The 72,089-nt window shown below is 36.3% G+C and overlaps 1 long non-coding RNA gene across 1 annotated transcript; it reads right to left on the bottom strand.

Annotated features, from left to right (window-relative positions):
• Nucleotides 1-53,450: 53,450 nt before the first annotated feature.
• Nucleotides 53,451-59,311, bottom strand: LOC131201410 (uncharacterized). The gene is made up of 3 exons (XR_009155836.1): nt 59,252-59,311; nt 55,386-55,507; nt 53,451-53,812 (listed from the first exon to the last, which is right to left on the bottom strand). It is a non-coding gene; the product is annotated as an uncharacterized LOC131201410 (long non-coding RNA).
• Nucleotides 59,312-72,089: the final 12,778 nt, after the last annotated feature.

The following is a 72,089-nucleotide window of genomic DNA, read 5'->3' as shown; positions in this document are numbered from 1 at the left end:
TACAAGAAAATATTTCTTTGAAATAATAGCAGAATATTTATTTCTTATTTGTATTGCTGCTCTGTGACTATAATAAATAATAAAATCACTATTGCTTTATACCTCTTGAGTATTAGGTTCATGGGTTTTTTTTTTCCACAAAAAATGTGGTGACAATAATGTGTTTAGTTTACTGGGCATGTGGAAAAGCCTGCCATTGGTGGTAATATTTTGGATTCCTCCTGCCACGCCAGGAATTTTTTTAAAAAAATGGATAAAAGGAAGAGTTAGGAGTTGCTTTCTTGACAACTCCTTCTCAATTCAAGGAATTCTTGAACTCTAATCCTTCTAAGTTTTATGTTGGATTGTGCTTAGGAGATATGATTGAAAGGCCCATCTAGATGCAATCCACAAATTTCAAAATTTATAAGTTGTGTGCTACAGAAGAACTCATAAATGATTTTTAAAGAAAAAAATATTATTCAAAAGTTGTTTCCATATTTTATTTATTTTTATTTATTTATTTAATTAATTTTGTCATAATATACACAAGCATCACACAAAAAGATTATATAATATATAAACATATATATGAGGAGAAACAAGGAAGTATAAGCATATATATATATAGGAAAAGAAACAATAGGACAGGAACGGTAGGCACGTTTGTGCTCTTATGCACGCCCCTTAAAGTCCTCTTAGGAATGGGGTGAGGTCAACAGTAGATAGTTTTTGGTTAAAGCTTTTGGGGTTATGAGAAGAGACCACAGAGTCAGGTAATGCATTCCAAGCACAGATAACTCTGTTACAGAAGTCATATTTTCTGCAATCCAAATTGGAGCGGTTGACATTAAGTTTAAATCTATTGGTAGCTCTTGTATTATTGCAGTTGAAGCTGAAGTAGTCATTAACAGGAAGGACATTACAATAGATGATTCTATGACTTAAACCCAGGTCCTGTCGAAGCCGACAAAGTTCCAAGTTTTCTAAACCTAGGATTTCAAGTCTGGTGGGATAAGGTATTTTGTTGGTTACGGAGGAGTGAAGAACTCTTCTTGTAAAATATTTCTGGACACGTTCAGTTGTATTGATGTCAGAAATGTGGTATGGGTTCCAGACAGGTGAGCTGTAATCAAGAATTGGCCTAGCAAATGTTTTATATGCTCTGGTCAGTAGTGTGGTGTTTTTGGAAAAGAAGCTAAGTAAGATTAGATTAACAACTCTTAGAGCCTTTTTTGCTATGTAGTTGCAGTGGGTTTTGGCACTTAGAACATTAGATATGAAAACTCCAAGGTCTTTGACAGGGTGGGGGTCATCTGTCATCTTTAGACCTGATTGGTCTAAATCTTGGCAAATCCAAATCTCAACCAGCAAATGCTCAGTCTTACATATTGGAAAAAAGAACCCTAACAACAAGTACAAGCTTGATGGACATTACCTTACTGACGACACCCACCCTGTCAAAGACTTTGGAGTTTTCATATCAAATGACCTAAGTGCCAAAGCCCACTACAACTACAAAAAGGCTAGCAAAAAAGGCTCTAAGAGTTGTAAACCTAATTTTACGCAACTTCTTTTCCAAAAACTCTACACTACTAACCAGAGCATACAAAGCATTTGCCAGACCTATTCTTGAATACAGCTCATCCGTCTGGAACCCATACCACATCTCTGACATTAATACAATCAAACGCATCCAGAAATATTTTACTAGAAGAGTTCTTCGCTCCTCTGAAAACAACAAAATACCTTATGCCTCCAGACTTGAAATCCTGGGAAAACTTAGAACTCCGCCGACTCCGACATGACCTATGTTTAACACACAGAATCATCTATTGCAATATCCTTCCTGTAAAAGACTACTTCAGCTTCAATCGCAATAATACAAGAGCAAACAATAGATTCAAACATAATGTCAACTGCTTCAAACTTTATTGCAGAAAATATGACTTCTGTAACAGAGTTGTTAATGTTGGAACTCACTACCTGACTCTATAGTCTCTACTGAAAATCCCAAAAACTTCAACCAAAAACTGTCTACCCCATTCCTAAGAGGACTATAAGGGGCGTGCATAAGAGCACAAAAGTGCCTACCGTTCCTGTCCTATTGTTCCCTTTCATTATATCAAATTAACATAGTTGTTGCATACTTTTGCTTATATATATGTTTTTCTTTTATGATGTGTTGTTGTTTTATGTCAATGTTTATGTATACTATTGTGACAAAATGAAATTAAAAAAAAATGTCCATCAAGCATGTACTTAGTTTTGGGTTCTTTTTTCCAATATGTAAGACTGAGCATTTGCTGGTTGAGATTTGTAATTTGAAATTTGTAATTTTCCACATTGACATTCCCATTATGCATACAAAATATTACACTACTACATATAGCAACACATAGCAGACTCTGAAAGCTTCTGGAATTATTTTAAATATATGATCTAATAACCGCCTTTCTGGTGGAGAGGTTATTGAAGAAACTGTTGGTGACCTATACTATAAAGATACTTGTGAGTGAATCTTTGACTTCATTGAGGAAGTTAATCTGAATTACTGTAATGCCATTAGAATACAGGTATCCAGTGATGCATGAAAACTGAAATTTCAAGGGGATTTTAAAAAGGCTTAGTTATTTGGAACTGAAGTCTGCCCTAGTCACCAATGGGATAATAAAGCAACTCTGTTGGGAGTGGAAGGTTGTAGGCAGATACTGATAATAGAAAAGTAAAAGCGAAGAGTGGCTGACTAAATTCATGCTGAGAACCCATAAAATCCAGAAAGAATAAGAGTTGCAGACTTGTGACTTTGAGAGAAGAGATTAAGAAAAGCTGGTTATGTCTAGTCTTCAGAAAAGGGGACTATGATAACACTATTTTATTACTTGGAGGTGCATCATAGGACAAAGCCTGCATTTTCTCAGTCCAGGACAAAGAACAACAATCTTAAATAATAGGCAGAATCCAGTTAGATATTCGGGGGAAAAGGATATTTTCCACTTGAGGGCTTTCATTGGGATGTTGATATTCATGTCTTTCCATTCAAAGAGAGAATTCCATGAAATATCTTCAAGTACAGGATTGAGGAATGGAGACAATATATTATATAATCCATCAGGCTCGTACTAGGCCTTGCTAGATTACCACAGTACATTTTCACTGGTGCAAATGAGATGGAGAGTTTATTTGGCATAAATTAGAAAAGGAACAGCGACATTTTTTCTGGAGATTGGAAGCAACCCCAAACCAACACCACAAGGTCAATGTGTATTATACAACTGCATAAATAAATAAACGAATAGGTAAATCTCTCTCAGGCACACCCCAGAACGCCGTGTCAAATTTGTTCCATATTTATTTCTAAGGTGACTTCCAGCACTGTTATTTTACACAGATGCAGTTTGAGAAGAGCCTTGCAAGACCCCAGCTCCCTGTATCTAGCACTCCAACGTCTGAAAAGAACAGAAGGTGAGCTGTATCGTACTGTGGTGGGACTGCATCTCCCTACCAGGGAACAGTTTGTAGCAAACAGGCTGCGATATGAAAATGTATTTAATGCAATTAATAATTTAAGAAGTGAGAGCATGTGCTCTTGGAGAGTTAAATGCTTGTCAGAGTGATAGATGTACGCTTCAGCACCAATACATTTCCTATGAAGAGCAGAGGGATTTTGCAAACTTGTGTTGACCTTGGGTTGCAGGATATAGGAGGCAGCTTGCAACGGCAGGCCTGCTTAGGATAGGAGAGTGTGTCAGTTCTCAATTTACAGCCCTTTCCCCAATTAAAGGACTGTAAAAACATTAAAATTAATGCCGTCTTAACTCCAGAGCAGGCTCTACTTTCTTAATTAGTGCATAATTATTCAGTTTTTGATATCCTGGAAAATTATCACATGGAAATTATTTTAGGCACTGTAGCAATAGCAAAATTTGCTCTCCGTCCCCTCCCCCCTACTCTATTAACATGTGGAAGTAATTAACACTTTATTACAGGGAAAATACTATTACTGCTAATGTTTAATGACTTTTTGCCATTGCATCATAAGCAGGAAATTTAGAACACTGTAGAGCAATCGTCAGATGCTCATGCTAGAAATATATTGCAAAGATTATAGAACAGCACCGAACGATACATATGAACAGGGTTTAAGATGAAGGCCCCACATACAATCGGTTCTCAGGACATCTTTGCAGGAAATACAATTTGAGTGGAGTTCATTGCCTCTGCAAAGTATGTTTCACTATAATGTTGGTGAATCAGAGAATGAGCAGCAAAGATATGGATTCAATTCTGGTTCCAAACCAAAAATCCGTGGTATCATTTTCTCATGATCCTTCGTCGTGCAAAAATTACAAATCAAAACAAAAGCCCTCCTCCCCCTCCCAAAAAAAAATCCAAAGTGGTTTTAAATATACAATACGCCTAATATGAAACGGCAGTAAGTTTCATGTGGGTTATAGATTTCTACTTTTTTGTGACTCATAGCAAATATCTAAGAGTAGGCACCCTATAAATGTCCGAAAAAATTATGCACCAGCTTTAGGAGATTCACACCAACAGCAATTAAGATGCTGAGTCTACATAAGTGTCATAAAAGTCAGTTCTCAGGAAACAGCATTTCATGTAAACTAGTGTGACAGAGCCAAAGGTATTGAAGACAAAGGGGGAGTGTGTGTGTGAGAGAGAGAGAGAGGCAGGTTTCTTGCTCATGGAACTCCTCTGTTTGGTTGTGATGAAGCTGCAGCAGTTAAAACTAGAATATCATTGTTTACAAAATATGTCCCAACTATCAAAATGTAAATGGGGGGGTGGGGAGTACAGTTAAGGCCAAAGCTATTTGCTTTGAAATGTCTTTATGGAAATGTTTGTGGTAACAGCACAAAGCAATGAGCTCCAGAGCGCTGTGTTAAATAAATCTAGAAGGAAATAGAAAACAAGAATGACCCAAAACAACCTCTGTATATATCTGCATCGAGTTTCATTCTGCATATGATCTAATCAAGATATTGTCGGGGTCACTTGTAAAGATGATAAACACGAACGGGGTGTGCTAATATTTTAATGTCAATCTATATGGATTTGTTAAAACAGTTGGAGGCGGGAATCTCACCCCCTTCATTTATTTTCTATTATTATTTTCAAACTGAACGTATTCACATTGTACATTTATTTGTGAATTCACTTACATATATATGCAGGTAGAATTTGTCCCGGAACATTATATATACAATGCATTGCATCGTGGCAATTCATTTCTCATGCTATTGAAAACATTTCGTTGAATATGAGCCTATTATCCAACCTTACATTATCTTGCTACTGTTGCCAGAGGAGTTTATCAGAAGATCCGTATAAATATAATATGGTGTGATCAGGCTCATTTACCATATAGTTCTATTAATGAGAAAATAATCATTTTGTAGTTATAGATTAAATCAATAACCACCTAATTGAAGCAGAGAATAGAATAACAATATGTTTAATGCTGATTGTGCCATAGTTCTAGAGTCTCTTGTAATTATTTTCTTCTATAAAAATAATCTGGAAATTGCTCCTAAAATATATGTCACAACAGTCATCCATTTGTTTTAAAATATTATAAAAGTGAGATTATTTGGTAATCCAACCGCTGCAAATGGGACATCTTGATTTTTAAAAAGGGCCGCAGTGTGGCTCAGGCTGTAAGAAGCCTGTTATTAAACACAGCTGCCTGCAATTACTGCAGGTTCTAGTCCCACCAGGCCCAAGGTTGACTCAGCCTTCCATCCTTTATAAGGTAGGTAAAATGAGGACCCAGATTGTTGGGGGGGCAATAAGTTGACTTTGTATATAAATATACAAATAGAATGAGACTATTGCCTTACACAATGTAAGCCGCCCTGAGTCTTCGGAGAAGGGCGGGATATAAATGTAAAAAAAAAAACCAACAAAAAAAAACCAAAAAAAATCCTTATCTCTATCTCTCCTTTCCATTAAATAAAGATATTGTTCACAGTGTTCTGAATCAGTGTTTGGGCCACATAACAGACTGGAGAAAGACCATTTGTTTCAAATTATTTGTAAAGAAGATGGAAATATTATTTGTGGACTATTTGTCTGTTCAAGGTCTGAAGTTGGGAGGTATACGTCAGTGGTGGGATTCAAATTTTTTTACTACTGGTTCTGTGGGTGTGGCTTGGTGGGTGTGGCTTGGTGGGCATGGCAGGGGAAGGATACTGTAAAATCTCCATTCCCTCCCCACTCCAGGGAAAGGTTACTGCAAAATCCCCATTTCCTCCCAATCAGCTGGGACTTAGGAGGCAGAGAATAGATGGGGGTGGGGACAGTCAGAGGTGGTATTTACCGGTTCTCCGAACTACTCAAAATTTCCGCTACTGGTTCTCCAGAACTGGTCCGAACCTGCTGAAACCCATCTCTGGTGTACGCTAATCCCAAACAAGTTAGTTTATTTTATTCAAATTACATTCATCACTAGAAACATAGATCTTAGCGTATATAACTTTGCCAACTTAGTTTACTGTAGCAACTGTGATTCTATTTGACTTGCAGTGTTGGTTTGTTATTGGATAGTCTTCGGTTTGCATTATTATAATGCATTATATAACCCTTCATTTGAAAGCAATTTAGAGATTCCAGTAAATCAAAATCACAGAATTAACTTTATTTTCTTTGGCCAGTAAAATAACATTACACTAATAAAGTCTAATATTCATTGCCCTCATTGGGTCTTCAAGAACAGCTGAAAAGAAAGAAAGGGCTTCAGGCTTTCTTACATAAAGGTTCATTTCTCACATAATTAACTATCTAGAAGCTGAGATCATCGACTGAGGGCCCTCTTTCAATGGCCCTGCCAAACAAAATGAATGGGATAATTACAAACATCTGGAATAATATCACTTTTGCAATTTCTAAATATAATTCTTTTAAACCTACCCACCCCCTATGCTTGATGCAACCATAAATCCTGGTAAAGAGTCAGATTCCAAAGCTTTGGTATATAATTCAACATCATATTAACATCTTTAACATTTAAAGATTTTCCCATAAATCTACTTATATTAAAATACCATTCCAAAAAGATACCAGATGATCACATAACATATAGTATTATATGGGTCAATGAATCCACAAATGTTTTACACCTTCAAAAAAGAAAATTTGTTGTTCATGCATTCAGGTACTTTCTGTTGGGAGTCAAACAAACAATTCACATTTTAATGAATCAAATTTAATTTCAAATCTATTCATATAGTTTTAAATTTTTAAGGACATTAAGCCTTTGATGGGGCATTATTGAACATTCCAGTTATTTATTCCATGTTTTGAATATTTCAGAAAAGTCCACTTTTAAAATATTACTGAGCTTTCTATAGAAATGTGTTATAGGATTTACTCTTGTCATGGATTCCATCAGAACATCTCAGGAGTCTTTGAAGGGGCCAAAGTGTTTGACCATATTGATTGATCAAAACATGCTTAAATTGAAGATGCTGCTATTGTTGCAACTTGAGAAGACCAAATTCAAGTTAAAATAGAGCAAAATCTTTAAACAGTAATTACATCATAATTGCTGTTCAAACATTCCCTGGTAAAACATTTTTACCACTTCTTTACAGACTAGAATTTTTCCAAAAGGTCCATAAGCTTCATCATTGAAATCCAATCTATTCTTCAATATGGCCCAAAGATTCCCTTCACTTCTGAAAATAGGTTTTTTTTTTTAAAAAAATGTTGTTCCAAGTTTACCAAGGCAAATACATAATAGCTTTTGGACATAGCCCATAAAGTTCACCATATTTTCATTCCACTTACTGATGGCTGATAATATACAAGCCAAATGTTATTTTTTCAAATCAGACAGATTAAAACCATCTTCCTCAAATGGTAATTGCTATTTGCTAAATAAAACTTTAGTTGTACACTATCACAAATGGATTTCCTAATCAATCTAAAGGGAATATTTATTTGATATTAACATAGGAATACCACTATGGACCTCTATATATCAAGCGAGAGACAATATTCCTTTTTCCTTTTAACAACATTAATTTTTTACCCCACAAACATAGGGGAATTTTAACCCATCTGTTTACATTCAATTCAACCTTTTATAAAAGTTTCAACATATTTATTCTTAGATATCTAGCAATATTTTTCCAAAGGGTATGTAAATCCCAAATATTTAATATAATCAGTAGAAATCACAAAACCCAACTCTTTACATGACTGTGTGGATCTATTAGGACCTAACGGAAGTAAACATTACAGATAACTATATAACTTTAGAATTTGTGTCATCAATTCTTCTTACAGTATATACAGTATGTTTTATTTCACATAGGATGTTTGTAGTAGAAATAAGGATATTTTGCAAGGAGAGAAAGAGAGGGAGAGAGAAGGAGGGAGGGAGAGAGGGAATAGTGTTAGTCTAAATCACACTCGGTTAAAAAAATTCTCTTATTTACTGCATTTAATTTCATTTGCTTGGTATTTCTTATTTTATCTGTGGTTGTAATATAATATAACTTATCACAAAAAAGAATAATTAAATGTGTATGTATATAATGCTTATATTTGTATTAGTATAATTGTATCCTGCTATTAAATGTTGCAACATGCAATACTCTGGCTTTCTGATTTCAGCCAAGTAGCCTTTATATTCTCCTTCCATTAATGATTTTCCATTCTTCCTCTCTAACTTTCATGCAATCTTCTAAGCTTCTAAGATATTTAATCTCCTTTGAGATTATTTGGCATTTCTATTTATTTATTTTCCTCCTACACACAAACACACACGCCAGTTCTTTTCTAGTTCGGCAGAAGTCAGTTTCCCAAATCTGCTCATATCTCCTCTAACCTGAAGGGTAACATTGTTTTTGTCATATAAAGATAAAAATGCTGGTATTAGCATTGTATGAATTGCTGGGAAAATTTATCAGAAATTTTAATTGTAAATCTAATTTTTTTGCTTAAATCAGGGCAATCCATTTTATCACTGTTCCAATATCTCATGGGCTGCCACAAAGAAGAGGGAGTCGACCTACTCTCCAAGGCACCTGAAAGCAAAACAAGAAGCCATGGATGGAAACTAATCAAGGAGCGAAACAACCCGGAAATAAAGAGAAATTTCCTGACAATAAGAACAACTAATCAGTGGAACAACTTGCCTCCAGAAGTTGTGGATGCTCCAACACTGGAAATTTTTAAGAAGAGATTGTACAATCATTTATCTAAAATGGTATGGAGTTTCCTGCCTAAGTAGGGCTTTGAGCTAGAAGAGCTCCAAAGTCCCTTCCAACTATTCTGTTATCATATAAATCTATATACATAGATATCTCCAGAAATATTCAGCAACGAATATGAAATACAATATCTAAGGCAGGAGTAAAATCCACTTACCTTTGCTACCGGTTCGCAAATGGGAGCGTGCACAGAGCATCAAAAACAGTATGTAATGATGTCTGGGTGGGTGGGCTGCATTTCACCACTGATCTAAGACTATCCAGAGTGAAAGAGGAGTGATAGGAATCATAAGAAGAAGAAGCCTAGAGAGCGCCTGGAGGTACAGCCGCTCCGAATCTGACCGAATATATGACCACTAGCAAGGTCATATATTCAGACCTATCTAGTGGCGATCAGGGTGGCGAAACATAACTATTTCTCCGCACTCATCGCATCGGCAGATAATCGCCCAGCCGCCCTGTTTAGGGTGACCCGCTCCCTGCTTACGCAGGAGGCTCGGGAGGACCCCTTACAGGGACGAGCTGAGGATTTTGTACAGTATCTGTCTGATAAAATCGCTCAGATTCGGGATGGCTTGGACACTGATTGGATAGATCCGGGTGGGATGGCGGGGACGAGTCTTGAGAATGTTATCTGGGCTGAGTTCGATCCTGTGACTCCTGATGACATGGACAGGTTGTTGGGTAGGCTGAATCCCACCACATGTTTATTGGACCCGTGTCCCTCCTGGATGGTACTGGCCACACGGGAGGTCACACGAGGCTGGCTCCTGGGAGTTACCAACGCTTCTTTGTTGGAGGGTGTTTTCCCCTCCGCCTTGAAAGAGGTGGTGGTGAGGCCCCTTCTTAAGAAGCCCTCCCTGGACCTGGCTGTATTAGCGAACTATCGTCCAGTCTCCAACCTTCGCTTTCTGAGAGTGTGGTGGCATATCAGCTTCCTCAATACCTGGAGGAAACTGTCTATCTAGACCCGTTCCAGTCTGGTTTCAGACCCGGATACAGCACCGAGACGGCTTTGGTCGCGTTGGTGGATGACCTCTGGAGGGCACGGGACAGGGGTTGTTCCTCTGTCCTGGTGCTATTAGATCTCTCGGCGGCTTTTGATACCATCAACCATGGTATCCTGCTGCGGCGGTTGGGGGGATTGGGGGTGGGAGGCACCGTTTATCGGTGGTTCTCCTCCTATCTCTCTGACCGTTCGCAGACGGTGTTGGAAGGAGGGCAGAGATCGACCCCGAGGCGCCTCACTTGTGGGGTGAAGCCGCTGGGTGAGGTTATCCGTGGGTTCGGGGTGGATTATCATCTGTACGCTGATGATACACAGCTGTACATTTCCACCCCGAACCACCCCAACGAAGCCGTTGAGGTGATGGGCCGGTGTCTTGAGGCCGTGCGGGTCTGGATGGGGAGGAACAGGCTCCGACTCAACCCTTCCAAGACAGAGTGGCTGTGGGTTCCGGCGTCCCGGTACAGTCAGCTTACACCATCGCTGACTGTGGGGGGGGAAGTACTGACCCCCAGGGGAGGAGTGCGCAACTTAGGCGTTCTCCTGGACGATCGGCTGTCCTTAGAGGATCATTTGACAGCCGTCGCCAGGGGAGCATTTTATCAGGTTTACCTGATCCGCCAGTTGCGCCCCTTCCTTGACCGGGATGCCTTACGCACGGTCACTCATGCCCTCGTCACTTCCCGCCTGGACTATTGCAATGCTCTCTACATGGGGCTCCCCTTGAAGAGCACTGGGAGGCTCCAGTTAGTCCAGAATGCGGCCGCGTGGGTGATAGAGGGAGCACCACGTTGCTCCCATGTAACACCTATCCTGCGCGGCCTGCACTGGCTGCCGGTAGCCTTCCGGGTGCAATTCAAGGTTTTGGTCATCATCTTTAAAGCGCTCCATGGCTTAGGACCGGGGTACCTACGAGACCGCCTCCTGCCGCCGATAGCCTCCCAACGACCGGTGCGCTCCCACAGAGCGGGCCTCCTCCGGGTGCCGTCGACCAAGCAATGCAGGTTGGCGGCCCCCAGGGGGAGGGCCTTCTCTGTGGCAGCACCGGCCCTGTGGAACGAGCTTCCTCCAGGGTTACGGCAACTCCCAGACCTCCGGACCTTCAGACGTGAACTGAAGACTTTATTATTTCAACGAGCTGGACTAGCCTAAGAATAAAATATTTTAGTTAATTTTAATGGGTTTTAACCGGTTTTTACCGTTTTAGTTATTTGGCGATTGAAATATTTTGTTTTAATTGGGTTTTAAATTGCTTATTTATTATTGTTGTATTTTAATATGCCTGTGAACCGCCCTGAGTCCTACGGGAGATGGTGCGGTATATAAGTATAAAAATAAATAAATAAATAATAAAAATATGTGTAGAGATGGTCAATTCATTTTTTTTTATTTGCATTTATATCCCGCCCTTCTCCGAAGACTCAGGGCGGCTTACACTTTGTTAAGGCTTACAATCTGGGTCCTCATTTTACCTACCTTATAAAGGATGGAAAGCTTTAAACATTTTTAAATAGACAAAAATAAATGATTTGTGTGTGAGAGAGAAAAAGAAAGAGAGAGAGGGAGGGAGCTAGGGAACGAGATGCAAATATATAGATACATTTGCATAGGTACAACTTTATGATGAAAATATTGTGAATGGACATTCACTGACCTCAAAATACTGCAGATCTTTATTCAGAACATTTCTACTGAGTTAACAGATTAAATCCAGCTTCATTTTAAATATGTCTTGTTTGATTATTTTTATATATTTGCACTAAATAAATTAGTATTATAAATACTATGCTTTTTTTAATCTTGAAAATAGAAGTTGATTGAATAATAAAAAAATGGTGAACAATTACTAGCTAAAGACAAATTCTAAAAATGGGAGAAAAAAGAAAGAGAAATTAAAGAAATCTACCCTGTTGTACAGCTAAGGGGCTTTTATAAAGCAGCCAATTGTTATGATTCCTTTTAATTAAACACAAATGAATTAATTGATATAAAGTACTGCTAGGCAATTATTTTGCTGACATTTAGTCTCTTTTGAGACATATTTTGTTTACTGCATCTATCATTTCTAAGAATTTGCTACCCATTTCTGTGTTAGCTATTTTAACCATATATTTAAACAGTTAAAGTTTGTTCTATTTCAGAGTTTTATATTAATTTAGTATTTGTGTTAATGGGACACATATTAGACCCAATAGTATTTACATTTTTTAATCCATCTGCTGTCCCTAGGCCATCATTGTACATGAGATATTGCATCTTAATGAATTTTCCTGGTTAAAGATATTTAAATAAATGAATAACTAAATAAGTAATGAAATGCTGATTTTCATTTCAGTATACACAAGTTTACTGACAGCCTTTTGCATTCTGATTTTTCAGTAAGTTATTTTAGTCTACTGATACCATTAAGCAACAAGGAAAGAGCCATTATCAAGGTGATCGGCTATATAAATTGAATGAGTGAGTGAGTGAGTGAGTGAGTGAGTGAGTGAGTGAGTGACTGAAGAAATAAAGAAAATCAAAATAAAATTTAAAATTTCCAATAACTTTTGGAACAGTAAAACAACAGTAATACGTGCCAAGCTCAGAATGGAAAAACAAAAATACTATTTTTTTTCTCCATAATCCACTTTAATGAAAGTATTTCCTTTTCTTTCTATTTTTTTAAATTAAATCATGGTAAGTTAATAGGAGTATGAATTAAAAAGTAATCCAGTGTAAAGTTTTAGCATATAAAATAAATAACTCAGAGGAATTGTACATAATTTCCTTTTGGATGAATCAAATATTTTATCTTGATATGTTCTAAGATGAAGGGAATCCTTATCACTAATCCATATTTTAAAAGTGCTAATACTTACATACTCTTACATACTCTTAATGGTACATATATGCTTAGAAGTTGAAATGATAAATGGAGAAGAAAGTTAGTCATGTGATATATTTAGTGCACAATTAATGCAAACATCAAGTATTTCTTGAAGGAGCTATGATAACTTCTTGAAGGAGCTATGATAACTTCAACACTGAGAACAATCAAATGCCTTGTTTATAATGCACAAATAAGATTGAATCTACCTCTAAATCTACCTCTCATAAACTGGATAACTAATGAATGTACAACCGATCCAATCCATACTACACTATACAACACTGTTACAAACCTAGGTCTTGAACAACTTGTAACTAACAACACAAGACTCAACAACTGCCTTGATCTCATCTTCTGCAACAACTCCAACTCAATTGATGGACTACAAATTAAAGAACCTTTTTCCAACAGTGACCACTGCATGATTGATTTTCGTCTCAATATACGTCCATACTTAAATCGTAATAACAATAGTATTCCCAACTACAACTTCAAAAAAGCCAACTACAATCTTATAAACAACGATCTTTCATTTCTGGACTGGCAAAATCTGTTTGCAACCTGCCCAACCGCTGAAGACCACTATAGAGTTTTCCTACTTGAAATCAATAAAGTCATTAAAGTATATGTACCACAAATGACCACCATGACCAGGAAAAGCAAACTACCCATATCAATAAAAAAGCTTCAATCAAAAAAAAATCCCTCTGGAAAAGAAACAAAAAAGGCTGTGTAGCAAATTTCAAAAACCAAAAATATATGCAACCAAATAAAAACTGAATGCACAAATTATCACACCAAGCAAGAAGAGAACCTTTTGCGCACAAATTCCAATCGTGCCTTTTATAATTTTGTGAACAATAAACTTAAAGACTCAAGATCCATCCCACCACTAAAAGATTCTAACAACAAAGAATACAATGACGAAACAGTTAAAGCTAACCTCTTCAACAGTTTCTTTGGCTCAGTTTTTGTTAACAGCAATAACACATATCCGACATTCCATAAACGCACTAGCACTGAATATGATGACTTAACCCATATAGATTTCACAGAAGAAAACGTTGAAAAAGCTCTTCATAACTTGAAACCATCGCTATCTATTGGACCTGATGGACTATGTGCATACTTCTTAAAAAAACTTTCCACTAATATAGCAGAACCCCTAAGCATAATCTTTGACAAAGCTTTCACAACCAGTTCCCCTTCCCAAACTTTGGTCACTAGCCACAGTCATCCCTATCTTCAAAAAAGGAGACCCCAGCTTAGTTGAAAATTACAGACCGATCTCTCTGTGCTGCGTGTCAAGGTTCCAGAAAAACCTCTTCTGCATAAAAAAAACTCAGAAGCCATTGTCTTTCAGAGTTCTTTACTAGCATGAGGAAACTGGCACACGATGAGTGAAATTCCAAAACTGAACTTCCGGATTCTTTTCCCAGTTATACAAACCCCAAGAGTCCCACCCCCCTGACCCCTTTGCTGGTCACATGGTCCCACGTTCTCCCAGTTCATTCGAATATCTTCTCACCACTCTTCCTGCAGATGTGAACACCATCCGACCTTGACCGCTTGAAGAATGTTACCATACCCCTCAACCCCCCTTCTTCCCCTCAGGGGAAAAATGTGGCAGCGTCTGGAACCCTAAAGTCTAGTATGGTTTCCAGGCCTGACACTGCAAAGTCATGGAATCAATCATCAACCAATCCATTACCTCACACTTAGAAACTAACAACCTACTCTCCAATAAACAATTTGGTTTCCGGAAAAAATTATCATGCAACTTACAACTTCTTCACTGTAAAAACATATGGACTACAAATCTCAATCAAGGCAAAACAATAGATGCAATCTACATAGACTTCTGCAAAGACTCAGTAGTACACGATAAACTTCTCCTAAAACTAAAATTCTATGGCATTTCAGGACCCCTTCACAAATGGATATCTGCATTTCTGTCCAACAGACAACAAGTGGTCAAAATTGGCAATGCTCTATCAAATCCTGTTCCTGTCAAGAGTGGCGTTCCTCAAGGCAGCGTCCTTGGACCAACACTCTTAATACTATACATTAATGATCTTTGTGATCATATCGCAAGTGATTGTGTTCTCTTTGCTGACGATGTCAAACTATTTAACACCACAGACAATGCATCTATCATCCAAAAAGACCTTGATCATCTAACCACTTGGTCTAAAACTTGGCAACTCCAGATCTCAACCAGCAAATGCTCAGTCTTACATATTGGAAAAAAGAACCCAAACACTAAGTACATACTTGATGGACATTACCCTACAGATGACCCCCACCCCGTTAAAGACCTTGGAGTTTTCATGTCAAATGATCTAAGTGTCAAAGCCCACTGTAACTACATAGCAAAAAAGGCTCTAAGAGTTGTAAACCTAATCCTGCGTAGCTTCTTTTCCAAAAACACTACACTACTAACCAGAGCATATAAAACATTTGCTAGACCAATTCTAGAATACAGCTCGCTCTTTGGAACCCTCACCACATCTCTGACATCAATACAATTGCGAGTCCAGAAATATTTTACAAGAAGAGTTCTCCACTCCTCTGAAAACAACAAAATACCTTATCCTACCAGACTTGAAATCCTAGGCTTAGAAAACTTGGAACTCCGTCGCCTTTGACAAGACCTAAGTTTAACTCATAGAATCATCTATTGTAATGTCCTTCCTGTTAAGGACTACTTCAGCTTTAATTGCAACAATACAAGAGCAACCAACAGATTTAAACTTAATGTTAACCGCTTTAATCTAGATTGCAGAAAATATGACTTCTGTAACAGAATCATCAGTGCTTGGAATACTTTACCTGACTCTGTGGTCTCTTCCCATAATCCTAAAAGCTTCAACCAAAAACTTTCTACTATTGACCTCACCCCATTCCTAAGAGGACCATAAGGGGCGTGCATAAGCGCACAAACGTGCCTACTGTTCCTGTCCTATTGTTTTTTTTTCTTTTCTTTTCTTCTTCCTATATATATATATTGGTGCTTATACCTCCTAATATCTACTCATTTATATGTTTATATACTATATAATCCTTTTGATATGATGTTGTGACAAAAATAAATAAATAAAAATAAAATAAAATAAATGAATATTCTCTAACTTTTTTTTTGTTGTTGTTTACATTTATACCCCGCCCTTCTCCGAAGACTCAGGGCGGCTTACAATGTATAGGGCAATAGTCTCATTCTATTTGTATATATTTACAAAGTCAACTTATTGCCCCCCCAACAATCTGGGTCCTCATTTTACCTACCTTATAAAGGATGGAAGGCTGAGTCAACCTTGTGAGGGATAAAGGGTAACTTGTGAGAGATAAAGGGTGACACTAACTTGATGGTCCAGAATAAATTAACTGAATATATTTCTCTCTCCACTTTTTTTATTTTTCACATTTCTGAACTGTCCTGCTCCCTGGAGAGTGGAGCTCTGGATAATACACATTAAACATTAAAATATAAAAACAAAATATAAAAATTAAAAATTTAGAATTAAAAATTTAGAAGGCAGAAAAATAATTAGAAGTTATTAAAATTGGTTTAAAAAACAAGCAGTGATGTTTTTCAAAATGTATTGGTTTATGTTAAGAAAATGTTGGATAACCATTTCTCAGAAATGGTGTAGGGTTTCCTGCCTGGGCAGGGGGTTGGACTAGAAGACCTCCAAGGTCCCTTCCAACTCTGTTATTATTATTATTATTATTAGGTATTTTGGTTCATTGGCTCATGAATATTATTTTAAATGCTTTTTTTTCAAAAATAAAAACTTTTTGGAATGCTTTTTAAGTTGAAACATATATGGCATGTTTTACTTGCTAACCATTGTGAAGTCGAATGTAGTCCTCTGAAATCAGTAGTCTATTAAATGTCAATAGAAAAACACATCAGATATTGTTATTCAATATATAGGAAAGTAAAGTCAATCCTAGATATGCAGTTAAATATAGGAAATTTCAAGAATTTTGAAAGATTCAGGAGGCAATATTTGCCAACTTAGCATAAAGTATTATTTAATTTTCTCTAGGGGTATTTTTCAGTTCAATCTGTATTTGCTATATGACTGCTACAAGGAATATAAAATGCATAACTATCGCCATGTGATATTAATGATTACACATTTCCAAGAAGTATGTATTATTTAGAAGCATGGTATGATGTACACCAGGGGTGTAAAACTGGATTTCTTAGAGGGCCAGATCAGCATTGTAGTTCTCCTCTGCAGACTGGCTAGAGGGTGGGGGGAGATGGGAAGGATGCCTTCTACAGCACCCTGTTGGCCAAAACAGGATGCAGGGAACCACATGCCCCTTTTGGCTGGCAAAGTGCTGAGGAGGCAGTTCAGGCTGAAAATGGAGCGGGGGGGGGCTGTGTACACTCTGTTTTTGCCGCCAGAAGCACTGCTAACAAAGGTCAAATAGTCCTTTGCTATTTCCAGTCCAGCCTGCAGGCTGGATCCAACCCGGGGGCCTTGAGTTTCACACCCCTGATGTAGGCCTTCATTTTGATTTTATAGACAATCTTATTGAACTGAATATTCACTCACATAGCCTCAATTTTATTGTGTTGTATAATCATTTCCAACTCCCAATATTATAAATAGTTCACGTTGTTATTTGTTACATATTGTTATTCAAAAGATATATAGACTTTTCATATTTGATACCAATGTCGCAAAAGCTATAATCAGATATATTTGACATTACTTGGCTCACATAAGTAGATGTATCTTTTGACAATTGCACCATCATATGATTCTGGTTGACAAACAGAACTGGAATTTGGTGCAACTCAGCTCACTAGAATGTTCTTTGAGTCAACTAATATGACATTCATTTTTTTCTTTTTACAATCCTGTAATCCCTTAATTCAGGGTAGAATCAGGGCAAATGAAAGAAGCTGAGCATTTACTGGCCGGATGCCCTTCCTTGTGCCTAAGCAGAGTTCATAGCAGATATTTTCTCTTTGCACCCTGAGAGAGAAACATCTGCCACTGCCTAGGATTGAACACTCAATCTTCTGAATTAGAGATGAACATCTTCATCACTAGGCCACCATGCAGCTCTTGATGTTGTAGGAGGGGGGAAAAAAGCAGAAAGTTTAAATGATATAAACGTGTGTGTCAATCAAGTGTCATAAGCCTTAGTAGCTAAGAAAGCAAAAAACAAAAAACAAAACCTAAATAATTATTAGAAATTGGACAGATGAAAATAAAATCTATGTTGCTTCTATAGCTAATGATTTAGTTGTTTAAGATTTCTGGCTCTTTAATAAACAAAGGTCAAATAAGCTTAAACAGCTACATTCCTGTTCAAAAGCTTGAAGCCAGTTTAGCGAGTTACTACATTACTAATTTTAATGAAAATGTGGTAGAATAAAAGAAAGCTGTGATTGGGAAGGAGTAGATTTGAATGATGTGTGTCATAATTTCTGAGCGTTTGATCATCTGGGGTTTCAGCAGAGATACTCCATATCCTCCCTCCTGCTTCTTGCTAGCATTCCTGAGAATGACAAAGACCCATCAATCAATCAATAAATCACAATACACTTGTATCCTTTATCCAATGGATTTCAAGCTTTCACAATACAATAAAATGTATAACTCAAACAATTGCCACATTAAACAAATGACACCTGAACCTTCTTTTTCAAAAATGCAAAATGCTATATCATAGTGAAGTGTAGAAAAAGAATATAAAATCCAAATGTAACAATATACAAGTTGCAGGAACTCTGTTAAAAATTTCCAAATTTCTAATTTCTACTTTCACCATATAGATAGGGCAAAACAAGGTCATTTAGACCAAGTGTAAATATTAGTTGGAGATGTGCAAAGCATACATACTTTTAAATATGTAATTAATTATTATTAAGCAATAATTATTTATTTAGCAGTAACTTTAATTATTATTTTAATATATTCTTTTCTGCCATCTACATTTATAACATTTTAGGATAGCTTTCTAATGTAAAAACAAAAATAAAATAGCAAAAGGACAGCATGGAAAATTGGTATCTGTAGTGTTTCAATGTTTTTACAAACCTCTGCAGGCAAAGTGAACACAAAGTTTGTTTCTTGCTCATTAATTCAAGTATGTGTAATTTTTCATCATGTGGGTCAACAAAGAAATCCAGCTGGGAATGTTGAAATTGTCTGGAAGGGGAGAGCAAGGAGAGAGCCTGAAGGACAAAACATCTGGGTCTGGAAGACCAGTCTTTCTGCTTGTATGATTTTCCCTTGCTTGCAATTTTCTTCCTAAACAGCCTTCCTCAAGCTGGTTCCTTCCATATGTGTTGGGACTACAACACCCAAAATTCCCAATTAGCATGTTGACAAAGCTAATCTGGAACATCTGTAATTTTTTGGTGCCAGTTTTCAGGGCACCATGGGAGTTTAGAAGGCATGTGGAAGTACTTAGCAATCCTCCGTTGTGGTAGAAGTACCTACCATTCATCCAACTGGATTTTTGGATCCAAGCCAGGAATCACTCCAAGAGGAAGTGAGCAAGCATCCCTTTGATTTTCCAATATCCCCTTTGCTCTCCTATTATACATCACTTATACTTAGCAAATATCCTATCATAATCACAATTTTTGCCACCTCAAGGTAATTTTTCCAGACAGCCTTCTGTTTCAAGTCCTAACTGAGTAATATAACATCCACCTATGGGGAGAGCAGAGGCCTGATTTTTCCAATGTGATTGTAAATATCAATTTGACTGCAGATGTAAATGTAGGTGGCAATATTTTCATCAAAAAACCCACACCTTTTTCTAGCTCACACATTGTTCAGGAATTATGAGAAATGGAAACTTCCAGAGAAGAAATGGCAAACTGAAGCTGAGTGAGTGGACCAGCAATTTGGGATTCTACTCCAGAAACTACTCCAAAAGGGTTTAGGATCACCCACAAGTGTTCCAGACAGATCTTCCCCAGGAGGAGATTGTAACCTATGGTGGGTTTAGAGCTCTAGGAGATGAGGGAATGCCAACTACACTTAAACCATTATCTGTACCTTTATGGACAAGACAGTTTACATATTTCCTTTACTAATTATTTTTGAAAATTGGCTATTAATTGGTTTCTTGTTATTAGGAACCTTTGGAATAACAGATTTCATGGCACTAAGTGAGTGTCCCTCAGTCATTATCAAAACAAGTTTTAAATAGAAGTTTAAGGACTTAAAATAATCCTTAATAAATGGCAAAACGGGGTTTAGAATATTGATTTTAGGTTTACAAATGGACTAAAAGTCCAGATAGATTTTAAATAAGATTTTGGAATTAAAGAATCCTTCCCATGGGAAAATGCTGTTGTTTTCATTTTTATTTTCCAAAAAAATGGGATGGGATAAGATTTTGAACAGTACAAGGAACCAGAGGGAACTAAAAATTTCTATTAAAAGAGAATAAAGTTTACATTTGACTTACTAATACAGAATAAAGCAAAATACTATAACATTCGATGTATTGAAAATATTTGTGAACAATGGACACAGAAGTTAATTTTAAGTTTGTCTGCCATTATAAATTGACTTGTCTTTAAAAATGTTAGGAAGAGGAACAAAATTTACTGGACAAAACTGAGATTCATCTGAAAGCCGATTTAAAAATAGCAGGCATCAAGGGAAAAAAAGTTACAATGGATATACAAATGAAACTAACTTACTCCTTAATAATTAAAAGGGATATACAAATAACAAACCTAAAGAATGACTTGGATAAAGTTCCAATGTTAGATTTATAAGAGACTTGTTAAAGCTTCAAATAATTTTGAGAGAAGGAAAAATGAAAATGAAATCAACTGCTAGAACATTATTTAAAGGGATTAGAGATCAAGATTACTAAAAATAAAAAATGGATTTTAAAGTTGGTTTATTTGATCAATGTTAAAATAGACATATTATTATCTCTGGTAACCCTTAATGGACTTTTGCAATTGGGATTGAATTATGATGGTTTTAGGATTTGTTTATAGAAAAGAGAGAAATAGAAATAATTTGTTGTATTTTAATTTATAAAATTGTTTATATTTGTGATGATGGGGCAAATCATTTCTTTATACATTTCTTTATTATATTCTTCCTATTTTTATTCCTTTTTATTATTTCCTGTGCTTTCTATTTTCTTCTTTTTATCCTTTAATTTTTCTTAGTTGGTATTAGTTTTATCTTTTTATTTGTAATGTTTAATACAATTGTTATCAAAAAATGAAATTATGGGAAAGGTAGCCTGAAATATTTGGAGGAAACTGGATTGGGGAAAGCTGTTATTGGTACAGAACAAGTAGTGTGTGGTCTCCTAATGCACAGCTTTCAAATGCAATAACCAGGGTACTAGGGCATAAAATTGGAAATAGGCAATCCAAACATCAGAATTCCATTACAATTGCTGTTCCTGTCCTTTTCCTCTTTGAAAAACAATGCTCCAATATTACCAGAGGGATTTTCTGCCCAAAAGATTGCATTGTTATAACTACATTTCAGAATTAAAAAGAGTGCATAGTAGAAGCAAGACGATATTTGTGTGCCAGCAATGTTTTACTCCAGTGTCACAGGACAATAGAAAGAATGGCAGTTCAGGTACTATATTGTCTCTCTAATGCCCTAGTGTGAATATCAGGAATCCTAGCTGAGATTTTCTAGTGTCTTGGCTACTTTCTCCATAAAAGACTGGGGGCCACAGCTACTGATATTTCTACTGTGGGGTTATACAGTATTGTGCTATAACAGTAACAAATATCTCCCCCAAAATATAGATGGAAAAAAAATGAATGCAACAAAAATTCATGGGCCAATAGATAATTGGAGGAGAAAAAATACTGGTTGACTGATAGTAAGGTAGGTAAAGCATATCTACTTAATATATGCTACCTGTGATTCATATTATTTTCCCAGTTTTTATGCTGCAGGAACAGACCAGTTCCTTATTAAAGGAATATTTTATGTTCAATTCATCTCCAAATATGAAATAACAGAGTGTCCTGGAATACCAAGTTATATACACTGCAATGTTGCTTTGTTCTTCCAAATTCTCTCTGAAAGAGTATGGTACCATAACATTATGTCCTTGCTTTCTTAAGATCACCTATTAAGAATGGGATTGTCACTATCTACTTTTAGGATTCGTTTGAACTTCCTAGTCTAACCTACAACTTTGGCCATTCACTGGTAGATTCCCATCCCATAACTGGGCCTGATGCTGCCGAGCTTCTAAGCCCAGACAAATTCAGCTACGTGCAGCCACTACCTGACAAGAGTCTCACAGTTGCACCCTCCAGGTTCCATGCAAGACTTATGTGTGTAATAGTACCACAATCAGTTGTGGTTTCATTTTCAGATTTCAAATTTCCATTAGGTCTGGATGATTTTCTAAGTAGCCTTTTCTAAAACCTGGATATAAAATCCATCTACTTAGCAATGTTTCTCTTTCAGGTGCTCTTGTTTACTGCAGTGGCTTGTTTAAATAATGTGGATCTTCTCGGAAGTGTTTTGCAAAGGCTGTTTTTCCCCCCTCTGGATGCCTGTAAATGGGGGATGGAGAAGCCAAGCAGCTGTGAGCCAGAGTCCTTATTGTATCTCCCTGTAGACCCAGCACTGTGTTCCTCTTGGTTGGCTGCTCATGACTGAGTTGGCTACAGTTCTCCTGGAGTCCCAAGGGTAAGCTTCATGAGGAAATAAATCCTCCTTTTTTTTTTAACTGTTTCACTTTTGCCTCCATACCAGGTAAGTGACAGACTGCACATGCTGTGCATCCTCATGCACTTGTTAGGGCTCATTGAAAACCCACTCCTGCACAAAGGCGGTGAGAGGTGACCACCTCAGCAGACAGGCCAGCAGGCATTGTAAATATAAGTGGTAGTGACTCCAGTGAAGATCTCTGGGGTCGTTTAAGTATAAGTGAATGATCAAAAGGGGCAACTGTGCACTTTTGCACTGAAATATGCTGCAATGCATTACTAAGTTCAAACCAGCCCTGGTAAAATCTGTTTGCTTTTGCAGGGCTTATAAAATAGGAACCAGCTTCCGAGATCTGCGAGTGGGCACCACAGACCGCCCAGAGGCTACCATACGAGCATAAATTGTGCATTGTAAAGATTGCTTGGAGGTGGGAGATACTTCCAATGTAATCTACAGGATCCCCTGCTTGGATTGCTCCTTTGACTATGTAGGACAGAGAGGGAGGAAGCTAACCACCAGATTGCAACAACACAAGCAATCGGTCAGATGAGGAGGCCCGAATTCACACTGCAATGAACAAGGACATATATTAAATTTTGCTGCTACTAAGATTGTTGGATGAGCAGGCACAAAAACAGCCAGGGAAGTGATTGAAGCCTGGGAAACAGGCCCCTTGACAGTCAACAAGAGTGGTGATTTACCACCAACTTACCACCAATTTAGGAGGCAAGCACAAGCAAGCAACCACTTAACAACCAGCCGTCAACACCTCAATCAACAACTAAAAAGCCACATACAACAGGCACCATATAAATACCATACACAGAACAGGCCAAAGCACACATTCTGTTAGAGACAAGTTCCTTGAAAATGGGCTCCAGCATGAGTCCAAAATCTCAGAAGATAAAACCTCTGGTCCCGGTGACTACAACATTTTCCTGGGACGTGTATATTCACCTTTATTTGTAATAGGAGCTAAACTAGACCACAGGGCCCTGATGCAGTACACTTCACCTTGAAGCTGTGTCTAGTTCTATTATTGATATGATTATAACTGATCCATAAAGACATGGGTTAGAACATGGAAGTGACAGAGGTTTCAGATTATAGCCATGTAGTCAAGAGGTCACCCTTTAGTTTCCAATGATAAATTCCTTCGATAGAAATATGGGGCCTATGTTCCATCTCTGACTTTGATGTGTAAAGATTCACCTTGGAAATAAGAGAGTATCTCACAGACTGGAAGTAGGTCAGAGGAAAGCTATCAGGAAACACTAAAATAAAATTAGCTAAATGTTGCTGGTAAGGATAACAGTTACAGATGATTTTTAAAAGCTTGGAGTCATTAATTCCAGGAGAAATTGACATTTCATTAGATAGGCCAAAACAAGGGACAATCAGAGAGTGCAGAATGCGGATTTGAAGGAAGTATTGCCTTCTCCACTCAGTGGTAACAGAAAGGTATCCTCTGTAAAGGATAAAAATGAGGACTATTTCAAAATTGAAATTCAACTTAGTCCAACATTTTATTTTATTCAAAGTTTTCATCTTTCTAAATATACACTTCAGCTCAGCAGAAACGTCCATCTTTCCTAGACCTGCCATCTCTCTGACTTGGGTTTTACTGCTTCCAAAGCTCCACTCAGTGTAATTCCTTCTTTGCCTTGAGTGAAAATTTGTCCAACTCCAATTATTGAATCTCATCATTCCTAATTTCCCTTTTTTTCCTCTTCATTCCGTGCCTAAATCTTGTCAAAAGAAAAGATTTTCTTTCAAAATATATAACAATGTGTAAAACAAAAGTTGCCTAAAACAGCTTTTTTTTTTTTACATAAAATAATTAAGATTGCAAATCTGAAATACAGGTATTTTGACTTATTGAAATTTACAACCACATCATTTGACACAATAATTAAGTATCATAATAGCTTCCTTCATTCATAATGGTCTACAGATATTCAACCTTTCCTTCATCCGTAAAATAACACAAAGGAAAGAAAGCTGGATTTAACTAAATCTAAATCAGCTTCAATTTATGTTCTATAAGCAGCTAACACTACAGGAAAAAAGGCAGTTTATTGACTTTTCCATTTTTACCATAGATGCTTTTTGTTCAATGACATCATTTATTGGAAGTGTAATAGTACAAACAATGAGATTTCTACTGAGTACATTTTCAAAAAAAATCAAAACTCATCTCTTAGATATTTGCCAAAAAAAAACACACCTGCAAAGCAGATTTGAATCTTTAATCACCTGCTATGAAATATAACTAGGAAGAATGTTACTTCCTATTTCATTTCAAATATTTTCACATCAGTTTTTGAAAGTCCACTCATCAGAATTTGTAATAACATACTTATTGTATCTGATGTTAGGAATCCATCCTTTGTAATACTTCCTGACATAATTGTAGCTTTTGATACATTCAATCACAAGATCTTTCTAAATCATTTTGAAAAATATGAGGGTCTTTCAGCTTCTGTTATTCAACAGTTCAAATCTTATTATAACCATTGACAACAGTTTGTTAATATAATTTCTTTCCATTCCTCCTCTTATATTGTCATCTGGAGTCATCTGTTACAATGTCATTTGAATTCCATTGGGATTGGTTCTGAGTTCCATGCTCTTCTCCTTTATCTACCTGCTACTGTTAGAAGCTACAATATCTTATCTCTTGTGATATGAGTTTTCTTATCATACTTTAGCTGCCATGAGGCAGTTTAATTTTCTATTTCTGGTGCCCACATATAGGATCGATATTGTAATGCTTTATCATTGGCTGAGCAATGTAGGTTGAACTAAGCAATTTATGTATAGTGAAACTTTGCTATTACATCTTCTGCTTTTCTAAGCATCTTTACAACCTGATGCACCTGTTCCATAGTTTAAAAAATGGCTTAAGTTGTCCAAGATACTACTGATTTTTTGCACGCTTAAAAAAGTCACAAAACAAAGCTGCAATGTTCATTTTATTGATTTTCAATTTGCATTCCTGTCTTTTTTTCGGGAGCTTAAGTCAGCTTGACCAGTACAGGTTGTTTTCAACTTATGACCACAACTAAGCCCCAAATTTCTGTTGATAAGTGAGACATTTGTTAAGTGAATTTGGCCCCGTTTTACTACCTTTGTTACCACAGTTGTTAAGTGAATCACTACAGTTGATAAGTTAATAACCTAGTCTTTAATGCTCCCCCATTGATTTTGCTTGTAGGAAGGTCACAAAAGGTGATCACGTGACCTTGGAACACAACAACGGTCATAAATATGAACCAGTTGCCAACCATCTGAATTTTGATCACATGATCATGGGGATGCTGGAAAGGTCGTAACTGTGAAAAACTGTCATAAGTCACATTTTTCAATACCATTGTAACTTTGAACGGTAACTAAATGAACTGTTGTAAGTTGAGGACCACGTGTAAATCAAACTATTGGTCCACATAAATTAATATAATCAACATGGATTGGGAACAGCTTCTTGGGAATTCACCATAGGTTGAAATATTTTGCATGAAAAATGTGTATTTTATCACTCAGCTATAGGATCTTATAATAAATGCATTAATATTAATTACAATAAGTCGGTCTCATAAAAAACCATACATTTAAACAAAGATGGACAATTCATTCATGAAAGAAGTTACCATGTTGTCTAAGGTAAAAGGTTAAGTTGAGCTATGCTAGTCCATATCAAAGTCTATCTAACTCACGTCCTCACAGTGGCATCACATGACGTATCGCGACTTTCCCCCCTTCACTAAACCGGGTATGGGCGTGGCCAGCGCATGATGCATCTGGCCTGCAGGCCGTGAATTTGACAGCCCTGATCTAACATATTGCTTCCATTAGATGATAACCAGATACCTTTGAGAAGCCCCAAAGTGTCACAAAACAGGGCTGTGGGGTTTTTTTAAGTGTTGTTTTCTAGCAACTGATTTTTTAGGTTGTAGGGAATTAAAGTAACCCTGGTTTGACTGTTCCCATTAATTTACTGACATCTATATTTAGCAGAGGAAAGACTGTGAGAGAGAAAAGGAAGAAATATTTGGAGTTTCAGGCTACAATAGTAAATATGCATTTTTAAAACATTTTCTTTTCATGGAAAGGAAAAGAAAAAGGATTGAAGTACTGCAGCAGAAAGTAGCAGGTTAAAGTATAGAGCCTAAAGCAGAAACAGAGAGAGGAACAAAGAGGTAATTTTTATTATTTTTTTTGCTTTCTAACTCTATTTTCCACTCCCCTACTAATATTCGGTAGGAAAAACATGAGGAGAAAATACTTTTGGAGCTGTAGCTTGAGGAAGGCAGCATATGGTATTATTGGCTTGATGCTACTGATGGTCTTATATTCCACTCATTTGTCAAATATCATGTATAAATGTATAGCCAAGAGCATCTCTACAGCAGGCAAATGTCATAATTTAACTATATGATGTTAGAAGAAACATCATGAATAAATCCTACCACTCATGTTCATTTGGCATTGGATTTCTAGAAGTGTCCAGCAAGGGAAAGAAGAGAGATGCTTTTGAGCTTCTTTGTTCTCATAGAAACAAATATATGGAGCTCAGGGTTGAAATATAGAGTTCTTGGTGCTCTCTGATCTCACTCGTTTGCTTGAAGACTTTTCATTAACTAACTAGGTAACATCAGCACTGCATCGTATGTTGTTCTTTATCAACATTTTAGGAATCTGGTTTGAGTGTAAAACTCATTTCTGACTGTTTGTGTTTGTGAAAGTCTTGTTCCTCTCTATCGGTGGGCTTCTTTCCATCAATATGAAGGAAAATAAGGTAATTTGTTGCATTCACAGTGACAATTTCTATTTTGATGCTTGCAGGTTTTTTACATCTCAGATTTAGCATATTTCAAAATATCTTAAAGACCTCCTGCAGCTGCATGAAACTTGGGACCAGAAATACTATCTGTTTTAGATAGTATTTATTTATGCATGCATGCTACCACCTGACTGCAAAGTAACTTGAGTCAGTTCACAATAAGAATGAAATGCATTGAGGGAAATATCCAACAGGAATTAATAAAATAGCAATCTGTAAAACCCACCTCAAAACTTAGAACAACTAACTCAAAACAACTATAATAAGGAGGATCCATCACATACACCCCAGGGCATCTTGAAGGCTTCCTTGAATGTCATCAGGCTGAGAGGTCTCTGAATCTACAGTAGTCCTTCTGTTAGATGTTCTGATTTGTTTTATGTATATATGAAATAGAATAACGTGTTTAAGCATTGCACCTTTTCTCAGGCGCAAAAGACAAGGGCCACATGTGCAAGTCCAATTGAACTGATTTATTGCTAAAAGTCTATGCCCAGGAATCTTCTCAACTAATGGGCAGCACCTACTTAGATAAACATTGATGGCACTCAAAGGGGTTGGACTTAGTTCTCTTGTGACTATCTAGGAATTCTAGGCTTATCCCTCTTTTCATTCCAACTCCAGGTTCTGCCATTCTTTCTCCTACACCTTGTGCTAAATGCACAACATTTTAAAGAATACATTTACAGGAGGGACAGGTCTTACAGGCACATTCTAGGTCCCTCATATATGCACTAAACTTTTTGTCTCTGCTTAAATATTATTGTGGCTCTAAGATGTACATGATCACAATAAGGTATTCATAGCTAGCATCTACAACAAAGCATTTCAGTGTGAAGTAATCCTAGAGTCCAAGTTCTAGAGTCCAAGACCATGTGTATATCTCTTCTCGTTCTGGTTTCTGTTCACAATGGTTAATCATTATGATTAATGGTTATAAGCAATGAGTATAGTTATTCAATAAGTCGCTTCTAGATGAGCTAGGTGGCACACAAATTTAATAAATAAAATAAAAATAAATATATGTGGTAACTATTTTGGAATATTCTCACTATCACTGAATCACTGAATAATAACTGAAACTTTGCAAATTATCCTGCTGCTATAATAAGAATCCACAGTCAAAAAAGCAAAAGGGTGGATATTTCCAATTATTCCATTTAAGATCTATTATATGTAATAAATTATATTCTTTACCGAAACTAGAATTATGACTAAAGAATGAGGAGAAAAGACAGATAAAACAAAGGGATTCATTTGGAATGTAGTCTCATGTTATCTTGTATATATGTCTTATGGGAAAGAGAGCTGGCTAACATGAAGCAAGAAAACTTTGGCCTTTTTCAAGTCTTTGTACACAGATGAGATCAACAGATGATGCAACATGAGGTAAACTAAACAGGTATTAAGAGTCATCTTTTATCTCAAAAAGGATCCAGAGACTACTTTTGTTACATCATGCAAATTAGCCTTGCTGAATTTGGTGACTGTTAAATGACTTGAGGTGAATTTTAAATCCATCTATTTCCTATCAGATAGGAATCTGACTATGTTGGCTGATAATTCTGGAAAGGGTAATCTAATTTATTAGAGACATTATATATTGGAGGATTTGTTGTTGTTCAGTTGCTAAGTCATGTCTGACTCTTCACAACCCTATGGACCATAGCAACTCAGCCCTCTGCCCCCAGTCCTCCACTGTCTCCCTGACCTTGCCAAAATTTATGCCCACTGTGGCAATGACACTATCTAACCATGCCATCTTCTTCCCTCTCCTTCTGCCTTCTCTTTTTCCCAACATCAGGGTCTTTCCCAATGAGTCCTCTCTTCTCATTTGGTGGCCGAATTATTTGAGCTATATTGGAGGATACTACAGTGCAGTAAAAATCTGATACTGCAGAGCTGTATTTCAGTGTTAGATTTTCTTTTGTCTACTGAAATCAAAATTAGTTTACTGTTCTGGATGGTTCACTGTATTCATTAATTTAAGGTGGGTCACCAGCCTCTCTTTTCAGTGCATGTTAGGATAGTCTGCTAAGATTCTCCTAAGAAACTTCCATAATGCCTCAGGCCAGTCTTTCCCAACATGACAGCTTCTAGATATATTGGATTATGATACCCACCACGGTTGTGCTAACTAGAGATACTAAGTTCAGGAAAGGTGCCCTGGGGCTATGAAAAGCCAGTCAAGTGCAATTTATATTTATGTGTGTGTGTGTGCATATACATATATATATATTCCCCATCTAGGTAAAGTATCTTATTAGCCACCTACAGTAAATGCTGAGTACTTAGTGAGTAGATGGCTATAGAAATTGAATAAAGTAATAAATAAATGTTTGAATATTCTCAAACAACTTTTCTGTGGAAGAGATTGATAGCTCTCAGCCCAGCCTGTTAGCTGAATCCTGTAAAAGAAATGACACATAGATCTATTACAAAATGAAGCCATAGCTCCCATTTAAAACAAAACATGGTATATAGATGGTGAAATTCAGTGTGTCAGAAATTAGTTTCCCAAACCGGGAAGGTAAATAGGCAGCCACCATTTAGAACTATTGTAGGGACATACAGTGACTTTCTATGACATACGAAGGTGGCAGATTTGATTCCAAGTGGATGAAAAGAGGGCATCGACACTCACTGACAGTGGCTCTCAAATCTTTGAAATGGTTTCGGCTGTGAAGTTATAATAAAGTTTCAGTTCTGGACATGATGTTGAGTTTTTCGGAAGTTCAAACCTGCAATGAGAAGGCTGACACACTGACAGGTATCATTTCAGCAGGCTTGAACTAAAGCAAGAAACCCTCAGGCCTAGTTCGTGATTTTAGGAAGTCCTTAATATAAGTGGCTTCTGAAGAATCTTCTGTATCAGTAAAGTTTTGATTATGGGATCTTCCAGCAACCGCGGAGACAGTTCAAATTAAGAGTACGATGGAAAATGTAGTTGGCTGCTTATCCTTAGAAAATACCTAATAACACCACAATTTTCATTCTAAGTTAGGTAAAAGTTTTACAGACTCTCTAGTCAAAATATCTTTGCTGTACAATCTTCACTTATATCCTAGTTTTAAGAAAATGGCATTTTTTAACACGGTTAGTTTTCTATGATTTGGCTGTACTACCTCCCAATTTTTTCAGGACTGAAATAGCAACTTTTATGCCAAGTTACTTAATTATTGCAAGTAAAGAAATAGCACAAAAAAAAGCTTCAATTTTTTTCCTCTAAAATATGGCATGTGGACTATGTAGTAGCATTCTTTGAAGCATTACCTCTATGACATTTGCTTTCTTTTTTCTGTCTGAGATGCTTCATGGCTCATGGGCTTTGACAAGTCCTTGAAAGTAATCTTTCTTAGAAGAAACTCTTGATATAGTTGCTCACATCTATTGATCTATTGGACTGCAGGAAATGTATGCCTAATATTCATAATTAATTAATTTCACTTTTTTACAAAGGGCAATGAACAAGTTTAAAGAATGTTAGCCCAAATTTGGAACTGTGCCAGATATTTTAAGCCTCGCACATCTCATTGAAACAGGTAATGAATCAAGCAGAGAAATAATAGTTACAAAAATCATAGGTCACTGTCTTTTCCAAACTGAATTCTCCAGATCCACAGCAGAAATGACCCTAATGGGCTTTACTAGTTTGTTCAATAAGGGCCTACTCAAATTCCATCTGTGAACATTTGGTCAATCGTTTTATGGAAAAAAGGATATTTCTCCAAGTTCATATTAATTTTTATGCACATCTGTCTGCTAACCTAATCTCTGCCCACATGTCAATTCAATTAAAACTAAAAGAACATATCAAAACTTGGATTTTTTCTCTCCCCACTGCCACCGCCCCCCAGGTGTTGTGTAAGGGTATATGTGCTTTAATTCTCATATTGAAGAGAAAGTATAAAGAGATTTTTCACTACAAAAATAGATTTGGGTTATTATTTATTTCAAGTGGAAAATACTCTGCCTGATTAATGAGCGCAATTGTCAGTTCCTTATTGTATACAAAATGATCATCTTTGCTTTTATAAATAGTTTTGCAAGAATAAACATTCAGGACAATTATAGAAAAATGATGAAACATAAGAGGAGACAATTATACTTAACGTATTTCATGTAGAAGAGGAAAGAGTTATACTGTGCTTAACTTATTTCATGTATGCTGGAAGATCAACAAGTAATAGACCATTTTTAATGATTTCTCATGTAATCCCAGACTAAATGCAATCAGCTTCTTTATTTTAAATAATTACGGTGGTTTTCAAACAGCAGCATGGCCCAAATTTACATTTTAATCACAGCCTATTAATAAGAAAGGGAAATAAGACGATGATGACAATTGCAAATGTCAACCGGTTTAATCATCCTTAACATTAAAAGACTGCTATAACTTTAAGAATCCAGCTTAGCTGACTTTGAAGCTTAAGTTTTTATTTTTCTGCTTTATTGCATGCTTCAAAACTACTTGGACAAATACAAAACAAGAATTACTGTGCACCGTAAGTTATTTTAATATCTTGTAGCGGTGTGTATATCCAGTGTAATCCCAAGGCTATTATTAAGGTTCCATGTTTGTGTGAAAATGTCAAGATGTTTCGAGTGACTACACACTCTAAATTATCTATAACTGTTACTTTATGGCTAATAGGTACTAAAATTACTTTAAAACAGAAATGTAAAGTTATATTTTTATCCTTTTTGACACACAATAAAGCTTGTTTATGAGATAAATTTTCTCAAGTATTAGTATAATGTTTACAAAAGTACTTGATAGTCAACTGTGAAATGGCACTATCAAGACAGCTGTTTGGATGATAATGATTGAAAAGTATTAAAATAGTTGTTATGTAAAAGAAGTCAATTTAAAAAAAAAGTCTTGCTCTCCAATTACTTTTTAAGAATTTGGAGTTTTATTATACATCCTGTTCTTAGATCTTTTAATTTAGAAGTGACATGAATTTAGAGTTAGTTAAATTAAATTTATATTAGATTAACATTGAAAAGATATTGTTTTACATAAGAACAAATGCCTAACTTAGTATATCAAAATATGATGTTAATACTGTTGTTATACATTCCATGTTTCCTAGGAAAGACAGTTTAGGAAATGAAGATAGTATAGATGCAAAAAGAACATTTCATTATTTCCTGTGAAGCCATTTATCAAAGGCTAAAATGAGAAATACTTAACATGCAGATGCAGAATGTTTTACTATGCCAGGTACAGAGTAAATTGCATTGACACAGAGCATGTTGACAAAGACAGCAATCTAATTGTCTGAAAATTGAAAAGAATATAATCAATTTTACCAATATATAAGAAAGTGACTTAGTGTGTGCCCTTACAAAACAGTATTTATGTGTCACAATGAAATTCCTCTTACAATAGCATTAGTGAGAATTGTATTCCTGTTAACAGTTTGGAAGGAAAGCGTGAAAGACTTTTGATTTTAATACATAATATGCATATCCTATAACCTCCCTCCCTCCCTTCCTTCCAGGTTAGCTGAAATAATCCCTTCCTTCCTTCCATCCTTCCCCCTTCCTTCCTTCCTTCTCCATATATATTGAATATATTTCTCTTAATTTTGTTACTTTTAAATGCTAAATTCAGTTCTTAGGTATGTTCATGGTATTTTATTTATGGGTTTGATTTATATACCATATTTTCAAGTTTCCCTTATATTATATCTTTTCTTCAGTGAACTCAGAATTCTGCACAAGGGGACTATTCCCCATTTTATTCATAAAGTCCCTGAGAAGCAAATTAAGATTTCTCTGTCTCTACTTTGTACATCATTCATACAGAATTTGGGGTTAAGAAACAGATCAATTCATCTATCCAAACTGAGATCTTACTGTATGCAATTCTTTGGTTATCTTTTTTATAATACTCAGATAGAATAACCCTTCACAAAATTTGTAATTTTTGGTAGCAAGCAAATACAATTCTACTTTTTCTCTACTTGACTCCATAGATAAACATTCAATTTTGTTGTAGATTTTTGGCTTGGTTTGATTTTGGTTATGGTTATAATTGTAAATATAATTCTAAATGGTAAATATAATTCTAAATGAAATTTAAAAAATCTGCATTAAAAAAAATAAAGGAACAATAAAAGCAATCTGACAGATCTATCCATTTTTCTCAAATGCAGATCTATTTCTTGACCTGGATAGTAGAATAAGAAGCAATTTCTGAGTAAAGAATCATGCCTGAGTCCCAGAATACATGGATAAGAATTTCTATTCTTTTCTATTTTTATAAAAGTTACCCAAATTCACAAACACATCATCTTGGAAAAAAAATGAAGTAGGAAAAAGTGAAACTGACAGATTCATTGATCCAGGCAATGGTGAGCTCGACAAAGCTTAAGTCTGAATTCCTGTCTATTTAACCATGTTTGTGGTATTGAATTAGAGTTGTCACATCTTTTTTGTCAAAGGCTGCTCATCTTTAATAGTGACGTGTCGGGCAAGTGCAACATGATCCCCTCTGTACTGGGAATAGCTGCATCTAATGAATTTGGTTGGAACAGATGGTTGAGGATTTTGTTCATTTAACTTCTTTCATACAAATTTAACAAATTTGCAAACTTCTGCATAAACAGAGAGCATAGAGCTTGAAATTTGAAATGTTAGAATTTGGGGGGCTGGGGGAAGCCAAACAAACAGAGTAATCCAGACCTACAGTATGTTTGACTAGCAGACAATTAGGAGGCATACTGGAGTCACATAGAAGGGATCAGAAGTTTCTGGTGAAATAAAAATTGGTGGGCATAACTGTGTTAATTTTTTTCCAGACCAGTTCGAAGGGATGTCTATGGAAATTCTCAGTCAATCCAGATCATGGTTGTCCCAAAGTTGCTTTTTCAAGAGGCAACTGACTTTTGGGTTTTTCTTTGAAGACGTTTCGCTTCTTATCTAAGAAGCTCCCTCAGCTCTGACTGATGGTGGAGAATGAAAGGATTTATACTCCTTGCAGACAGCTGGCATTTGCATTCTTTTATAGAGTTGTTGAGGCCACCTAGAGATTTATCTTTATCCTCAGGGTCACCTGAGTGCAAATAGGTATGGAGCAGGGGTGAAATGCTCCCGGATCGGACCGGCTCACGCAATCTGGTAGCAATGGCGGATGCTGGTTCCTTGCCCCGCCCCCCTGCCTCTGCTGAGCCCCACCATCAGCAGAGGGGTTTTTTTTTACTTTTAAAAGAAGGTTTTGCTTCAGCATGCCTTTAAAAGTTTAAAAAAGGCCTTTGAGGATCCCGCCCCTCAGCTGAGATCGGCAGAGCCTTTAAACTTAAAAAAAAAATTAAAGGCTACTCTGGGGATCTCACCTGAGTTCTTCATCAGCAGAACCTTAAAAAACATGTTTTCTTTAGAAAACATGTAGAAAAACTCCTTTTAAAAGAGTCTAAGACACTTACCTGATTACTGATTGACCTCATGGCTTTTCTCGCAGCCAGAAAGCCACAGTTTTGCTTTCAGCACCAGACAGAACTAATCTAAACTTAGCTAATCTATTTCATCACTGAGTGATTAATGCTGTCTGGCTTTCCTGGCTGAGGAACTCTGGGAATTGAAGTCCACAATAAATAAAATAAAATAAAATAAAATAATAAAATAAAATATTTGTGCAGCTTTCTGAGATTTGGTATGTTTCTGTAATGTTTCACTCTAACTACACAAACACACAAAATCTCAGAAAGCTGTATGTAGTATTGTGTGTGTGTGTCAGTTGTGTTGTGTGTGTGTAAAGTGTGAAAGTTGGGTTTTGAGCTTTTTGTGGCTATGTGAAGTGTGAAGTGCAGCTGCTTTTACATTGTGTGTGAGTCAGTTGTGTTGTGTTGTGTGTGTGTAAAGTGTGAAAGTTGGTTTTTGAGCTTTTTGTGGCTGTGTGAAGTGTGAAGTGCAGCTGCTTTTACATTGTGTGTAAGTCAGTTGTGTTGTGTTGTGTTGTGTTGTGTGTGTAAAGTGTGAAAGTTGGTTTTTGGTACCTCTTATTGTTTTTTTATACTTTGTTTATTATTTTTATTATTTATTGTTATTGGCCACGCCCGCCCAGCCAGCCATCTGACCACCAAGCCATGGCCACCAATTAAGCCACGCCCACAGAACCGGTAGGGAAAATTTTTAGATTTCACCCCTGCCTTATGCCACCAGACTTGAAATCTTGGGTTTAGAAAACTTAGAACTCCGCCGCCTTTGACAGGACCTATGTTTAACTCATAGAATCATCTATTGCAATGTCCTTCCTGTTGAAGATTACTTCAGCTTCAATCACAACAATACAAGAGCAAACAATAGATTTAAACTTAATGTTAACCGCTTCAATCTTGATTGCATAAAATATGACTTCAGTAACAGAATTACTACCTGTTACAGAGTTACTACCTGTTACAGAGTCACACTACCTGACTCTGTGGTCTCTACTCAAAATCTCCAAATCTTTAACCAAAAACTGTCTACTATTGACCTCACCCCATTCCTAAGAGGTCTATAAGGGGCATGCATAAGAGCACAAACATGCCTACTGTTCCTTTCCTACTGTTTCCTTTCATTATATCCAATTTATATAGTTATTACATGCTTATACTCATATATATGCTTATATGTTATATAGTTGCTTCATGCTTATGCTTACAGTATGTATGCAGTTATGACAAATAAATAAATAAATAAAAATTTAAAAAATGAGTGTACAAAAAAATATCAATTGCCTAGAGTTACAGCCCTATTGCATGTATTAAAAACCAAAAAGTGATTGTATTTTAGTTCCATGTTTTTCAAATTAGGTTCTGATCTCACTATTCACAATTCTCAGGCTATCTACCACTGGCTGATTGGACATGGCTCTGCTGAGAAATTTTTAAGCCTGAAGTCTGCTCCATGGGAAAGCTTCAGATGATACCAGAAATAAAAAGAACATTCTGGGGCAGACAAGCTTCTATAAAAAACAGCTTTCCTGTTATCATTAGCCCTACTTAGCTGTAGAGAAGTCTAGGCATGGAGTTTTAGTTGACATGGGACAAAGTCTAGGATTAAGTTTCCTATGTAGCACCAGGCAAGAGCAGAGTGCCCTGTATCATATGGAACATATAAGCTGTCCAAAAGTTTCCTGGGGGTTTTAAATGATCATACTTGCTATCCACTTAAAATTAGCAGCCTTTTTATCCGTCCAGAGAAAATTTGGAAAGTCATTTGTTCTCCATGTCATGTTTCCAAAGACAACATCCAGCTGAATCTTTCTTTTTATATATATATTCAATGTATAATGTTTGCATTTTGAAATTTTAGTTATTACGACGTTGATACATTAGTATTAGAAAAATACTAAAACACACAAGTTAAGTAGCTTTTTAGTCTTTTGAATGCCAAATGTAGAATTTGCTGAATAACGGCATTATTGATCTTCTGAAGATACTCACTTTCCAACACAAACAATTAAAATGGCTCATCTCATTGGTTTAAATTATACTGTATAAATAGAAAATCATATAGAATGGAATGGAATGGAGTGGAGTGGACTGGAGTGGAGTGGAGTGGACTGGAGTAGAGTAGAGTAGAATAGAATAGAATAGAATAGTATAGAATAGAATAGAATAGAATAGAATAGAATAGAATAGAATAGAATAGAATAGAATAGAATAGAATAGAATAGAATAACAGAGTTGGAAGGGACCTTGGAGATCTTCTAGTCCAACCCCCTGCTTAGGCACTACCTCAGATAAATGGTTGTCCAACATCTTCTTAAAAACTTCCAGGGTTGGAATGAAAGAACTGAAGATCAAAATGATAAAAAAAAATTCACAGTGACACACTTGGTTATTAGTTAGGGACTGAACTCATTTCCCATTTGAATCTGAAGCCACATGGACAGATTCTTGATAAGATTGTGTGTAGGATTTTCTTCTTGGCCCACAAATGTAATGCTGACAGTTCTAACCATAGTCCTGAACATCCCAAAAGCAATCTTTACTTTGGTCATGGAGTTCTTAGTAAGCTTATATAATTTGCAATAGAACATCTGACTTTCTCCTAAATTCTTTCTTCCTTCTTGTTGCCATGATTTATCTTGTATTGACCTTCTGACTATACATGATAAAAAATAAGAGTGTTTTCTTTGTTCTGTGTAGGAAATGTGATTCATTCATTGTCTTTAATAGACTTTCAGCCCACCAGATATTTGTATGAGGCTTGGCAGCTCTAAGAAGAAACTACAACTAAACAAATACAGATAGATAGACTGGAAAGTCTTATAAATCAGTTGAGGATATTCTGCTACTACTTTATATAAGACCTGAATTTAAAATATCATCCACAGTTCTGGTCACTACTTTATAAGGTGAACATTGCCAGAATTGAAAACTTACAATGGAGGGTAAACCATATGATGTAAAATATGAGGAATGAGAATTATAAAGACATATGAGTATATGAAAGATGGAGCCCTAATGTGCAGGACTGAGTGCCTCTATTAAGGAGCCAGGCTCTCAAAAGTCAGTAACTCAACACTCCTGATTTCTCATAGAGGCTGTAAGTGCATGAGCTGAAAGAAATTAGTTCACATTAGCAGCACTCTTAGGAAAAATCAAAAAATTATGTCAGCAGCATTATTCCCAGCCAAGCCTAAGAGAGCATTTTCATGGTAAAGAGAGAGTGGGGAAAGAGAAAACCAGAAGTACATTTACACTTGAAGCATCCTAAATATGACAAAGGAAAAGGGGAGAAGGTTCATTTCTAACAGAAAAAGTACTAATGCCAAACTAAGGACCGATTAATTTTTTTTAAAAAAGTCAATGGATTAAAGATGCTTCATGCGGGAGTCGATACAATTCAGCAAATGTTTGCTTAGCAGCTTAGAAGGTTAACCCGAGTCAGATTATTAGTCCATCAGACACAAGGATAGGAAATTGTTTTGGTCTAAGGGCATGTGTGAAATTTTGGGATAAATTGTGGATGCTTTCATTTGTTGGAAGGAAAGGGAAAGGTAGCTTGATTGTCCACAGAATAGCTGCCATGATAGTGTGATAATCCACAAAGTATCCATAATCAAAAGGTGTAGGATTGCTTCCCAGCATCAACCCCTAACCTTCCAGGATGCTTCCCCTAGGACTCTCAGCTTTCCTTTGAGCATGACCTATGACTACACACAGATAGTACACCACTCTTTTTTATATATATTAAAAAGTTTTACAAAAAATTTTACCCATACATCCCCTCCTCCTCCCCCCTCCCCCCCCTCTCCCCTCCCACCTTCACCCAATCCCTCCACCCACCCCCCAGACTTCCCAGAGCAACATACAGGGTGTATTATCTAACAATCATAAACTAGAATACACAAACTATCCATAGACTCCCATCCATCCCCTAGAACCTTAACCCTCCTTTTCCATAGTAAAGAAAAAGAAGAAAGAGGGGGAGGAAAGAAAATATACAGTACATTCTATTCATTCATAAACTATTTGATAGTTCTTAATCCAATATTTGTTTTAAAAATAGTCGATCCATCTTCTCCTTTCCAATATACATCTTTCTTGTGAATTGTCTTTCTGGTACGCTGAAATTTCTGCCATCTCCAGTAAGTTCACTGCTTTTAGCATCCAGTCTTCAATTATAAGTAAATGTTCCATCTTCCAGTATTGCACTGCCGTAATCCACCTACTAATATTTAATTTAAAATCAATTTACACCCTTAAACATTATCTTCTTCTTCAAAATATTTTGTATAATCCACCAAATTTATATATCCACCATATATAATAATACATAGTATCAGCCCAACCAGATCTCCAACATAAATTATAGTTTCAAATACGTACACACCAGTGTTTAGAATCTAGATACCATCTCTAAGACATTTTACAAGTACACCACCCTTGAATGGGAAAAGCAACCCGATTCAAGATCAGAGATGGAATATCCTCGTGTCTAAGAGGTCCCAACAGCCAAAACCACTTGGTTGACTCAGTCAGAGACAGTTCCTCCAAACATGCACAGCCACCAAGCACTGGAATAAGGCCTTGAGAGTCTCACTTGGCCTCTTGAGGTCAAAAGATACAATTGAACATCATCAGTATACTGATGATAATGGACTTCAAACTGGCAGATTAACCCTGTAATTTCATACAGATTTTGAATAAAAGAGGAGACAAAGTTGAGCCCTGAGGTATTCCACAATGGAAGGATACTTCGGGTAGTATGTTCTCTTTCAACCACAACAGAAAGGAGCTCCCTAACCCTAAACCCAGAGCCTTCCCTGAAGGACATCATGGTTAACAGTACATAAAGCCTCTGAAAGAACCAGGAATGCAATGGTGGATGCACTACTTTCATCCCAGCTCTGTCGCAGGTCATCTAGACACAATAAAAACTGTCTCTCTGCTAAATCTGGACCTGAAACCTTACTGAAGCAGGTCAAAATAATCCACTTCTTCCAATCAGACATTTCTTCTATAACTAGTCATCTACAGTATTCAGCAAAGGACAATGGCATATATTAGGACTTTGGCCCTGGGGAAAAATCTCATGCGAACTGAACTATCATACTTGATAATGAGACAAGATGCTGTAACTATTAATTAAAATTAATAATAATTTAAATAAATAGATTGATAAAGAAGGACCATTGGATCTTAGAATATGATTTTCTCATCTACTTAAATAAAACATTTTATAAAATAATATAAAGGAGAAAAAAATCTCATTTGGTATTTAAAGCCTAAATAATATATCAGTGATACAATCAACTGCGATCATCTTACAAATTTGATTTTTTATATCCCTATAGAATTCTCAGAGACTGCAGCTGAATTTATACAGTAGGACATGAAATTAGTCAGCTTTGAAATAAGCATTCAATTCAATCCTTTAGCTTCCAGGTTTTGTTCTTTGTTTTCTGCACTGTAGCTTCCTAAACTCTTATTCTCAAAGATCAGTTTTTCTTTCAAATTGGAGTGCAAAATGGAAAATACTGGTTGCAATCATAACAAATACACAACATTTAACATGCATTCTGCTCACACCTGGTCCTTGGGAATATAGTTATTTGTCTCTGTCCTCTAAGGTAAGATGAGCAAAATCTAGCATAATAAAGAAGTATGATACACAAACCCCACAGAAATAATACCACTTTATTCCCTAAATGAAATGTATTTGGATGTGTTAAATATCTTATTTTTATACACTTCAAGGAAGCTATTTTAAAATAGGCAGGAATGCATTTCAGTGTGTCTATCACACTCCAAATCGTGCAAATACAGTAAAGCCCTCTCATATTAATTATTGATAAAGGATTAAAACTGTTAAAAGCACATTTTTAGCAGACACCAAGGGCATTTTAATCTAATAGTCATATTATCTGTTAAATACAACGGTTGGATCAACATTTCAAAATGATTTTTTAAAAAAGAAATCAAGTATGTGCTATTTATTCTTTACTATTAGAAACAGGAGAAACCACTTATCACAAAATCTGTCTAAAAATAGGTACAATATTTGGTGCACATTAAAACTTCCCTTAAATATTTTCTTAAGCTTGACTGCTCTTGGAATCAATTCCCCAACCATTGCTCTATCAATGTCATTATTCTTGGAAGTCTTCCCTCACATCACAGCTTCCTCTTATGCCAGCAATGCAGCTTTTGCGGATAGAAATTTCCACTTGCAAAGCCGAAGTAGCAATAGCAATAGCACTTAGACTTATATACCATTTCATAGTGCTTTTCCAGCCCTCTCTAAGCTGTTTACAGAGTCATCATATTGCCCCCAGCAATCTGGGCCCTCATTTTGCCCACCTCGGAAGGATGGAAGGCTGACTCAAGATCTGAACTGCCGAACTGCAGCTAGCAGTCAGTTGAAGTAGCCTGCAGTACTGCACTCTAACCACTGTGCTGCCTCTGCGATTTTCCCTTTGATCTGTTACCGGCCAAAAGAGATAAGCAATGATTTGCTATTATTATTACTAGTGTATGGCATGGTTACAGAAGTCAGGAAACCACAATGCTATTGCAGAATGGTAATTTGGCTTGCCAAGATTTATTTATTTTATTTATTTGTCACAACAGTATATATAAGCATAAGCGTGAAATAACTATACAATATATAAGTATATATATAAGCATAAGTATGTAATAACTATACGAAATTGGATACAATCAAGGGAACATTAGGACAGGAATGGTAGGCACATTGGTGCTCTTATGCACACCCCTTACAGATACCAGCCATGATATCGGATATGCTTGTGTGTTTCCCAAGGTGTGCCATAGGAGGGCAAGGTGGCTTCATATCAGAGAGAAAGACAAGCGGTTCTTCCTGCAGTGTCATCCAAGGCCCCTTCCCTTTCCGGAGCTGCCTCACAAGCCAACACCACACCAGGAAGGTTCAGAGCATCCAGGAATCTAGCTGGCTGCACAGAGCACCAGCTTGTCTCCCTGTTGAATATCGATCTAAAAGTAGTCCTCGACTTACGACCACAATTGAGCCTAAAATTTCTGTTGCAAAGTGAGACATTTATTAAGTAAATTTTACCTCATTTTACAACCTTCCTTGCCACAGTTGTTAAGTGTATCACTGAAATTGTTAAGTTAGTGATACAATGGTTAAGTCAATCTGGCTTCCCCATTGACTTTGCATGTCAGAAGGTCTCAAAAGGTGATCACATAACCTGGAGACATTGCATCATAAATCCATCATAAATATGAGTCAGTTTTGATAAGATGACTAGACGGATGCTGCAATGGTCTTAAGTGTGAAAAATGGTCATAATTCATTTTTTTCAGTGCCATTTCAACTTTGTACAGTTATTAAATGAACTATTGTAAGTCAAGGTCTACCTGTACTTGTATAGAACATGTTTTTAAACTGTTAGGTGGACAGAAGCCAAGGAGAATAAAGGGAGCTCATCCTGCTATGCAGTGCTTGGGCTCGAACCACCGGGGCTGAGATCACCTTCAGTGTCATTAAACCACTGAGCCACCATGCCTCTTAAAATGGTTGACTGAGGGTTGGAGGTGAATAAACTTGTCTGTTGTCTTTTCCATTGCTTTGTTGCTTCAATTGACAACACCTTGAAATATACAAAGCCAATCGGAAGCTGGAGAACTGTGGCACAATTGCAATCAGATTGGCATATATTTGGAAGGCACCTGGTTTGGAGACTATCTTAACCATCACATCATGCTAATTTACTCCATTAGATCAGCATTATGAGCCCTGGGCAAAGCAGTGTACTGGGGCCCCTACAACAACTATTCACGGGAATAAAAATGTAAATGATTGATAAAATTAAACATATATTTGCATGTTAGTATTAATTTTAAAATGCAGTAAAATGTAATAAATATGTTGCTGTATTTATATGATACAAGGCAGAGGTGGGTTTCAGCAGGTTCTGACCAGTTCTTGAGAACCGGTAGCGGAAATTTTGAGTAGTTCAGAGAACCGGTAGTAAAAATTCTGACTGGCCCCACCCCCATCTATTCTCTGCCTCCCAAGTCCCAGCTGATTGGGAGGAAATTGGGATTTCTGCCATAACCTTCCCCTGGAGTGGGGTGGGAATGGAGATTTTACAGTATCCTTTCCCTGGAGTGGGGTGGGAATGGAGATTTTACAGTATCCTTCTCCTGCCATGCCCACCAAGCCACGCCCACCATGCCATGCCATGCCACAGCCACCAAGCCACACCCACAGAACTGGTAGTAAAAAAATTTGAAAGCCCCCACTGATACAAGGTGCCATTGTAAGGGTTAACATACACAGATTAGTATGGGTCCCTATGCTCGTGGTGCCCAAAGGCAAGTGCTCATCAGGCCCATGTGTTAAGACAGCCCTGCATAGGATCAGAGACAACTTCAGAAAATTTGAAGATATCAAGGAATGGTAAAGAGAGCATTAAATACAAATATCCTTTAATACAATGGGAGCAAAGGCAGTAAACTGGATTATCCCAGGAGCCTACTGGTAAACATCAACCTTGTGGGATCTTGAAAATAATAGTTCTCTGCCAGAGAATTGAGCTGCATTAGAATGTTATTGCAAATCAGCAAATTTGCCTTCAGATAAGGCAAAACAAACATAAGCAGACTGGGTCTCAATTATTTTACCACCTTAAAAACAAAAGCAACAACATTTTTTTTAAAAAAAACTGGTTTTATAGAAGAAAGGCTTATAAATAAATGATCACAGCAATACTTTAGCCATTTTTTTTTCTTACAAAGCTATCCAGTTAAATAGAAAGGGAAAATGAATCCATGCCTGCAGTCTGGTGTGGAGATACCCTGCAGCTAACATACAAACAAGACAGAATCACAACTTGAAAACATTCACCCACAGAAGCTGAAAAATATAGAAAATAAATATGTATTTGCAATGCAAAAAAACTGCTTTGTCAGAGCAAACTGCTCAGGATGTGTTTCTGAGGGTTGAAAATATGGTGTGACTACAACATTTCTGTTAGTACAGAACCAAGAACTGAAAATTGTTAACTGCAAATCGAATCACTTACAGTTCAAATCCTACTCCAAATGTCCATCTCCTGCCTTCCACTTCCTCTTCCTCTTCTTTCCATTCCATGAACATTCATTAATTTTTGCATATTGAGAGGTTTTTTTTCTAAAAAGCACCTCTACTTATAACTTAACATAAACTGCAGTTCCAATTCCCAGCTGCATTGCCTAAGTAATTTAAAGGAAAATTATACAAAAATAAAAAAAAAAACTAAAAAAAAAAACTCTTGACACAAAATGTATGCAGAATTTCTTTTTCAATGAAGATCTAATAAAGATCTAATAAAGCTCTTAAGTCTGGCTATGTAAAAAAGTGCCCTTTTCACAGCTGATAAAATACAAATTAATCCTTGGAGGATTTAATATATGCCTATTTATTACTTTCAAGTAGGGAAGTGGTGCTGCAATTAATAAAGCTTGTTCTGCAGTGTACGTTGCACTCGGATTCTCTCTTTGGAAACAAAAACAAAAAAAATGGTACTTGCATTTTTGCTTTCCATGTCTAGAGATGCTATTTGAGAAACTCTGATTCACCTCAATGATATGTTCACCAAATGCATTGATATTCACAAAGATTTATCTCCTTTGCACGAAACTTGTGTCGGCTGCTTATATCTGGGGAGCAAAAGGAAATGATCAGCCTTTCATCCCAGACCACCAAGATGATTTTTTAAAAAATTTTATTATAAAATGATTTTTATAAATACAGATAGTCCTCAATTTGCAACCACAATTGAGCCCAAAATTTCTGTTGTTAAGCAAGACATTTGTTAAGTGAATTTTGACTTTTCTTGCCACAGTTTTTAAGTGGTTTCTTCAAGTCCACCACCACCAAGCCACGCCCACAGAACCGGTAGTAACAAATTTTACATTTCACCATTGAATTGCTCCCATGCTCTGATTGGCCCAACTTCTGGAATAAGGGGAACATCCTAGATCAGTACTCCCCAACCTTTGGGGTACCAGGCAGGGGTGGGTTCTACTTATCTTTACTACTGGTTCGCAATGGGGCCATATGCACTTCTGCGTATGCACAGTTCATCATTTACGATGTCCGGGTGAGTGGGCTGAGCCTACTGCCAATTTATTTATTTATTTATTTATTAGATTTTTATACTGCCCTTCTCCCAAAGGACTCAGGGCGGTAAACAGCCAAGTAAAAACAACTAGTACATAGACAAAATTAAAAACATATTTAAAAACTAATTATAAATTGGCCAATTAAAATTAACACTAAAATAAGCAATCCTAAAACCCCTCTTAAAATTTCCTCAAGCTAGCCCCGCACGATGGAATAGGAAAGTCTTGAGCTCGCGTTTAAAAGACCGGAGGTCGGGGAGTTGACGCAGCCCCGGAGGCAACTCATTCCATAGGGCTGGAGCCCCCACAGAAAAGGCCCTCCCCCTGGGGGCCACCAGTCGACATTGTTTGACTGACGGCACCCTGAGGAGGCTTTCCCTATGGGAGCGCACAGTTTTACTCCTGGTTCTATAGAACCAGACAGAACAGGGGAGCAACCCACCACTGGTACCAGGGACCGGTTCCATGGAGAGAGGTTTTTCCATGGACAAAAGGGGGCATGGTTTTGCAAGCTGCCTGTATCCCATGTATGGGGCTTCGCATGTTTGCACAGTCCAGTTTCTGGCATACCATGGCCCAGTGCCAGTTCACAGACCGGGGGTTGGGGGCCCCTGTCCTAGATCAATCATACAGTGAAAGCAAGTGCATGAGAAGATCATTCAAATATCCTGACTCTTTGGGCTTTGTAAGGTTACAATCAGCCTAATAACCAACACCGTCAAAAATAGCTGTTGTCTTTCTTAAATCTTAAAGAAAGATTGTTTGCTTTGTTTTAGGCTGAGTCCTTAATACAAATCCGAAACTTATTTCAGTTGCCAAAGTCTACCTTTTGCCACATTAACAGTTAAAAATCATAGAAGTGCAAAGTTCTATCGAATAACATATTTGAATATGAACTAGAAATTATAAAGAAACTTGCTTATAATTGCAGTGCCGACTTAGTTATTTTTTTTAACACAAACTGTAATGCCAGGGCAATATGACATTATTAAAGATTCGAGTGTCCTTATTTAGGGTACGAGAAGAAAGACAGCAGAGAAGTCTCGTGGATTAAACGGCAGAGCTTGGGGATTAGTTGCTAACTTGAGCCCAAGAGCTACTACACAGGTGAAGAAATCATAAGGACAATTTACTGTATTTATTAGATTGCCTTTAGGTACAAAATGATGTTCCAGATGAATAGCAATACAACTAAAGTAATTCATCATAATTAAAAAAAGTATTTGAAAACATGAGAAGAATCAAGGGGCTCTTCAACAACTAGAAAGCAGTGTCTAATCTGACCTGATTTATATATATTTCCTTAGTTCTATTAGACATACTCCATACAGGTAACCCTCCGACATAGGACCACAAGTGAGCCCAACATTTATGTTGCTAAGTAAGGTAGTTGTTACGTGAATTTTGTAGCATTTTATGACCTTTCTTGCCACTTCTTAAGTGAATCACTACAATCACTATGTTAGAAACACAGTTGTTAATTGAATCTGTCTTCCTGATTGAGTTTGCTTGTCAGAAGGTCGCAAAAATTTATCATGTGACTATGGGCACTGCAACTATCTGTCAGGGTTCCAAGTAATACCTCCAACAAAAGAAGACTCTGAAGCTAGAAGTTCCTCAACGTTCCATTTTATTAGAGATGTCAGATTGGGACATCTGGAAAAACCTGAATCTGAAAGCTTCCAGATTTTTCCCACCCAAAAGAAAGTCCAAGTCCCTTCCCCTGCCCCCACATGTCCATCACATGGTCCAATCAATGCACCAGCCCAACTGGAGATGCCTCCCAATCATGCCACTCCAGGTGCAGGCTGAATGTCCTTGACTCTCAGAGAAAGGAATGTTATTAGGGCTAGATATCTCCACCACTCCATGCAATCCTTCCTCCCAGTTTCCCAAAGCACTAAATGTGCAGCCCTGAAGATCCAAAAAAAAGAGGTGGCTTCCAGGGCTGACACCGTCATAAACATGAGTCAGTTTCCAAGCCTCTGAATTTCTGAATTCTTACGACCATAGGGATGTTGCAATGGTTGTAATTGTAAAAGACAGTCATAAGTCACTTTTTTCAGTGCTATTGTAATTTTGAACAGTCACTAAAGGAAATGTTGTAAATCAAGGACTACTTCTTCTGTACCCTCAGAAAAATTTTCTTTAAGATTTCCAAAACAAAGGTTTGAAATTTATAGTGCAGTTTCTTTGCAAGTTATTTCCTGGCGATTGGTTCAAAATTCGAGAGAATGGAGAATTGCTAAATGATCCATTACTAGGCTAAACAAAGCAATGGTTTTATTCAATATCAGATAACTTTCTGTATTCCATTGCTAGCACACTGCATTCCTTTACAAAAAAATCAAATGAAGTCATTGAATTTAGATTTATTTACAAAAAGGTAAGGTTACAGGCAAAAAAATCCGATCTCCTTTTAAAGTTATTTTGCTCTGACTTAGTCACAGAATTTGCCCGATGTGTGTTACCGCAATTATATCCTGCATCACAACTTTGCTGTTACCATATAGAATATATCAGAAAATATTCTGAAAACACTCATATCTATTAACCATGAGAGAGAGAGAGAGAGAGAGAGAAAGAGCAAGAGAGAGAGAGAGAGAGAGAGAGAAGACATTTTAAATTGTAGCATTTCACGATAAGCAACATTTCTATCCCATTTAAGCACACGGGCTAATTGTGTACCTTCCTGCAATTATGTTTAGGCAAATGTAACTATAACAAAAATTCAGCTGCTACTTGCTTAATACTGTCTTCTTCTCCATCGTTTTCATAACTTTTAAAACTTTCCAATAAGACATATTAAGAATTTAAATATATTTTTGATCCATGATCTTCTCAGAAAATAAATGGATTTCTCCAATCATATATTCCTACCTCACATTAACATTTTGCCTTATATTTTTATATGTATTTTTAACATATTTCCCCCTCAATTCCAAGCTTGAGAAAACCTTAGAGGTAAAAGTCCATGGAGATTTTCAGTCATACAGGTCATGGTTGTCCCAAAGGAGCTTTTTCAAAAGGCAACTGGACTTCCTTTGTTTTTTCTTAAAGACATTTCGCTTCTCATCCAAGAGAAGCAAAACGTCTTCAAAGAAAAACGAAGGCCCAGTTGCCTTTTGAAAAAGTTCCTTTGGGAGTTGATGGTAAGAATGATACTTCAGTCTCTTAACAAACTAAGGTTCATCTTATTTAAAGGGTGGACACTTCTTTAGGAGTTCTTTTTTCTGCCTTTATCCAATTTAACTATTTTATTAATTAAGCAGAATGTAGTTTTTCCACCCTAGCTTAAGTCTGATGGCATAATATTTTTAGGCAGTAATCCACATCAGAAGTTAATTTCTTAATACATGCACAAAGTTGTATAGTAGGCAGAGAGAGAAGCTTTTGGGGTGATGTATTTTACATCTTTATGAAAATACTTTTTAATCTAACTCAAACAGAAAAAAAACCATTATTCCATTTCAATCGTATAATAATGAACCTATCCAATCACAATAAACCTTATTCTTTAGTGTTCTTTAGGCATTTAGTACTGAATGTATCTTTAAAAGAAAAGAAGAAAAATAAATCTCATTATTTGAAGGGCTGGAATGGTTATTTGATATTCTACCATTGTTTCTTTGTCAGTACCGCCTATATAATTTCCTGTAATGCCCAGGGTTTATTTACAGCTGGGCTGCCATATTTACTTAGGGTAAAAGAACACCTCAGAGGGAGTGAAGGGTAGTAGCAGTCCAGCACTTGGGATATTTCACTTCCTCTTCTGTCCCATTTCAGCTCATGGAGCTTTTTTGACAGACAGCACAGGAAAAAAAAATCTGCATAAGGGAAAGTAACTGACAGCTGGGGTCAAACTCTCTCTGTTTAATGACACTGCCAGTTACACATTTTGAATTGTTTAAATATGAGTCTACAGCTTCAACAATCATCATCTCACTGGTTCCACTTTTCATACCCAACAGCCAGGAAACTGACACGTAATTACACACTTACTGATGGTATCGCCGGTGCCGATAATTAAAACTGCCACGGGAGGATTGCTATTGCTAGTCTACAGCTGGGATGTTGTCAAGAGGTAGAAACTCCAGCAGCTTTTAACACTATCTTCTTACAGGTGGACCATGGGCACTGGTGATGTAGTAATAGAAAGGCCTCAGCACATCATTCACAATGTCTCACACAAATGAAGAAAATCTATTAACAATCCAATAAGTGAAATACAAACACAATGACCTAAGGGTTAAACTGTCTGGGTGGACTTGGAACTCAGATCTATTATGTATTGTTCTTTTTTTCCCTTCCTTTTTCGTTCTGTATATTCCTGCTGCAATACAAAAGAAGCTTAGTTGAGCAACTGTTTCTGATTAAGAGCCCAGTGTTGAAGTTTCGGTTTAAAATAAATAAAATAAGAAAAATAATTTCTGTCCTAATTTTTAATAACAAATGTTGATATTTAGAAATGAATCAGGTGTTCTTCTCGAGTTGCGCCTGCAATTTGGAGGAAAATTTTGCTAAGTGATGAAACTCCTTTATGACTGGAGACAAGATTCCTTCAAATTATGGTAGATGAAGCCTGAAAAGAAACAGGATATCTTTACTATTGTATAGACAGAAAGTCAATCGTCACAAAACTCTTGCCTATGTTTCTTTGTAACACAAGAAAAGTTTAACCTTGCCATGTATTGATGTCCTATTTCATCAGCTTTCAAGTAATTTCCTATCTTCAGTTTCAGTTTTTTTTCCCTTTTCTTATAGTTTTGTGTGGGTTGGGTAGGTTCCTGAAATCCTGATATTTTTAAGACGTAATTAAGATTCTTAGTTTTTTGTTTTTATTTAAAATGTCTAATGTTGCCTGTCAGCAAATCTCAGAGTCCTGTGTAATTAGCATGTTCATGTGAAAACCAGATATTTACATCTGAAAAGATACATATGCTTACAACTGTACATCTGTATTGCAAGTCTGCAGTTTGTGTTGATATTTCAGCCAGGACTGCAATCTCATAAAATAGTAGTCACATCAAACTCTTCTTATAGATGCTTTTTTTCGTCATTAGAGATACAAGGTAGAAAGGATTAGAGTTAAACAACTTTTCTGAACAGAGATTGTCAGTTGAATTCTGGATATATGTTTCAAGACATCTACTACTTTTCTATTCAAATTTTCTTTAAATAGAAATATATTTTATTAATATTTTAAACAAAGGGAAGAATGACAGAATTCACATTACAATTGAAACTGAATTTGTGTTCTGAATTAAGAAGAAAGTTAAAGAAGAGGATCAGAGGAGGGAAAAAAAGCTAGACACCCTTTTCACTCAGATATAGCTGAGTACATTATATTAGGAGGCCCATCAGCCTTAAGATGAGCCTATTAATAACAACTTATCCTAAATTTATCCAGTTGGACATCTGCATTCAGACAGAGATGCCATATAAAGTGTCAAGTTTAAGTTTAACTGAATGGCAAACTCTAAAGCTAGAGATCATTTTGAGCCAATAGACTACAATCAGGTGCTGCATAAACTTCCTTGGACAGTGGTGCCAATCCTTTTCGATTCCAGTTGGCATTCTTCCTGCTACTCCAGTCTTGGCCTGTGATTAGAAACTGGTACCCTGGCCAAGGTAAAGAGTATTACTCAAGATTCAGATTAATGCTACCCAGCACAGAATTACCAAATGAATTTTCACTTGAGAATACAGCCATTATTTGAACTTTGGCCTCTGGAGGTAAGACAAACCATCAAGGTAACATAATACGCTACTTCACCTCTGCCATCTTTTGATAATGATATTGTGTTTGTCATATAAGCCTTTGGCAATCAAAGTGAAGGGAGAGATTCACAGCCAGGGTGGAATAGGAAGCCAATTTGACTGGAAATGATGCTTTATGTTCAAGCAAGCACAACTAGCACTGATGACATATTCACAACCTTACATAAATTTCACTGGCTTCAGCTTCCAGCATATTAATGTAGGCACAGAGGCCCTTGCAAGCTTTCTCCTACAACTTATGGTGAACAAAATATAGGCATCCTATTTTGCCTGTGATGACATCTCAGGTGGGCAATATTTAAAGCTTGAAATAGTGCCCTGAATTTAATTTCTGGGTGCAAAGATGGATACTAATTTATATTGTAGTATTCTGCACTGCCACAGATGTTTGAATTTGTAAATTTTAAGTTGAAGGTGTAGTATGCCTTGCTTGACTGCCTTGCAAGTTAAGGCTCTGGTCATCTGCCCTTCATCTTGAAGACTACCTACTGTAGTCTTTGGTCACCTTTGGTCACTCCATCCACCTGTGAAATTCTTCCTCCAAAAGAATAAAAGCACCAATATTTAGTAGAGTGCCTTCCTCTTTTTCTCTATCTCAGTAATAGCTTGATTCCAAAATTACTTCTTTGCCACAGTATTATTTTAATTGCTAACACATATGACTCCCAAACTGTATATCTAATTTCACAAAAGTCTTATTATTTCATTCTATTTTGTCAGAATTTTTTAAAGAATTGTTATTTGTATATGTATCCCTTCAGAATGAATTGGAAAGATACTGTTAGGGCTATATTATGCTGATATTTTCAATGAGATGCATATATGAATATTATGGAATATTGTGAGTAATAAACTTCTGTACATTGAATAATATAGATTATTGTATTATCCAGAAAAATGTAACAATCAGTAACTTAAGAAAATAGCAAGGTTCATGCTGAGTAAAATCAGAACTCCATCAAGTTTGCATCATTCTCAGCATGGGCATTCAGAGTTTCTTCCGTTATCTACTGATAAGTCTTGTTGTTGATGTGCCTTTTTCTGAAATGGTGTTATTGTTTATCCTTGGGTGCTCAAGAGTTGTATATCATGGATTATTGTGCATTATCTATGTGTTTTAATCCTTGAACGCCATCCCGAGTTACTTAGGTGACATGAAAAGCTATAAAAATCAAATTAATAAATTGTCCATAAGCAAGTAATAAAGATTGCAGACAGTCATAGCCAGTGGTGAGTTTCAACTGGTGTTACTGCCAGTTCGCTTCATGCAATCGCATTAATTTTCAGAACAGCTGAGGCACGGCAATCCACTCTCCCGCGCCTATCAGCTGGGTTAAAAATGAACAAATATAGGTAGGTATAGTGCAGGGGCAGGCAGGAGGGCCAAGTTGACGGTCACAGTGAACGGGTTCACTGTCAACTCATTATCACCACTACTGGATCTCCCGAACCAGGGAGAACTGGTAGCAATCCATCACTGGTCGTAGCATTTTTAATTCAAAAGTATGCTGTCTCTGAACAGAGAGTATGTTTTAGTTAGGACAGCTAATAGCTGTTGATAGATCTATCCTCCATCAATTAGTCTAATCCCACTTGGAACCTATTTAAGATTTAAGCTGTGCTGCTATTCATTGATTGAGAAGATTGTCAAACATGTTGCTTTAAGAGTGAGTAGCCAAAAAGAGGCTAATAAGAGGAGAAGAAGACTGTTGCCATCAAATCCAGCATTCACTTTTCCACAGAGGCTAAATATAGGCCTACAGGAAACCCAGAAGCACAACTTTACGTTAATAAGGCCTTTCCAGCTACTGTTCCCCAAAGACTGGTATTCACAGGCATTCTCTCTCTCTGATTCTAGAGGTAATATATCTATCAATCATACCCAGGACCTTAGTGATAGCCTTGTTGTCCATGAATGTATCTAATTCCATTTGAAATCCATCTAGCTCAGTAGCTATTACTGCAGCTTGAAGAACAAAATTCATTGTTGTTGTGGTTGTGGTTATTGTTGTGGTTGTCTGTCCTGTAGCTCCCTCTATTCATCTTCACTGGAATATTGTGAAAGTGGTTTGTTTGTTTTTATTAACTAATGCAGGATCTTTTTTTTTTCCTTTTTGCCCTTTACTAAGTGCTCTCAAATCTGGCAATGTTTTCTTATAGGTGGAATTCTCTAGCCTTTGAATTTCACTAAAAGTGCAATTGTGCAGAGTGCTCCCACAAATCCTATGCCTACACAGAAATATGAGAAGCAGCATTGCAAGTAAAGCTTGTCTAAATATCCAATTGGAAGCATCTCAAAATATAAGACGATTTGTTAAGCAGGAACCCGGATGTGGCTTGGCACAAATAAGGAGGCAGAGTCCAGATTCTGTCTAAGTCACACATTGATTCAACATTGTACAAAGGTAGGTCCTCCCATAAAGCTGGAAAAAAATCAGTTTCAACGAATTATATATAGCGTTCTTCATTACGTAACAGGAACACTGCTTACAATTGATAAAGTTCAGAAGTTACAAAAATACTTGTGCACGCATCTTGTGGTTATGGTCGCATGTTCATTTGCAAGCTTGTGATTTCCTTTATCCAGCTTCCACAACTCCGAAGGCCTGCTGAGTCCTGAATTTTATTTCTGCCATTTCAACGTAAGACTTTTTGGACCAATCATCAGAATTATCAGAATCCCGATCAACAGATTCAGAAACCTTCAGGTACAGTGCTGCCTTTTCCCATAGGTCACCATTTTCCCTGTTGAGAGTTTCCTGATTTTGAAATTTATTATGATTAGTCAGAGGGTCTGAAAGAGGCACAAGTGGCAGAATGCATTATGGGACACATTGCTTCAAAGTTAGATCTTACCTCCAGCCTTCAAGGGAAGTGTGATAAAAAGATGGTTCAGATCAAATCACAAGACGTTTGACATTTTATGAATTAAGCATAGAAAAAATATTTCCGGTTTCCTCTCACTCCTTTGCTATACCTTTTGACTTCATTTACTTTTTTGTTGTGTAGATTTCCATTAGAGATAATTATGTAATGAAAAATATGCTCCTATTATGGAAAATACACAAACTTGTCATCAGAGGCACATAAAGGCACTTATTTCTGGCCTACAGTTATGGAGATTAAATTTCAGGTCAAGATTTATTTTTTCTGACTGTCTCCTATACACCAGAGAATTGTACAATGCAAGTAATCTGGTCAGAATAATGCATAGGGACATATTTCAGAAAACCAATAATTGTGGTAAAGTCAAGCAGTGCAAAGGGCCAACCTATGTCCAGATTCCCTCTTTTGAACAAATCCTTAATCATAGCATCATAATACACTGAGCTATTACACATTAAAGCCAGAGGCTTGAAACAATCAATGCTGGACATCGGTAGATTTATTATAATTTCAGTTCTACTGCCCTTTTGCAGACTAAAAAACAAAATTATATTTTATGATTGTGCCATATTATACTTTACAGCTTTTATATTTTTTTTAAAAAAGGGTGGGAGGGTTAAGCAGAGTGAAAGCTGCTTCTTTTTCTATTTTTGCAGGTTAAGAGTGGAGAAGTCAAACAGTGACAAAATTATTCAAAACCATAACCTGTAAATCCCATTCTGTTCTTTTCCTCTCTATGCTTGCCTACATGTACAACACACAGGAAACCTTTCATAAACAAATCCCAAACAAAATCATTGCCTATTTTGCTTGCTTTTAGTCCCTCCTGGAATAAACACAAGTTGTTACACGATTCTTTTGACCAATTTCTTATTCTGTTCATATTTGCAATTATTTTATTACCGACGCTCAGTTTGCTTCCCTTACATTATCACAATCAGTGCATCTTGGGATTAAAAAGCATTTAGTTGCCCAACTCTTAAAAGAAAGTCCCCAAGTAGCAGCATAATGAATATTGTTTCTTTTTACTGTTGCAAGGTTTATTGGTATGTCAAAAAAGCTCCATCCTCATTTGAAAAACAAAGAGGTGACCCACTTAGCAGGGCAGAGGCAGCATAAAGGTGCTAGAAATATAATTATGCAATCTATAAATAGTAGCCTTCCTATTTTACCTGGGGAAGCCCACAAATTAGGCACATCTCCAGAGAAATATTCATTTATTCCTACCCCCACCCCCACCCCCAATAAACCATCTATTGGTATCCAAATTAATCCAGAATAAGCATGTTACTCCCCAGGATAGAGAGAGAGAGAATGAGAAAGGGTAGATACAGCAATTGGTAGTCATCAGTTTTATTGCAGCCAAAATCCACAGGCATCTGTATACCTCTCTAGAGATCTATTTCAGAAACTTTACTATTCTGGTTGGGGAATAGGAGGCGTTAGGCTCTAATTCATTAGACCTTCCCTATAGGGCTTACCTTTCAGTGCATGATTAAGACCCATTGTAAATGACAAGATTCTGCAGCTAAGTGTGTTCCTTGGATCAGGTAATCAGCTATGTCTTCTTGGCTAGAGAAGATCAGGTAATCAGCTGGGTCTTCTTGGATAGAAAAGACAGGTCAAATTTTGGTTTGCTGCAATTGACTTTTCAAGTAGCAAAGCTACAGCTGTTCATGAGGATGATGTCCAGGAAACCAACATTAATATGTGAGGAAGCACAAAATATATGGCTTACATATTTGGTATTCTATATTTCCTCTATATCTCACCCAACAATTCTTTTGCACATATTATTCATTTTTACCCAGGATTCTTTTGCATATTGAAATCTTGTTGCTACACAAATAACAATTCCTCTCCAGTCTTGAATTGATTCACGAACAGGTATAACAGAGGATAGGTTTCATCACTGATAGACAAGGTGATCTTTTTATTTCACTGCAGGTCTTCCAGAAAATGCTAAACAATTCATCCTTTCCCTAAATGGAAGAAGATGATAATTGGCAATTATTGTAAACATCTTGGAACGATTCAGTTAGATAGAGTTATCTGCCTTGATATCATAAGGCAGATTCAGTTGGAAGAGATTTCAAGAAATCTCCAGTCTTCCAGTCATACTGAAGCTACTGCAACATGTTGGTCACCCAATACACCAAGTGTGCATTTGTGATGTGGAATGATAGTTTTAGTCGCACAACTACTTCAAGAAACAGAAATGTTGGCCCTGTAGGTCCCTTCACTCTGCATTGTAACTGACCAGGATCAGGATGGAGACACTTCAGCATAAATATCCCTGTTGCCTAATTAACATCATGTCTATAAGTATATCCTTTAAGGGAATGACTCTTTAGAGGCATAGGTCTAAAATTTTGATGCTAGAGAAGCCATTTAATGCAGCATATCTTTCAACAAATTGAAAGAACAAATATGGCATTGCTTTTCAGAATGTTGATTCCAAAGATTTATACACAAGGAGAAAGTTCATGGTATTACCATATACTGAAAAAAATGACTTTGTTCAGGAAAAAATGCACCAATTAGCAAGTACAATTAAATATATTAGTTCCACTCTTGTACACCAGAGAACCAGTGTAAAATGGTTAAGGGCTGAATTAGGACTAGGAAGATTCAGGTTCATAAATGTTGACAGCAATTTTGGGCAGGTCTTTTCCTGAACGATCTGACAAAGTTGTGATGTGCAAAGATTTGGATAGAGTCAATGTTCTACACAATGCCTTGAATTCATGAAAGAAAAAAAGAGTCTAAAATACCTACCCATCAAAGGAAAAACTGAAGTGTTCCCAAAAATATATTATTCTAATCTCCATCAGATTGCACTATTATAATATATAAAATGTAACACTGTGCATACATGGTTTAAGATAACCTTATTGTGTCTGAAATGGAAATGTCTGATCCTTCTGTCCTTTGTGACTTTCCTTGTCATGAATAGATGAGACCTTAGCTTTACCCATTCACAAAGACAAATGTGATGCAATGTCATGCAGTAGAAATAAAGAGAAAGCCAAAATCTAAAGAAGACAGGAGCTAGAGAAGTTTTCTATTCTTCTCTGTCTCAGAAATACATGTACTTTGTGGATTAATCAATTCATGAGAAAGTGTATTTGAAGTACTTTCAAAAGATCAATGAACAAAAGAGGCATGGTCAACTAAGAAAGCATTCTGCAGGTAAAAGCAAATTATTTTAAGGATGCATATGGTTTTCCACTTAATTTGCAAAGAATTATATATGAAATAATATCCATCAATTCATGATAGTTTTATTTTATTGTTAAGATGTGCTTTATGATATATTGAGATGATTTAAAAAGTCTGATTATTTTTAAAAAAAACAGCTTTTCAAATAAATCCCAGAGTAATGTAACAAACATTACATAGTATTAGATTTGTAACAGTGGGAGTACTGTTGTAGTTTAGTTATTGGCTTGTATGTTTGAGCAAGTTTTTCTCATTCATTCTTATTCCCATCTGAATAAGCCCATCTGAAATTAAAAAATAAATTCCCAAAATCAAATTCTAGAACATAAAATAATCAATGACTTAGTGTGACTATGTTTAATAATAGAAATAATCACTGAAATGTATTTAAATACACAGGTGATTTTGAAACAGAACTGTTACCAAATGTGAGTCACACGCGGGAGAATGGTAGATGTGTCATTATCCCACTCAAATATGACAGGAATTAAAACTCAAAAACACATTTTCCTAGGAAAGAAAAATAAGATAAGATAAAATCTCTGCTCCCAAGAGGGAGGGGTTAGGTAGTGATAGATAAAAGGTAACTAAATGCAATGAAGATATAAATAAATTGACTAGTTTAAGGATTATCCAATAATTCATATATCAAAAAAATCACAAGTAAAATTTTTACATCTAGCTGAAGAAGAAACTTGTGATGAGAATGTTCTTTTCATAATATTCAGCACACGATGTTTGAGGTAATAATACATAATGTAAATGTTATTGGTAACAATGTACATTTCACATGCAAAGACAGGTAAAAAGAACAGCATTTATAATGCTAAGGGAGTGAGGAATTCTGATTTTCTGATACAGGTAGTGCTTTACTTACAACCCCAATGTAGGCCTAAAATTTCTGTGGCTAAGCTAGACAGTTATTAAATCATTGACTTTACTAGTCAGAAACTCACTAGAAAGATTGCAAAAGGTGATCACATGACTCCAAGAAGCCGCAACTATCATAAGTACATATATGTTACCAAGCACCTGAATTTTGATCACATGACCATGAGGATGCTGCACTGATTGTATGTGCAAGAACTGGTCACAAGTCACTTGCAAAATCTTACACAATATTTTTCAACCATTTGGATAAAGTCATAAATATTTTTTCAACATTGCTTATTTAACCATGTGAGTCACCATGATTTATTTATTTATTTATTTATTTTATTTATTTATTTACATTTATATCCCGCCCTTCTCCGAAAACTCAGGGCGGCTTACAGTGTATAAGGCAATAGTCTCATTCTATTTGTATATTTATAAAGTAAGTTATGAGTTATTAAGCACTGTGATTAATCAATGACAGCACTTGTGATTTTACTGCTAGCTTTTGTATCAACTCTGCTAGTTGGAAGCTGGTTGTGAAACATACAAATTTTAATTATGTGACCACAGGATGCTGCAGCAGTCATAAATGCGAAGACTGGTTGTAAAGTTACTTTTTCAGCATCATCGAAATTCTGAATGGTCACTATATAGGACAGCTGTTAAATGACAACTGCCCATAAAGTCTATTGAGATATCTATTATTTTCACGTGATTGGGAAGAGTCTAGTTCACATATTTTCAATAGCTTGTGTTGTACCAATGGTGAGAGATGCCCCTATGATTATACAGTAATTATAGATAAGAGGTTTAGGCACACACCCAGAAATCTTTAGCCCCTATCCATGAAACATAGAGTTTGTGTAGCAAGCTGCTTTATACTAGCTTGTATAAGGAACCCATACTGTACTTTTTGAACACAGCACCTACATACTCTTTAAATGACATAAAACTGAGAAACAACGACATAAAACTGAGAAACAACGACATAAAACCTAGATGCATCCTAGATGATGTTCTGTTTCTATTGGAAACCTTCAGTAACTTCTCTATAGTATATCTGACACTCAAAAACCATGTGCTGAGTTTCAACACAAAAAGCCTCTTCTAAGCAAATATTTTGAAGATTTAGGGTGAACAGATTCCCTAGAATAAAATCAAGACATGCTTATTTCTAGTAAATTACATATTGGGGTAATCCATAATCTTAAACAATTGCATAAACACAATTCAGGCTATCATATCTCACCTGCCAAAAATCTGGTTGACCATCAGACTGTAGTAAAGAACTACAAATGGTTGCTTCCATCTAGTAGTTGCTATGTTAAATCTATACACAAGGAGCAATACATGGTAAAGTTGTGTCAGTGCTGCAATTATTGGAGGGTATACAACAACTCGCTACAGCCAGCTTGCCAAGCCCAATTTGCCGTGGCCAACTCACTGCAGCCAATTTATCATGGGACAATTCGCCACAGCACCATTTTGTCAAGAGTTACATTAAATTGAAAAAATAGTGCAGTAAAATAATTAAAGAAAGGATATCAAAGGAGGGACAAAATGAAATATTAAAGATAAATATTAAAGCTAAAAATTAATATAATTTTTAACTATTTTAAACAATTAAACTGAATTGTTGAATTGTCCCCCAGTGGCGAGTTGACCATGATGAGTTGGACATGAGGAGCTGGCTGTGGCGAATTGGCCATGGCGAGTTGACCATGACAAGTTGGTTATAGCAAGTTGGCTGCGACAAGTTGTCCCAAATCTATAATCCTACCTAAAATGTAAGCAAATAGCTAATCTATATCTGGATGTACATATGCATATGTACATAAAATTTATTTATTTATTATACCAGGCCCAAAGTTGACTCAGCCTTCCATCCTTTATAAGGTAGGTAAAATGTGGACCCAGATTGTTGGGGGCAATAAGTTGACTTTGTATATAAATATACAAATAGGATGAAGACTATTGCTAACATAGTGTAAGCCGCCCTGAGTCTTCGGAGAAGGGCGGGCTATAAATGCAAATTTAAAAAAAAATAGGTTCAAGCTCCTCTGACTCCTTGAAATAGATCAGAGTTCTAAATAAATAAATGAATTGCAGAACTCGCATATATTTTTATAACTGCAAGTAATTCTAGACATACAACCATTTATTTAGTGACCATTTGAAGTTCCTCACACTATCAGAACATTCTCACAGTCACATGATCAAAATGCAGGCACTTAGCAACTGGTATATATTTACGATGCTTCTGGTGTCCCAATCAGTGGTGGCTTGCCCCCAGTTCGGACCGGTTCTATAGAATTGCTAGTAAAAACGGTGGGAGGCTCCACCCACTGACCCAAACACCATCAAAATGCGTGCGCAGAAGAGCGCGGGCATGATGCAAACCATTAGCAAATGTAAGTAGAACCCACCACTGGTCCCAATGCTTATGTGATTGCCAAATGCAACCTTCCCAGCCAGCTTCTGATGAGCAAAATCAATGGGGAGAGCCAAATTCGCTTAATGACCTCATGATTCACTTCACTGCAGTGATTCACTTAACAACCATACCAAGAAAAGTTGTAAAACTGAGCATGTCTCACTTAACAACCACCTCACCTAGCAATGGAAATTCTGATCCCAACTGTACTTATAAGTAAAGACAACTTGTATAGATTTAAGTATATTTTCCCCCTAAATTTCAATGACTGGATGAAACATGCTACAGGATCCCTTATTTTTTTTCCAAATTCTGAAGTTTAGAAATAAATATAAATATTTTAGAGACTTCAGCTCTTTTCTTTCCCTTTTCAATATAGATACATGCACACACGACGATCCATGTAAAAATGTTGTCAAAGTATACTCTGCTAGATAGAAACCTTGTATAAACCAGGCATAAAATCTGAATGAGTTTTTACTATTGAATTATAACCTGTAGAAATAAAGATTCATATCTAAAAATATTCAGTCTTGGGGGATAATTCTGCTCTTATTTATGTCAGTGAAAATCAACCCAATGAAATCAGAATTGTATTTTTTGTATGTGATTAGGAACTCCCACCAACTGGAGTGTGTCTAGGGTATTCTGGTGCATTCATTTTGATTGTTTAAAACTGTTATAATAGACCATTTCACAAGGCATGCTTTTTTTAAAAAAAATGGACTAAAATAAAAATATTTTACTATGAGTTGATGAAGCAATTGTTATCTTATTTTACAGGCAATTTGTTTAGCCTCTTTATCACTTCTTCTCCTCCTTCTGTTTCTTCTTCACATGAAATTGCAATATCAGATTTTCACCTTTTCTGATTGTAATTTTATATAGCTAGTAATATATTTATTTCATATTTACATGCCAGGATGACTTTTGTACTTTTGTATTCTCTCTATGTAACATTTTGAAAAACTTAAAACTATTCAGATTTTAAATCTTCCGTAAAAAGTGTTCTTCAGCCTCTATTCCCAATAAAATAAAGGTATTTTAGAAAAGAGTTAAGGTCCCAAACCATGCTCTACAAGCAGTTTTCAACTCTCAGGACTATGCCATGATATCTTTGCTTTTGCCAAAAGCAGTAATCTGATTTAACTTGTTTTTGTTTTACAAAATTCTTCATATGTCTTTCAATAAGACAGAATATGGATCAATAGGCACCATGGCCGTCTCTAATATTATTACTAACTGCTCCACTTTCATTTTATGGAAATAAACATTTTATGTAATATAACTATATTTTTTGTATTACTATTGATCAAAGAATTTTAAAGACTGCATATTATTTAAGTCTTGTTCTCCACTGAATTTTGTGAAATCTTTTCCCAGTACTTCTCATACAAGCTGCATAGAGAGAAAACAAACTAGAGACATATTGGGAAATGAAACTGGATCTCGATCTAACTCTATATGCATAAATGGAATTATAACTGCATGTTAAATTAGCTTTAATTGCATTAAAAGTGAAAAAGAATGTTAAATCTCCTCTCCTTCTGTATCTCAATCAGCTGTCTGTTTTTCTGGGCTAATGTGTGTAGCACACATAATAACCTAACTAACTAACTAACAACAACAACAACAACAACAACAACATAATAATAATAATAATAATAATAATAATAATAATAACAACAACAACAACAACAACAACAACACATAATAACCTAATGCTGGGAAAGATTGAGGGCAAAAGAAGAAGGGGACGACAGAGAACGAGGTGGCTGGATGGAGTCACTGAAGCAGTAGGCATGAGTTTAAATGGACTCCAGAGGATGGTAGAGGACAGGAAGGCCTGGAGGAACATTGTCCATGGGGTCGCGATGGGTCGGACACGACTTCGCAACTAACAACAACGTGTGTAGCATTCATTTAGAAATATTGTTCAATATTTAACAATTCAGTATGGATGCACTGATCTCATATATTTTCTCTTGAATTGGGGAAAGATGATAGATAATATATAGATAGATGATAGATAAAAGGGAGAGAGAGAGAGAGAGAGAGAAGGATAGAGAGATGATTTAGGTGACATAAATATACAGTTCTAGTCTGATGAGATAGGATAGGCTGAGAGAGAGAGAAAGATTGCATTGCACTTGTGTCAGAAGCACTGAGGAGCACCGTTGCTCAGGGCACACCAAGTAGAGCGCTCTTTTTATATTCCCAGCGGGAGCGGAAGCGAAGGATGGTATCTCACCCCACCCCACTGCTGCTTGATTGTGGGCTTGCTAACCTCTAATCCGGTATCCTAACCATGTGAGCCACTATGCTCATAGATAGATAGATAGATAGATGGATGGATGGATAGATAGATAGATAGATAGATGATAGATAGATAGATAGATAGATAGATAGATAGATAGATAGATAGATAGATAGATGAGAGAGAGAGAGAGAGAGAGAGAGAGAGAGACAGACAGACAGACAGACAGACAGACAGACAGACAGACAGATGATAGATGGATGGACAATTTTAGTTGAATTTTAGTTGAATTTGTGACTGAGTAATGTCTTAAGGATAAGCTTTCTACATAATTATATAACCTTGTAATACTTTAGGGAGAATTTAGCTGTAGTTACTCACATCAAATAAGAGGCTTGGGCTTTTGTTTTTGCTATTGTTGTTTTATAGCATTGTGGTTGGCCACAATGCCACCCAGTGACTAAGAAAGAAGCTTCAGTTATCAAGGTTAGCAAAATTGCCCATTTAACAATGCTCCTATTTGGAGAGAATCTTGCTGCCTCCTGTTCTTCCAGATATCCCCCAGGAATACTGCAAGTTCGTTGGTTATAGGACGTCAAGATCCATGCATTGCTCTTAATTGTAAGGTTTGTAATTATTTCTGGTTTTCGTGTTAGTAATAACTCTTCACAATTCTGTTGACTGGAGGGAAATTTTAATCCCAAATGTGTCCAATTGTCAAAATTGCTATTATCCTGCGGAAAAAGAGAGGCTTTTAGGAAGAAGTAAAGTTTACTTATTGGAAATTAGAAATGAATATGTATTGTCAGATCCTTGAGATTAAACCCTTTTATTTAACACCAGTTGAAAGTGTAAATTATTGAAATGTTTACATATGAAGGAATGCTGTACTCTAATGATTCCATTTCCTACAGAGTATTAGTGGCTAGATAATGAAAAGCTTCATCAGAATGGAATGTTAAACAAACAACTTCAACTTCTCACAGCAGACTGAAAAGATTGGGTGACTCGGTCAATTAGAGCTGGCAAATGCTTCCAATGAACCAAGTATCAACACTCTCCACCGATGACAATGAAAGTAAAACTGAAGCTGTGGATTGTGCAGTCTCTCATTTTCCATCATATATTTGCATGAGAAGCAGGTGAGTGAAATATGTAAATGTAGCAGCCTTTTCTTCAAAATTAGCCCCCAGAAATAAGTAGGGCTGCAATGGGTAAGAAACTGATTGAATAGAACCGGATTAATTGGAGAACTCACATTTTAATATTATATGATATCATACAAAATGATATGATCATAGTTTCTGGTGAAAAATGTATTATGTCAAACACCACCTTGAAAGGATCATTCTCTTTTCTCAGTAGCACAAGAGGAAGAAAAATTGTAGAAATAGTACTTAGATTTATATATTTCTTTATAGTGCTTTACAGCCTTCTCTATGCAGTTCACAAAGTCAGCAGATTGCCCCCAACAATCTGGATCCTCATTTTAGCGACCTCAGAAGGATGGAAGGCTGAATGAACCTTGAGCCAGTCAAAATCGAATTGCTGGCAGTCGACAGAATTAGCCTGCAATCATGAATCTTAACCACTGCGCTACCACAGCTCTGTGTATTTCTAGCTCTGCAAAGGTTGCTGAATGACAAATGCTGGAAGTCTCATCCGAGATCAAATGGTGAGCAATGTTACAAGTTCTAATGCTGCAACATCTGGAGGGACATAACCTGAAATCAGAAAACATGTTTCATGAGTCAGAAATATCATTAATGATAAATTAATCAATCATTATTGGTCTGATTAATCCACTAAAATATCTTTGAATTATCTTGCTGCCATAAAAAGAAGGGTTCTGTGAAGGTAGTTGCTCTTTCCTCCCCATTACTATCTATGTACTTAACTGGGGAAGGAAAAGAGATAACATCCTTGAAAATGTTGTACTTCACTGAAGAAACGCTACAAAATACATATATTTCACAGGTATTTGAGGTAACTGTCCATTGAACAATTTGAAAGTAAACACTGGCAGGACTATAGAAAATTCTATAGTTGTATATATAATCACAAGTTTTAGTAATTACCTTTACTAAAGGAGAGAAGAGTGGGGAAATACTTCAGTAAATTAAATTACCCAAATTTGTGTAATTATTTTTGTGTTCTTATTTTACTCTTCCACACTTACCAAATAAAATTTCTACCATGTTAAAGTATGCCTATCCAGCCTTAAATTTAACACTTCTAGAAAAGCTGAACAAAACTTTAGAGTCAAAAAAAAAAAATTGCCAAAAAACCTGCTTGCAATTGCCCATGTAGCTATCATGTTAAAACTGATGCAAGGCATTTAAAACAAATAAGTAGATGTCACATCTAAATTAGCCATAAAAAGTAGGCAGTAAGTTGAATTAGCCAAACCATGTTCAAAGTGTTTTCATCACCAATAAATTAGGGAGGCTGAATTCATTTTTCTATAGCATTTTATTTTTAAATCTCCCTTCTTTTCAATATAATATTTAAATAGACTGTCAGTTATATCTTACTATATCTAAACAGTGTAGACTGGATTAGATTATAATATTAATAATAATAATAATAATAATAATAATAATAATAATAATAACAACAACAACAACAACAACAACAACAATAACAACAACAACAACAACAGAGTTGGAAGAGACCTTGGAGGCCTTCTAGTCCAACCCCCTGCCCAGGCAGGAAACCCTACACCATCTCAGACAGATGGTTATCCAACATTTTCTTAAAAATTTCTAGTGTTGGAGCATTCACAACTTCTGCAGGCAAGTCATTCCACTTATTAATTGTTCTAAGTGTCAGGAAATTTCTCCTTAGTTCTAAGTTGCTTCTTTCCTTGATCAGTTTCCACCCATTGCTTCTTGTTCTACCCTCAGGTGCTTTGGAGAACAGCCGACTCCCTCTTCTTTGTGGCAACCACTGAGATATTGGAACACAGCTATCATGTCTCCCCTAGTCCTTCTTTTTATTAAACTAGACATACCCAGTTCCTACAACCGTTCTTCATATGTTTTAGCCTCCAGTCCCCTAATCATCTTTGTTGCTCTTCTCTGCACTCTTTCTATGATTCATGTTGAATCTATGGTTTTTCTTTCTATGATTCATGCTGTCTACTTTACTCTGAAGTATATTGGAATGCAAGAACATGCTAAAAGGAATTAGAGCTGAATCTTCTAGCATGCTAACACTTGTTCTTAATTTAATTTAATGATTTGATGCCTAAGGAAATTAGAAATACTTTAATTGAATAGATGCATTATAACCTAAATATTTTTAAGGAAGGTCAGAAAATAAGCAATGCAAACTTTAGTCCCTCCACAGAGAAAAAGAGAGTAGATGAAATTTATACAGTCAGTGAGAAAAATATGCCTAATTTTTTATTAAATGGTTACATGTTTTATATATATAATTATGCTTACTTTTTGAAACCTTAAAACAGGAATAGAAGTAAATTATAACTAGTAAGAACTAAACTGATGTGTTATTCCTTTTGCTTTAATTTTTAATTACTAAAAGTATTTTAAAAATTGAGATTGCATTCCTTTGGCAGGCTTCTAACAATTCCTATAAATAAATGCTCTTTTAGTAAATTTCCTAGGGAGTTTTGGCAAAATCTTCTAGAGGGCTTTGGTAAAAACATTGTGAATGCCAAAGCCCAACTCCAAAAAGAAATCTGCCTTGTATGTCAAGCCAAAATCTTTTACTGAAGGTTAAGTTGAAGATTTTTTTTTTTTTACTTTTTAGAAGGAATTAGTATAAATTTCGGTACAGTTAGATTTCAAAACTCTATTTGAAATTCTGTTTCAAATGTGATAATATTTGTATATGTTGCTTTAATTTTCCTAGTAAGGTGGCATTTCTAAATTCAGCCTTTAATACTGACTCATACCAATAACTGATTTTATCAGGAATAGTTTATATAACTACTATATATAATGAGTATTGCATTGCATGGCATTATACTATACTATACTATACTATACTATACTATACTATACTATACTATACTATACTATACTATACTATACTATACTATACTATACTATACTATACTATACACTACACTACACTACACTACATTACACTCAGTGGTGGGATTCAAATAATTTAACAACCGGTTCTCTGCCCTAATGATTTCTTCCAACAACCAGTTTGCCAAATTGCTCAGAAAGTTAACAACCGGTTCTCCCAAAGTGGTGAGAACTGGCTGAATCCCACCACTGATTACACTACACAACACTACACTATACTACACCATACCATACTATACTATATTTAATGGTATAATTTGTACTATTATATATACTAGTCTTTAAACACTATAAACAGTGCATTCAAAATAAAGCATTTGGGCACATAATGTATTTATAGTAATATAGCATTTTTCCATTACTTTTATAAAACTATATAAAACAGAAAATGCTTTTTGTTTCAAACTTTGAATAAAATATTCCATCTTATTTTTTTTTTTTATCAAATCATTTCAAGTTGCCTATTTTTTTTCAACAATACAATTTGAATGGTTTTTACTATACAAAATGACACTAACTCATAATAATCTTTTTTGCTCAGATTTTTATTTATTATTTTTTCTACTGGGATTACAAGACTAGACAACAATTGAACAGATGCATTATGATGTTTTTCTGCAAACAGTGAGCCAGTTTGCAGAAAAATGGGCAAAAGAGATACCTTAGAATATACAGACATACATATATATACACATATACATATATACATATAGATAGATAGATAGATAGATAGATAGATAGATAGATAGATAGATAGATAGATAGATAGATAGATAGATATTTTAAGGTAGCCTTTATGGAAGCTAAATAAAAGAATTGAATTTCTTCTGTGCTGCCTTCTTTGAACTCAAGAATCCTTCTTTGCCTTGGGAGTATGCTAATAGAAAGGAATTAACATACTTTTCAAATAGATTTCAAATCAGTTACCTCATCCTCCAGGGCAGGAGGGCATCCTGGTAGAAAATGAATGTTCCATTCAGTCCATTAGCACAAATGAGATTTCTTTTTTAAAAAAAATGCTTTAAAGCAAACTTCTTGATCTAAGTTGTCTACTCCTAAACCTAATCTTTCAACTACTCAGGGGTATGGAAATTTTTCTTGAAATCTGTTTTTAGGAGTTGTCCTCAACTTAAGATCAAAACTGAGTCTAAAATTTATGTTGCTAGGTAAGATAACTGTTAATTTTGTCCCATTTTGTGAACTTCCTTGCTATGGTTGTAAAGTGAATCACTGCGGGTGTTAAGTTGGAACACAGTTGTTAAGTGAATCTGGCTTCCCTATCGACTTTGCTTGTCAGAAATTTGCAAGAGGTAATCATATGACCCTGGGGGACTAAAACCATCATAAATATGAGTCATTTGCCAAGCATCTGAATTCTGATCATGTGACCCTGGGGATGTTGCAACGGTCATAAATGTGAAAAATTGTTATAAGTCACTTTTTTCAGTGTTGTTGTAACTTCAAACAGTCACTAACTTCATATCCTTTTCCTTCCTACTTGGCACACCCACAGACACACAGACACATACACACACACAAACCCACCAGGGCAAATTTAAAATCTTGGCTGGCTGCCTGCCAGCATACACACATCCTTAAACATTCAGAACAGCAATAACAAGTAATCACAAGTATTGCGAAAGAAAGCAAATTTTTAACACAGAAAGAGCTAGAGATTTTTTTAAAAATGCTGCAGCAAACAAATAAGTAAGCAAAATGTGTCATCTGTAGCATAGATGAGCATCAACAGAATGGACACAGACAACAAGGTTCTCAAACCCAACCAGCAGAGAGTCTCTGTATTTGTAAATGCTTTCTAAGTCAACAAAAATAAAGAGGGCAGAGTGCAATAAAACATCCAAATCTCAGCAAACAGCTAGAGCTATTCTTTGTGGTTTCAAATGGACTCTGCCAAAAGCAACCAAACAAGTCATAGTGAGCCAAGTATATATATATTCACAAATCCTCAACCGTTTCATCAACAAAAGAAGTATTGGCACCGAGTCCAAAATATCAGAGAGCCTTCATAGTGGTTTTCTGTGTAGATGCCTCTGTGGTCTATTTCATGTATTCCTTAAATGCCTGTTGCTTCACTCCAAACTGCATTCCCTCTGGGGCCCAAGTCAAGAGAACTAGGGAAATGGCCAGTGTCCCCCACCTACCCTTTTTACTGGCCCAAATTCAGAAGACAATACCTCCATTGCAATAGGCAAAAAAATACTCCAGTTTCCTTACCTTAAACTTGAGATAGTCTTTCTTTCTTTTCTTTTCTTTTCTTTTCTTTCTTTCTTTCTTTCTTTCTTTCTTTCTTTCTTTCCTTCCTTCCTTCCTTCCTTCCTTTCCCTTCTTTCTTTCCTTTCTTTCTCTCTTTTTCTTTCTTTCATATAGATGATAGATAGATAGATAGATAGATAGATAGATAGATAGATAGATAGATAGATAGATAGATGATATAGATAGATATGATAGATAAGATAGATAGATGATAAGGGAGAGAGAGAGAGAGAGATAATAGATAGATAGATAGATAGATAGATAGATAGATAGATAGATAGAGAGAGAGAGAGAGAGAGACAGACAGACAGACAGACAGACAGACAGACAGACAGACAATTTACAGTCTAACTGACTTCAAATGATTTACATTTTGAAGGGAAGAAACAGATCACAGACCTCCTTCAAAAAATGTATACAGGCTCAAAATTGTACATCAAGTCCTGGAAGAACAAACAGATTTTCAGAGACATTGGAATATCAACAGCGTGGGAATCATAAGGATTTTTGGAGGGGGAAGGGCTGCTATTCCAGATGGTTGGCAATGTGACAACAAAGTCATACTTCCTACTTAAACAATGGCCAAAGTAGTTCAAAAACAAAATCAAAATCCTTTATTTTAACATTTTTCCCAGGGTTAAATAGTTTGTTTGGGTCAATTCAGGCCCAAAAACCGCAAGTTAAGTGGATCAGGATGTGTGTTGCAGTGGTCTTCTAGCTTCTCATTTCTCCTAAAGAGCTAGCAAGGAATGATTCGAAAGCACTGTTTAATACCTCTTGTTGAAGGACATGCAAGACTAAACATAGGTCCACCTTTGTAGGATGGATTCTCACCAACAAGCTTTTAAAAACCTGATTTGATAAAGAATTAATCTCATTTAAAGCTAACCCGCCGGATGTACTCAGAATAGCCAAAGACTGTTTTATAAGACCTCTCAGATTGTGGAAGCAGAACACAAAGCTCTTTTGAGGAAGAACAAATTGATGTGACAGCAGGAAGACTAGAAAAGATTGCTGAGAGGAGCCCAAGAGAGAGAGAGAGATTTTGCTGTTCTTTTGCATTCAGCTAATAGCTCTGTCCCCAGAGAAGTGCTTGGACCAAGGAATGCAATCACATCTGAAGCCTGGGTTAATTAATTTGAAGAAATACTCAGTAGTGTCCACATAGGGAGGGGAAAACGGGATCTGAGTGACACAAGCAATGTCACAGGGTCATGATGCAAACCCGCCCCTTTTCAACGTGTATCATGATGTCACATACATGCCCCAAAACATGGCAATGCTGCTTTCATTATTCCAACTCCTGTCACCAGGATGTTGCATGAGAGATTTTTTTTTTTACTCAAATATGACCGCTAGTATCTTCTGAACCCAGCCTCAGGCAAAAAAATGCTAGGCAAGGTTGTGCCTCGCTCCCCTCCTAATTAACTTCTATCTTAATATTCGGGCTTTCTATAAACATAAATCCAAATCTCTTCACTAAACCACACTTAATTTTCTATGTTTGTTTGCACTGGCAGCACAGCAATTCTTTACATAATCAATTCAGCTTTTATTGTTCAGGTATTAGCCAAATACTGCCAGGACAAAGGGGTGTAAATAAATCACTGCCAGTGTAAGTGTGAAATTAATGGTTTTCAAACTGAGCAGATAAAGATGTTCAATTGCTTTAAGTATTTCATTTCTGGATGCATCACATATGTAAGGTCGCAGTCCAGATTCAAATGTCTGCAAAAGCAATTATTAGATTTGCCAGCTGCAACATTTTAAGTTTCTGATGCAAATTAAGTATTTGTTGCAAAAATTCTGAGTCTTCTATTGTTGTGCTTAGCTTGTGCTTAGCTTTTGATCATCCTGACTTGCTTATTCAGTCTAAATTTATTAGAATTTATTGCAGATCCTTCACTCCATACAAATGCCCTCTTTCAGATACAATTATCATGTTCCTCTGTATTACCCCAAATGAGAATTTGCCATCTGAAATATTGGCTGAGACAATCCTTTTGGGGTGAGTTGCTGGCTCACCCAAGGTTTGATAATAAGCTTATTTCTGCTTATAAAACTATTGCCAAAAAAAGCTTTCCTTTTGTGGCTTTTCTTTTCCACTTTGAATGTAATTCAGTCTCAAAAGAGCTGTGAAAGAAGTTAAACAGAGATTCTTGATCTGGATATTCAGAGTGATAGATCTAAACATCTTCCTGTATTGCCTGAAGGACCTCTTCCATAGCCCTTTCAAGATACCCCAGCATTTCTTCTGCTTAAAAGAAAGTGGCTACGTTTATAAGATGTTATGCCTTATCTTCAATGTTGAAGAGGTTAGGGTTAATCAATTGTCCCCTTTGCTGTATTTATGTTGGAGAAGAAGTGCAGGAACTTGGGCAGAGTTAAAGAGACATCAACCTAGAATCCTTATATAACCACAAGAACTCCAATCCCCCCCTTGAATTCCGTGGGCCCTTATCTAACTCCAAGCAGTTGTTGACCATTAGTTCAGAAGATTCCTACGCAAAGGCTTTTAGCAATAAATCAGTTTCATTGGATCTTCACATTTGGACCTGGTGTTTCACATTTGACAATTTGGTATACAGTGTTTATATTTCCACATGCCTGGTTATTTATTTATTTTAATTTATTTATATCTTGCCTTTATTATTTTTATAAATAATTCAAGTGGCAAACATAGCTAATACCCCTTCCTCCTATTTCCCTCACAACAAGAACCCTGTGGGGTTATAAATAGTGGTTTATAAACCACTATTTAGTGGTTCTGTGGAAATTATCTGCTTCTTATTTGCTTCTTATCTGCAGAAATTTTCAGGAATGTAACAAAGTGGCCTTAGAAATATATCACATATTTGTGTTGCTGTTTATTTACGTTGGATATTATATTGTTTTGTTTTTCATGCGGTCTTGGGCTGTAAATCAATAAAGTAAACCCAGATGCTCTGTAACTAGGTATTTTACCCGTTTTGTGATTGTGAAGATCACACCAGCAAGATTTTCTTCAATGTGTTTCAAAATTCCAAACATTCTAACCAGTCCAAAATCTGAAAACATCTGG

Source organism: Ahaetulla prasina, chromosome 6 (assembly GCF_028640845.1).
Source record: "Ahaetulla prasina isolate Xishuangbanna chromosome 6, ASM2864084v1, whole genome shotgun sequence".
Taxonomy (NCBI): domain Eukaryota; kingdom Metazoa; phylum Chordata; class Lepidosauria; order Squamata; family Colubridae; genus Ahaetulla; species Ahaetulla prasina.
Note: the sequence above shows the minus strand (reverse complement) of the source record. Positions and strands in the feature narration are given on the sequence as shown.